Source organism: Gossypium arboreum, chromosome 11 (assembly GCF_025698485.1).
Source record: "Gossypium arboreum isolate Shixiya-1 chromosome 11, ASM2569848v2, whole genome shotgun sequence".
Taxonomy (NCBI): domain Eukaryota; kingdom Viridiplantae; phylum Streptophyta; class Magnoliopsida; order Malvales; family Malvaceae; genus Gossypium; species Gossypium arboreum.
In genome coordinates, this window is record NC_069080.1 from 96307476 (window position 1) to 96379564 (window position 72089).

Genomic DNA, 72089 nt, shown 5'->3' on the forward strand with positions numbered 1-72089 from the left:
GAAAACTCGTAATTTCTATAATAATCCTATCTAGAAATTCTACTAATGTAATCTTCACTAAAATAGTCATAACTTAAGCTCTCGAACTCGAAATTGATTGATTCAAAAAGCAATTCGAAGCTAAGAGATAGATCTTCCAAATATATGCCAACATCTAAGCCCATAATTATCTAGATACCATCCAAAAATTCGTCTCAAGTTGCCTAATCTTTTTAGCTTGAAAATTGGCAACTTGGTTGAATTGACTTTAATAAATTTCATTCTTTTGTGCAAGTATCATTTTTGCTTTTCTCAAAAAGATTCATTCTCACATATTGTCTTTGATTGAATCTTGATTTGTTTGGCCTTTGACCTTATTATTGGGCCTTGAGGTAGTGTAAGTCGATCACATCCATGGGTCTAAAACTAGGCCTTGAGACTCGCATAAAGTATCACTAGATACGAGAATTTCTCGATGTAACAACATGATTTAGGGCCTAGTCAGAACAGTGGTCTCGGGACCACAAATTCGAAGTCGGAAAAAATTATTTTTATTATTATTATGAGGTTATAGTACGATTTGAGTAGTGCATGAGAAATATGGGAAACTAATTTTAATGTTTTTGAGCCCAATTGCGAGAAAGGACTAAATCGCATAAAAGGAAAAAGTTACATTTTAGTACCCAAATGTGTCAATTAGCTAGAGAGCTAAAATTTGGGGCTTTAAAAGAGCAATTGGACCTTTTTAAAGGAGCATATCCGGCCATAGGGTCAAGAGGAGACAAAATTTTAAAATTTGGTAGGTTAGGTGACTTGTTTTGACTAAAATAGAAATAGATGAAAGAAGAATGATATCATCCCTTTCCATCTTCTTCCTCCACCAAAATTTTCAGCAAAGAATGGGGTTTTGAAAGCTTTAAAATTTTCAACAACATTAAGCCTTTTAAGGAAGTGTTTTTGAAAGTTTCTCTTAATGATTTTTACATCTTTGGACTCCTTGAAGCATAGGCTTTCTAATGAAAGGTCTATTTTGCAACATGGTTGAAAGTTTAGGGTTTTGCCATGAAAATATTTGTGATGTTTGCTGAGTTTTTATGGAAGAAAATGAGTCTTAGTTGTGTAATAGACAACTTTTGTGAAAGAACTTCTCATGAAAACCCTTGTGGGACCATTTTGCAAAGTTTGTGAAATTAGATGATAATGGTGTGAAATAGTGAGAATTTGGTGATGCTATAAGAGTAAAAAGGGGTCAGCTAGGCCTAAGATACGAAGAAATTCAATAAAAATTGAATTTTGAGCATAGGGGCAAAATGGTCATTTTGCCAAGGTCTAGGGGCAAAATAGTCATTTTACCTGATATGTGAATTTTAGATTGCCTAATTGTATTTAGTGACTAAATGAGTGCATTTTTTTATTATAGATCAAGAATTGCCAAATCCGGACCTAGACCGGGAGAAAGCCAAGCAAATCGACTAAACCGACTAGTCGAGTACATTTTGTAACCTGAGGTAAGTTGTATGTAAATAATGCAACTAAATTGTGGATGTATGTAGTCGAATTGTTATTGAATTGATATAGTATGAATTGTTAGATTGTGAATTAAGAATGCGTATTATTGATTGAGATAATAGAAAGATCTAGTTGAGACCCTAGGAAACAAACCGGATATTCATGCCATAACATTCGGATTACTTGTGTACCAGTGTAAGACATGTCTGGGAAATGCATTAGCCACATTATGAGTGCCAGTGTAAGACCATGTTTGGGACATGGCATCGACGTAGAGATGAGTGCCAGTGTAAGACATGTCTGGGACATGCATCGACCTCGATGATGATAGCCAGTGTAAGACATGTCTGGGACATGCATTGACTAAGAGTTGTGCTAGTGTAAGACATGTTTGGGACATGCATCAGCACGTATATATGAGAGCTAGTGTAAGACCATGTCTAGGACATGGCATCGACAACTTATCCCATGTTTGAGACTTTTAGAATATCCGGTAATATTCCGAAAGGTTTAAATTTAAAGGTTATGAAAGTGCTTTAATAAAGAAAAGTATAATAATGTTGTGAGTGATATAGGTACTTATTGGAAATCAATGAGTAATGAGCTCAAATTAGAAAATGTGACTTGAGTAGATGATAATGAGTAAGTTAAGTTTATACTTACCTTTGAGTTATGAGCATGATGACTAATGGTGAAATTGTTGTTGTATTTTTATTTATATGCAACTTACTAAGCTTTATGCTTACTCTTTTTCCTTTCCCTTTTCTTTCAGTGCTGCTTAATTAGCTCAAGGATCCCTTGAAGTCAGAGATATCGATCACACTATCAATCGAAGCACTTGGTATAGTATAAATCTTATTTTGAGTATGGTATGTATAAGGCTAGACTAGGATGTTTGATTTAATGAGAAATGGGTTATGTATTTTGGCTTAAGTCAAAATCCCTTCATTTTGTATCAAGCCTATAATAATGGCTATTATTCATTTTGGTAAATGCATATAATGTTCTTTCTATGGATGAATTGGTGGCTATTGTGGTGAAATTAGTATATTGAGACGATCTTGTGTAGGTAGTGTAAATGGGTGACAAAATGGCTTGGAAAAAAATAGCCTCCTTTTGTCCACACAGGCATGTGACTAGGCCGTGTGTGACACACGGCTCACTCCCATGGGTGTGTGTTATAGCCGTGCATCCCCTGAACTTAAAATTTTAAAGTCAGTGTTGTACACAGGCAGGCGACACAGGCGTGTGTCATGGCCGTGTTTTAAAGTTAATGTTAAACATGGGCAGGCCACACGGGTGTCTGTCATGGCCTTGTTTTAAAGTCAGTGTTGCACACAGGCTAAAGGCATGGGCATGTGTGACCACACGGTCTATACCCACACAGGTGTGTGGAGCCTTAATGCATGTGAACGAGAAGTTTTAATTTAAAAGAAATTTTATGGCCCGATTTTATATGCACATGCTTGAGTTAAGTCTGGTAACACCTCGAACCCTGTCCCGGCATCGGATACGGGCGAGAGGTGTTACACTCGAGGCTAAATTTATAGAGTTTAAGTAAATTCATACTGATGATAATAGTGTGGATATGTTGACCAATGCCTTACCAAGAGAGAAGTTTGAAGCTTGTTGTTCGATCGTCGGTATGGTGAACATCCCCATATAATGGGAGCCCACTTGTTTTTGTGCACTATATATTTAAGTGGGGGAAATAATGTTTTTTTTCATGGTGTTGTATGTGCGCTAGCAAAATCAAAGAAAAAAAGGGACAAAAGTGGGAGAGAATACAATTTTTTTACATAGACCAGCTGTAGTATTTTTTTCGATTAGAGATTCATTCAATGTCCATTGGAGTTGATATTTTATGGTAGCTAGTAGACTTGAAGATCTTTAATATGTATGGCTCGCTTTTCATTTGGGTTACTATAGCTTTGGGGTTTTCAACTTTCAAAGCTAACCTCTTTTTGGTGATATTCTCAACTTTTCTCTTAAAGTTTGCTTGAGATTTTTTGTTGATAGTCTTGTTTGAGTTGTATACTCTTTATGATGGCTTAGTTGTGATCTTTTAAGAAGGCTTTATGATGGCTTAGTTGTGATCTTTTAGGAAGGCTTTGATTATATTGAAAATTTTTGGTAAACTTTCAAGTCTCATGGTTTTTACCCTTTGTTTTAAAGGGGTTTTCTATGTAAAAATTGTGTATCTCGATTTATTATTTTTGCTTGAATTATTGTTGTTTATGTGCATTGATTGTTGATATATTGTGTTATTGGGCTTTCCATAATTTTCAAATTAATATTTTGTGTGTAGGAATACCACTTATGCCTTTGCGTTGTTTCGTTAAGTTTAGTTTTGCCCTAACATGATAATTGTTTCTCGACTAAATCAACATATGATATGGTAATGGAAGAGGTTGGATATAGCAGTGATGTGCACTGGAAACGAGTCTAGTAGTTTCAAGGACCACAAAAGGTCCAAGTTTTTTTTGGTTAGTTTGTCATTGACACTTGCTAACTAACGGGTGAACACATGAGGAGGCATATTGCGAGTCACCCATATTGCGTGTGTGTGTGTTTTTTATGGGAATGTTGTTGAAGACATTAACCATAAGCTATTTCAATGTTTTGCGGCTCAATCGAGATGTGGTGCGTTGGTTGAAGAAAGTAAGTCAACTGATTTTATTTTGTTAGAGCTCAATGATTGAATTCCTGTAAATATTCAAGCAACTGCATATTTTGCAAAGTGATGCGAACCTGGTTGCATCATGTTTCGACACAATTCGGTGTCATCGAGAGTGGCCTAAGCTTGAGGGGCCCAAGTGAAAAATGAAGCTTAATCTCAGCTCGTTGAGCTCAATTCAGCTCATTTCCAGCTCAATAAGCTTGTTTGCTCGTTTTCAATTCATTTTTAAATTATTTCGTTTTAGTTGCTGGAATAATTACTTGCTTAGCTAAATTAGTTAACTTGGTTCAGCTCAATTAGTCCATGCATTCTAAAGCTGCTAGCTATTTAATTAAGTTAGTTAATATAGTTTAGTCTAAATAAATGTGTTTAAATTCTGGCCATTTTAATTAAGTGTTAGTTCATACATAATTTTAATATGTTTCAGTTGAATTTAAATGTGCCTTAATTTATCACATGCTTTTAATATGTCCAGCCTATTACATGTTTTAAATATGTTTAGCTACAGCTAAAATTAATTAGTAACTTAGCTTAAATATGTGTTATAATTATGTCTTAGTTTAAGCTTGATTTTAATGTGTCTATTAACAAATGCTTGTAGGTGACTATTTAGTTGGAATCAATTATGTACAAGGGCTGTTACAAAGTAATAAATGCGACTATTCAGTTGGAATCGGTTACATACAAGGGGCTGTTACAATAATAAAAGGAGAGCAATATGCATCATTAAAATTCGGCAGCCTCTCCATCTTCTTCAGGGAGCCCTTCAAGAATAGCAATGGACAAAGGTGTGATTACAAATTCCATAATTGGTTGCCTCTTTATGAACACTCCATGGTCTGTTTGTGTGACCAAAAATATCATGAATATTGCTGGTGTCTATTCGGCTTCCAAGAGGGAATTTAAAACTTATTCCAAAAACTCTTTGGCTACTCAAGAATGAAACCTAAGCATTCAAACTCATTAAATTAGCTGAATTGGAGCAATAAATCATATTGATGGTTGGAGTTGCTTAGGCTTAGAGGAATTCAAGAGTTTGTGCTTATTGATTAAGTTTTATTTCAGCCATTAATAGCTCATTTAAGCTGATCATTGTGACTATTCGGCTAGGCCTTTATCTAGCACTATAAATACTTGTAATCAGCTCATTGTAATGGACTTTTGCCGAATATATGAATCAAATTGATATTTGTGAGATTTTCAAATCTCTTTGTTTTCTTGGGACTGATTTGACTTATCGAGCATAGCTTGTGGCGTTATTTCCTTTCTATTATTAATCGAACTTATCACTTTCTAGTGTGGCATTCATTACATTTAGTTCCTATCACATTTGATAGTGTGTCAAGGTTTTGTGCTGTTTTCCCTAAACTGAATTCACCTAAGACCTATTTTGAGTTTCGGGTCAACAATCACATTATTTCCGGTTCATTCTCAAGCCTTAATCGAATTACCTATCTTTGCTTTACCATTTCGCAACCTTGTTTTAAGTCTATTTCTTTCTTCTCATTAGTCTATTTTGATTAAACTTAATTCATTTCTAAAACGATACAGCTCTTACTCAAATTCACGATTGGACAACAAATACTACTCGAGACATCTACAATCGAGTTCGTATCACAAAAGAGCCTAAGTATGGGGATCTACTCTTTGTATTTTTTTGTTGGAACCTTTGGCTTAGAAAGATCAAGATGATCTTTGACCCAAACTATGTGGAAGTTGAACGAGTGCTTGCGAGAAGCTTTAGATGAGAGATGAGACAAGAACTGCTATGGCGCAACAAAATTGTTACATGTGAATAAAGGGTAATGAGTTAGTCGACTAATTAGGGGGGAATGACTTTTATGTGGTTGGTATAAGGTGAACATTGATGCTGCAAAAATGACCACTAAAGAGTTGGCTTCCGTTGAGAGGATCATATGGGATAGTAATAGCTAATGGGTTATGGAGTTCATACGATAGTGTGGAGCATGTATAGTTGGTGATTCGAAATTATGGGGAATTTACGATGGCTTGAGTTGTGCATAGGATATGGGTTTGAGGAAGGTTATTCTAGAGACAAACACTTTGGATGTACATTTATTAGAGAAAAGAATCAGTAATTCCATAACCAAATGCCTTAATGTGTGTAATTATGGCTATGTTTAGACGGAAATGGGATGTGTAAGTAGTCTATATTTATCATAAAGGGATTACACCACGGATGGGATGGCAAGTCTTGTTTTGGGTAGACCATATAGGGTATGTATAATAAAGAAGGCCCCTTTGACAATCATCCAACTGTTATAAGATGATGAAAATGGCATGGGTTTGAGAAAATGACTCTCACCTAGGTTAATTTGCTTTTAATTTTTAGGGTAAACTACACCATTAATCATTAAATTATAGTTATGTTTTTGTTTTGGTCACTGAACTATTCGAAAGTTTTCATTTAAGTCACAGAGCTATTCAAAATTTTTTATTTAAGTCACTAGGTTGTTAAGTTTTTCTTAAATGTTTCGCAAAAGCTCTAAACGACGATTCGACGATTGGTACAATGAATCAGTATCCATCGACGAGTAGAAGAACATACCTTAAATCTAAGTCAATCTGACAGTTAGTGTTGAAGATCAGAGAAAAAAGTTGTTTGAATTTTGGTTCGCAAATTTGTGATATCCAAAATCGTTTAATGAAAAGAAAACTAAACTGTAGAAGAGAAGGAGAAAGAAAGCTTTCAATTGGTGCATGTAGTGCGAATAGAGAAAACTATATAACATCAATTTTAATAGCTCAAATGACTTAAATGAAAACTTTTGAATAGTTTAGTGATCAAATTGTACTTTTTTTAGTTAAGTGACTAAAACAATAATTTACTCATAGCTTGTGACTAATGATGTAATTACCCTTACTTTTATTAAAAAATTAAAAAAAATTGAATTTAAATAATTAAATCATATCTATAGTTTTTCCCGGAGTTTTTTTGAAAAAGAAAAAGAATCAAATAGAATTTGTTTGATTGGATTAAGCCCAAGAACTTAGTATTCGGATAAATGTTACCCACCCGAATAAAAACGGGTCAAGTCCTAAACATGTCGTTTGAACCTCATAACCTGAAGCCAAGACGACGGGGAAAAGATAAGAAAAGAAAAATGGCGGAAGATACGTTGTATCTTCAACTGCACAAGCTTTCATCTGTAAAATCAGAGCAAATTCTGGACCAAATTTTAACAACACTATGGAAAACTCGAAGGTGCGGTCTTCGCCCGCCCGACAAGTCTCGGTTTCATTCTCTCCTTTCGCTCCCTTCCCTTCCCGACCTCGACCCTGTAATTTTCCTTCTTCTTTTTTTCCTTCGCACTTTCTCTGCAGCCAAACACGCTTCTTTCTTTGATTTGTTTTAGTGTAGTTTTTGTTTGAAGTGTTAAACCTTGAAACTTGGAAGTTAAACATTAAAAGGATTCCGCGTTTTAAATTTGTTTGTTAATTTTGCTATTATTATTTATTTTTATAACTAAATATACACTTTACTTTTAACTTCTTGCTTTTGATTTTTTTTTCATTTTCTTTTTGAAAATGTGAAGTGATAATCTAGCGGAGACTAAATTAGATTATAGGCTTATTGCAAATGATAAATGATTTTCTTTTCTTGATGTTTGCAGTGATAATTGATACTTGAATAATAATATGTCGAAAAATGTGATGAATAGGTATTGGCATGCCTTCGATTGCTTATCAGGAAATCTGTACATGAAAATTTCAATGGCGATGATCTTTTGAAGCTGTTTCCGCCTGATTTGTCACTTGATTTGCAAAGTCTTCTGGTTCTATTGTTGCAGAAATATCAGAGTCAATGGAAGGAAGAACTAGCAAAAGAACAGGTAAGTAGTAACTTATTTCATAATTGTTCAAAAAAAAAAAAATTTCTACATGCCTGTTTACTGCTATGCTAATGCGAGTTGGTGATTTGGGTGTTGTTATTTATTTTTAATATTTTTTGCAATATTTAAGCAACTTATGATTGTGGTTTAAACAGAATTCAGTGCCTTACAGTCAATGTGAATTGGGGACATATAAGCTGATTCATTAGCGACTTGTTACTTTTACACAGCTGTTATATTCAGGGGTCGTTACAAGCTGCAACAAGTGTTTCACCTTGAGGATCTTTATGATAGTTATTCAAATTGAATTCAAAACCTTTTATTCAATGTATGTAGAGGCTATATTATTGATTTATTAATGGCTTGATACTTTCACACAAATCCAAAAAATCTAGGATGTTGCAGTTTGTCCCGAAAAAGTTTAGGAAATATTTTACTTAAAAAGATGAGAGTGATTTTTATAGCTAAGCTTTCTGATGTATAATATACTCTAATTAATAGTTTTAGACTGTTTACAATATCTACTGAAAGCCGGTTTTGCAAGGTAATGTAATGGCTATTCTCTCTTCCCCTTAATTCTCATCTTATTTAATTTTTTGGTTGTAATGCCTTGTTGATATTCATCTTATCTAGCATCCACATTCATTGCCAAGGACCAGTGTTTCCTATCAGATAAAGGCAAACGCACCACCATCTTTCACACCATTGCCATATTCTGATATTCCAACTTCCTTGTGGTCTCGTCAAGATGATCCTAGTACCAGCACTAATCTTGGTGATTTTGGGGCTTCACCAATCATTGCTGACGCAGCTGGTTTTCGTCTGGCTCCCTTGCTAATGCAACAGGATGCTGGTCCTCCAGACAATCTGGTATATAGAACTTCTTATTTGTTCATTAGTTTCTTCTTCAATAAATCTAAATATAATTAGTTAATGTTCATACATTTCATGTATTTGTACTCGTCAACTAATCATCTCCCTTTTCCAGCTACCTCTTGGATTACTGTCTCTTTCCTTGCAATGATGAAATTTGTGCAGCAACTTTTCCCCCACATTACCATTAATCCTCAACTAGTCTAAATCAAACACATGCTTCTTATTAAAAGTTATCTTTGTGTTAAGGAAAGGAGTTCAGTATAATTTATTTTGCTTAAAGGTATATTCGTCTCCTTTCTCAAATAGTTGAAAGCTCTGACTTGCCTGTATAGACATGAATGTAAGATTGCTATTTCTTTTGATATGGCAGCTGGTCTGAGTTTCCTACTTGGGTTCAATTCTTGATTGAGACTTAATTAGCTTTATCGGAATGCTTATTACCCTCTTTCTTCCATTTAACTAATATCGTTTGTTCACCCTAATTCTATTGATTATTGTTGTTTTCTCCTTAAACCACATCAGATTTCTTAAGCCAAAAATATGTAAATGAATTAGCTATCACACTTTATTTCTTTCTGGCTCATTTTATATATTTCTTGACGTGTCTTATTTAATTTGGTTATAGGAAGTTTTACCCCGGCTTAAGTCAATGACATGGACCGTGGAGAATCTCAACTCAGCGCCAGCCAATAAAGCAGCTATTATCCATCTTAAGGTATGTGAATCGTGTATGGCAACAACCATCCAGACTCCATCATTGTGAACACCAGAATGGTTCCCTTTTTCTGATATTCAGAAAGATCTTATTTGAGGAACATTTTACATGTTGCCAACACAGAGACTTAATGTTCTTCCAAAATTCTATGTGCTATTAACTTTTAGTGAAAGTGTAACAAGAATTATTAGAGAACTAATGATGCTTAGACTTTAAGAGCACTGGGAAAATCGACAAAATAAGTTTCATGAAGTTGTTATGACCAGATAAAAACATGCTCTGGAGTCTGTCCTCTGTTCATGGAAGTGCTTTTCTATGCCTCTACTTCCAGCTACCCCACATCCAAGAAGGGGAAAATAGAAAAGGGAAAAAAATTCTAATGTCCTTCTTCCTACCCCTCCTTGTTCTTACTAATCAGCTTTAGGACAATATAAGGTGTCAGCTGGTGCTCTAAATGCACATAAATAGTATCCGATTAAGGTCTTCATTAGGCTGGTACGCTTTGATTTTATTGATTGGGGCCATTTTGATTCTTGTGTGAAATTTTTTTCTGACTTTAGATATAAGAATACACAATGGAGGATATAGGATTGGTTAATAAATGCTTATTTACTGATGGTTACCATTACTTGCTCCCTTTAAATTGTTTGATCCAGAGTACTTGGTCAATTGCTCATTTACTACATCAAATTGGTTGGGCTCTCGTAATGAAGACTCTGGTCTTACATTTTGGTTTGGGCTTATTTTTTTTGCTAAGCGTGATAGGCTGAGACTTTTGCATGTTGTATACCATTTTTCCGACTTTTTTGCTATGATAGTTGGAGATGGTAAATGTAGAACATTGTCAATTTTATTTTGCCAAGAAAGCAAGGAGTAAAACCTGTTTATTGTCCATAAATTCCCCTAATTGCGTGTTACTTTGTAGGAAGGGTATCCATGCTCTTAAAACAAAGGCCAGCTACAAATCCTGGTGATGTGGTTAAGGAGAATACTGAACACTAGAGAACTTAGTGTTATAGAAAGCCTCTAAGTTTCTTATTAACTCAAAGGAAAAAATAAAAAAAATAAAAAAATAAAAAAAAACTGTTGCTGTAAATCTGTTACAGCATATATAGAATAGACTTCATTGCAAGCAAAGTAACTGGACTTTCTTTCAAATAAAGTTTTATTATTAGTCCTAGACTTAAGCTCAAGAAATAATAATCTAGCTATCCAAAAAAGATACCTAATTCTTTAAACTAAATATTAAAAAAAAAACTGAAATAATAAAATAAAATAAAATATTTTAAAATTAAGCTCCTGCATCACCTGTGTCATTGAAATAATTATTTTGCTTCTTTGATGAATGAGGCATTTCTTCTAATGAGAATTTCTTTGCTACAATCAAGTTTCTCATCCATTTAAGTTGGTAAATTCTTATTTCTTACAAGTGGTTAATGACTTATTTCTTTTCTCATCCCTGCGGGCAGCTTCAAGATTATACCAAGTCTCCTTCAGGAGAGAGAGAAGTGAAATTTCAGCTGACTAAAGACACACTTGAAGCTATGTTGAGATCATTGACTTACATCAGCGAACAACTTTCAAACATGGTAAGAATGCCCTTTTGTATCTTATTATGGACCTAAACATTATGGTCATTATTATTAGTAAGAGTTTGGAGGAGTAGGAGATTGGTATTTGGGTGTTCAAGGTGAGCCTTGAGTGCTGTTGCATTCTTCTTGTCATGCTTTTGGTTTTAAAGTCCGTTAGCTATGCTCTACTCCTTTAGTTTACCACCCTGCATGTAACGATTGTATTTGGAATCTTGTTCATTTCTCTCTCTTATTGGGATATTCTTGAGGAACATTATGCCTAGTTTGTTTTTGTCTTTTTATTTAGCAGACTGGGACTTCCTCAGAGCCGGCACAGAAAAAGCAAAAGCAATAGGACTATATGGCCATAGTTCATTTCTTGTCTCTTTATTTTCTGTACTGACATTATATATAGATTCATTTTGGAGTTATCCACTAAGGTTAGCATAGCGTAGATATCGAACTGATTTCTAAGTGCATGTTCAACAGAATGGGGTAGAATTCCTCTTAGCATGCTTTTGTTTGATTGTTGACTGTCTCAATGTAATTACTTGTTAAAATTTCATGCTCTGTTGATCCGACCACATAGTGAGATCTCTTTCCATAAAACCTAGCCTCCACTGATATAAACTTGATCTCTCCCAGAAAGTTCAAGCCTGAATCTGTTCAAAATGGTCAAAGTATTCAGAGATTTAAGTGGTAGTGAACTGATTAATCTTGTTGGATGAGCTGTTATGCGTCATTCAAATTGGCTGATTTGGAGTATAAGTTATATGTCCTGATGCTGTACATATGACCAATGTCACCGGACTTGAGAGTGTTGAAGGTTGGTATGTATCCATCATAGATATAATTTATAATTTTAAAATTCTTTTCACATCATTAAAGGATCATATCCCCATACAGCCATACTCTTGTCCAAATAAGTTTCAGGAACAGTTTTCAAACCATAACATGTAATGAAATCTGGTAAAGTTTTGCCTGTGGACTTCGAGTATTTCTCATAAAATGGCCAACAGAATTGGAGCTGTAAAGCCTTCTAATATGAAGCTAACAATTTTTTACCCTTTCCTAACGGAAAAGATAGGGTTAAAGTTGCTGAGTGTTCATGAATTGGACATGGAAATTCATTTTACACATTCAAATGTTACAAAAGTTTTCTTTTATGTTTATATATTTCTAAATAATTTTTTTTTATTGTGAACAATAACTCAAATTGAATTGAGTTGGAACATACCTCAAATTACTAAAACTTTCTAGCACAATTTGAACCAAGTAGTCTGTACCATGGAAAAACTCAGGGATAGTGTCGGATGATTTTTGGATTTTTGAATTTGAATATTTTAATTACTATTTGTAGCAGATGCAAATATTAATCTATTATTCAAAATCATTTACTTTTGCATAATCCGATTATGGATATTCAAATTTACTATACTTCTGCAAACAGCAGATTTGGATATATGAATCTATTATTTGCTTTTTTCTAAAACTTTTATTTAAAAAGTATTTTTTTATAATTACTAAATGCAAGTATTTAATTGATTCAATATCCAGCAAATAATTTGGGTACTATTACTTAAATTTAATGCGGATAATAAATGGATTTGCAAATTTAATTTCTATTTTTACAAAAATTAAAGATACGTGGTCTACCGTCGTCCTTAAAAACTAAGGTAACTAACTTAAGAGAAGGCAAAATCAGTAGTTCTCTCTCTTTGGGTTCGGTATCAAGTTTGCTTACAAGAAAAGTCGGAATTTAGAAAGAAGTTGCAAATATTATGATAAAATAGTGGTATGTGATATATCAGTATACGTGTACATTTTGGAAGGAGAGATATGAGAAAGCAACAGTATGACAATATGATAGAATTGAAACCTGCATCACTTGCATAACAAATATTCATATAATTTCACATAAATAAAGGATCAAAATCAATTAACTCCCTTACTTAAATTCAACAAAACTTTGACTACCATTAATCAAAAACATTATGGTAACCAAGCTAGAAAACCCACAATCTCATCTCCAAAAAGGAGGTTAGAAGAAAACTGAAACCACAAAACTCTCTTCTAACTTTCTGAACTATGTTTTGTTGCTTTCATTCATTATCACTGGAGCTAGAGCTAGAGCTGGAATTTGAGTCATTAGTTTTTGCCTTCTTACCTTCAAGGTCTTGATCCACCAGCATTGTTTACACCTGAAGAATGCGGCAGCTTAGCTGGATCAGATTCCCGGCCTTGTTGGACAGCATTATGTAATTCCTTCAGAGATCTTGCCTCCACAACAGGTAATTTTGATTTGTTACCTGTGTCATCCTGTGGTTCCACAATCATACTTGGAACAATTACTTCCTCAACATCAGCTCCTTCATGCAGTTGCTTAAAAGCCAAATCAATATCTTCTGCTGATCTTGCTTCAAGAACTGGCAGCACCACATTAATCTCAGTCTTCATATCTTTTGATGGTTCATTCCTTGAACCTGAAGAATGTGGCAGCTCAGCTGGATTAGATTTCGGAAGTTGTTGAATAGCTTTGTCTATGTCCTCCAGAGATCTTGCCTCGACAACAGGTAATTTTGATTTGTTATCTCCATGGTCTGGCAGTTTCTCAATCATACTCGGAACAATTACTTCCTCAATGTCAACTCCTTCATGAAGTTGCTTAAAAGCCAAATCAATATCTTCGGCTGGTCTTGCTTCAAAAACTGGCAGCACCACATTAGTCTTGGTCTTCGCATCTTTTGATGATTCAATCCTTGAGCCTGAAGAATATGCTGGATTAGATTTCACAAGTTGTTGAATAGCTTTGTCTAAATCCTCCAGAGATCTTGCCTCAACAACAGGTAATTTTGATTTGTTATCTCCAAGATCTGGCAGTTTCTCAATCATACTCGGAACAATTACTTCCTCGACATTGACTCCTTCATGAAGTTGCTTAAAAGCCAAATCAATATCTTCTGCTGACCTTGTTTCAAGAACTGGAAGCACCACATTAGTCTCAGTATCCTTATCTGTTAATGATTCATTCCTTAAGCCTGAAGAATGTGGCGGCTCAGCTGGATTAGATTCTGGAAGTTGTCGAACAGCTTTATGTATATCCTCCAGAGATCTTGCCTCGACAATAGGTAATTTTGATTTGTTATCTCCATGATCTGGCAGTTTCTCGATCATACTTGGAACAATTACTTCCTCAACGTCAACTCCTTCATGAAGTTGCTTAAAAGCCAAATCAATATCTTCAGCTGATCTTGGTTCAAGAATAGGCAGCACCACATTAGTCTCAGTTTTCGTATCTTTTGATGATTCATTCCTTGAGCCTGAAGAATGTGGCGGCTCAGCTGGATTAGATTCCGGAAGTTGTCGAACAGCTTTATGTATATCCTCCAGAGACCTTGCCTCGAAAACAGGTAATTTTGATTTGTTACCTCCATGATCTGGCAGTTTCTTGATCATACTCGGAACAGTTACTTCCTCAACGTCGACTCCTTCATGAAGTTGCTTAAAAGTCAAATAAATATCTTCTGCTGATCTTGCTTCAAGAACTGGCAGCACTGCATTAGTCTTCGCCTTCATATCTTCCTGTAACAACACACATTCAGAATAGGCAATATGAGATCCCTCAGGTGAACTAATTTCCTCAATCAGAGTCGTTCCATTTAGTTTCAATATCAGCAATTTAATATAATTACGCCACGTAGTCACACAAGGACACCCAACTACTGTAAAATTTAAGATACATTGACTGCAATGCAGGGAACCATATTACCATGTTGTCCAAGCTCACTAGTGGATAATGAAAAGGGCGCATGTGAAAGCCACAGTATTTAAGCATACATGCAATCTAAACATCTTATACTGGGAAAATCAACCACCTCGCAAAGAAATCCTAATTAGCCGTAAATATATAAGTATCAAATCATGCATATTTAATTAACTATTTCAACGTCACTATTTGACACAATAATATCATTGCTTTCAAGTCAACTCTTTTCTTGTGCTAGAACATCTAGGATTAAAGGTTATTTGTGTACAGCCATCACTTCTTTTGTAGATAAAGAAAGAAACAGAAAAATAAGGGGGAGGATAGATTATCGTTTTGCTCCTACCAAACTCTGAGCTTGCAAAGAAGAAAGAAACAGGCGGGGAGAACTTGATCTTACGAGGCCAAGAAAAGCATCTGGTATTAATTAAATGAAATAAATTATTGAATACGGAATTTGCAAGACAGTTAATAGAAGTCGTTCATCTTGCATAACTTACCTTGATCTTATCATGTTGATCCATATCTGTATCATACCACAACAGCTGTTTGTCTGATTCTGGTGAAGAACCTTCTCTATAAGGCACATCTTGATAACTAGATTCTGAAGAAATTTCCTCCGCGGTTATACCACGGTTGAGACCAGCATCAATTCCTGAGTCAGAACTTTGTGATTGGGCTTGATCCATTTTAGATTCCTTTTTATGCTCCTCCCTGATGTTAGCCTTTGAAGAATGAACTTGTGAAACTTGAGCGACTGATACATGACCTGATCCCGCTGCCGTGGACAAACTTGCATCACTGGAAGGCGTATGCTCATGAGTCAAACCTGTGGAAGACAACTCCCCACTCTTATAATGGTGGTGATCAACATCAAGACTTGCAACAGAGTTTGATGAATGCATTTGGTCTTCCTTAGGCATAAAACTTCCCTCTGATGAACTAGAGATATGAACTTGCTCAAGCTGAGTGTTTTCCTTATCAATTGCAAGCCTACCTACATCCTTCCCCAATCCCTCATCTGAAGATGATGACCCAGCATCTGTCGAAAAATATTCAACCACATTATGATCAGAAGAACTTGAAGAAACCCGTGGTGAATCCACAGATTTAACATCATGCATATTGTTCTCCAGCATATCTGTTGTTCTTCGTTCATTTTCACTACGTAAATCTGAAGATGCTGCATGCATTTCTTGGAAACTAGTAGTACTTGGCTCAGCTGTTTTGCCTTGCCTTTTCAGTCCCTCATCAGTAGACTCAACCAGCATCAAGGGCGAAACCATTTTAGATATCTCAGCTAGTGTGTTAGAAGGGACAGACGAAAATGAGAGGAATTTCTCGAGCGATGGAGGACTAGAATCATAAACAGGCTCCCTACGTTGATTATCATCCACCGCCCTACTCAGAGAATGGGACTCTGATTCCTCAAATGAAGGCTGCATAGAAAAGCCAAATTCTTCAGTTTCATGATCTCTGGGTTCAAAACTTGCAAAACGTTCTTCCTTGACATCAGATATCTCTTCATCTGTCTCTGATGAAGACAATGACGAAGACGACGACGACGAACTTGAGCTACTGCTAGAATCCTCTGTAACCATCTCTGTTCTAGAATGAATTTCACTGGAATTGAATTCCATAAGAGAAATTGGTGTAGCTCCAGACAAATTTGATTCCGTTCCCAGCTGATTTTCTCCATCTCCCAAAATGATCTCAACCACATCATGATGAACATCTCTATTCTCAGCTAGGAGAATATTAACAGACTCAACTTCGCCAGATGATTGGCTTTCTTGTTCATCATGGACAGAAGAATGATCTTCATTCAAGATTGGTTCAGTTTCTTGAGAAACATTTGGCTGCTTGTCCTCATCCAGAATTGAACTGACTGATTCCGTATCAGGAACAGAACTCATCTTCGACTCACTAGCTTCACTTGACCGCCTCTGGAATGAGGCTCCTTCTGTTACTAACTGCTCTGGAACAAAATAAGGTTTCCAGTTAAGCTCCTGTCTTGGAACGACAAAAGATGATGGTCCCACATGGAAGCTTTCATGTCTCCGAAACATGGATTCTCTTTGGGGAACAGTTTCCCTTTGATTAAAACCTGAAAAATCTTCTTGGAAATTGACTCCTTCAGGATCAGGTTTTTCCTGGCTTGAGTCACAAGGAAGATCAAAAGGGTTTCTTGGCCGCGAAATGGATGGAGCAGACCCTGGAATGGGAGGTAATCCTAGGTCTTCACAGGGATCATAAGGAAGTTCAAACGGGTTTTGTCTTGTAGAAATCGCTGTGATGTGTGAGGGAATATTAGCACCATCTAAGTCTATCAGATTTTTCTCATTCATTGACCTCATGTTTTTATGTGCTCTTCTCCTTGCAATAAGAGTCTCCAATCGTTGGTTTCTTTCAAGCTCTGAAGTCCCCAAGTCAATGAGATTCCTCTGATCATCCTCTGTCCATTTAATTGCAGATTTACTTTCATCTTCATTATCTGTCTTTGATCCTTTTCCCTCTTCCTCTCTCTGGTTCTCTAACTCATAAGAATCAACACTTCCATTAATACTACCATGGGACCTCTCTGACACAGCATCTGAACAATCGACTGATAATAGAGCAGGCTGTGGCGCTTCTGAGCCTAAAAGCGGATGCAACTCATCAAGCGCCGGGATTATATCTGTCACCGAAACATCAGGATAGGAATTCTCAGTGCCATCAGAACCAGAATCCAAATATTTATCATCATCATCATCCTCGTTGGCCACATCGTGTTTCCAAGATGACATGAGAGAAGATTCCAATTCATCACCCTTTAGTACATCACTGAAAGCTCCTGCAAATTTAATATGGTCCACTTCAAGATTCCTATCACGTACCCCATCTGCCACAGGCTCCCTCTTACTAAATACATCTTCACTCCCCAGCATATCCGGCAGAATTTCCCTCTTCTGGGATAACAAATCATTTGACATTCCCTGAATGACTCCATTGTCGCAATCAATACCCGTACGCTCATCAACTAACATCTTATAAGAAATGGAACTATCGTCTTCCTCAACTTCACTAACCTCATTATCAGCCAAACTAACTTTCCCATAAGCATTCTCTACTATACCCCTCCTCTTACCTACATGTCTTTCTACAACAAAATCACCATGATCAACATCTCTCTCAACTACATAATTTCCTTCTGTGGCTCCAGTTTTCAATGGTGAAACTTTATGACTAATTTTCTCTTCTTTTTCTTTTTCCTTTTCATCTATTTCGGGTATGTTTGGTGACCCAAAACTCAAAAGAAGACCAAGCAAAACAGCAGTGCAAACCAAAACAGGAGATGCAGTCACCAAAACTGAAAACATGAAAGGAAAAGATCTATACAAATATATAATAAAACCAACCAAACCAACAAATATTGGATGATTCCAAACCAATCTATAACTTGTTTTAACTGATACCACCATAAATTTCCAAACTCTAACTCCAAATTCCAATTTTCCACGCGCCATCTCTCTCTCTCTCTCTCTCTCTATGTAAAAACCTATTTATTCTCAATTTCCAATCTGTTTAAAAATAAGTTAAAATTAGAAACAAAACAACAAAATGTATGCAAAGCAAATAAATTCATCAGAAAATTTAACTGTAAACTCACCTTAGGGGTACAATTAAATGAAAGAGAGACCAAGCAATAGAAGATCAACCCAATACCTGAAAGGCAACAATGGGGAGTTTTTGAGTGGTGAATTGCTAATTAAATTAAAATAAAAGAAGGAATTCTAAGAAAAGCTCAAAATCCTCAAATTATAAATTTGGAAGAAAGGATCAAACAGCCAATAATACCTGGGAAAATTCAGAAACCCCAAGGCTTCTGAAGGTTGAAAATTGAAGCAGAATGGGATATTTTAAAATGGGTTAAATACAAAGAGATCATTAATAAAAGAGGAAGCAAATGAAATCCTGTGTTCTTTTTGCCTACATTTTGGGATTAGCAAAAGAGCTATGAAGTAGAAATAGTTTCTGTATTGCATTAAAAGCCGAAGGAGACATGGGTGGCATAAAACAAGAGAATGATTGAAAAAGAAAGAGAAGAATGTTTCTATTAATCTATGCCAATATATATAAAAAGAATCCTGTATTTGTTTGACAGCTGTCCTAAAAGGACATAGATGCCATTTTTTTTATTTGGGTTTTTCTCGCCAAATTTTTTGGGGAGATCACAAGGCGTTTTAGCGAGAGATCCACCCTCTACATCACAACCTCGCTCAATCAATCTTTCCAATTTCCGATGATTCAACCCTAAGCTGCAGGAACCTTAATTTTTAATTTAAAATATATTACACCTGCTTATGAGTCAGATTATTCCTCTTGGTGGAAAGATTTGTTCGAAAACTGACAAAGTTTTGATAAAATATACAACTCGAAAAATGAGTTTGATTAAAATTAAAAATGTATTTTCAATATGACTTGAGCCGTATAAAAGATTTTTTCCTGAATTTAGTCTTATTCGATTTGAATATATTAAATTAAATAATAATTTTATATATTTAATATAATAATTTATTCAATTAAATAATTCAACTTAAAATATAAATTTTAAAATTATATTTAATACAATAAAATATTTATTATATTTATTTGTATTTTTAATATAATAGAACATTTATTATATTTATGATAATTTTTTAATATTAATACTTTTTAATGTGTTAAAAAACTTTTATTTTAACGTTTTAGTGTATTTAATGTATTATATTTTTTAAAATTTATTTTAAACAAAAATTAATCTAAGAAAATTAAATATGGATTGATTAGGTTGAGTTCGGATTTACCTTTTTTAAATATGGTTGGACTTGGGGAAAAAGTAAATCTATTTTTTAATTAATTTTATTATTATTTGATGTTTATTTTTTATTTTCTGAGATGGCAAATGAGTGTTTTCTCATCCATTAGTGAAGATGAAACACAACCTGGAAAATGTTTTAGTTCACATTTATAGCTAAAGGGTAAGTTTCCTGAGGTTCATTCTCTATTAACATTAGCTAAAACTAATGATCCATGTACAGTTTTGAATAAGGAAGTCTTAACATAAGCAGAAAGAATTGTAAAGCCAGATCCACATGATTTTTCTCCTCTAGGCTTGAGCTGCCATATCTGGAACCTCCGCATCTCTTGTTCCTGTAATCTTATCACTGATAGAGAGATGCTTCTTGTGAAATTGGTCTTTCCTTCTAGTTACAACCCTTTTCAAGGTTTTATTGGCACTCCAAATGCTGCACATGAACCACTATCTTCTGATGCTTTAACTTTATCCATGAATCGCTCTGTTTGGGTTTAAGCTGAACCCATTTTCGTCCCAGTTTTTCTCATCGTTTCAGCTCTGTTTCTATGCTACTATGCTTCAGTTTCTGCTCAAGAAGTTTGTAATGTCAAAAACAGAGTACATTTATCTTTTTTTTTTTTTTTTGGATTGCTAACATTATATATATATATATATGAAAATGAAATGATTACATGGAGAAGAGTGAGAAAGGGCCAAAACAATGGGGAGATCTTAAGATAGAATGGGCTGCTTGCAAAAATGGAGATTTACAGTCCCAAATCGATTTGTCAAGTCGATGAGTGAAAGCAATAAAGAAAACTGGGACAGCTATAGAAGATATACAAGCCTTTTCATTCAATTATCAAAAACAGAGGCCATGATATTTCTGTAAGAAATTAAATAATCCATCATATATGTACACACATTTAGCTTAAATAATGGGTTTTAATCAAAGTGATAAATGGCTTAAGGCGGATGATGGTAATTAGCTATTTTTTCCATGGGTTTTAAAATGATTTACTATAAACAAAAAAGTTGATTTATAGCTACGAAATCTGGGAATAAGCTATAATTTTTTTAAAAGGAACGAAACGAAATTTTAATTTTTAATAGTTTATATTTTTATAATTTTAAATAATTAAATTAAATTTTATAATTTTAGAGTGAGCAAAGTATAATTTTCTCTTTATTAATATAAAATTTAATTTTTTTAAAGGGTCAAAATAATAATTTTACATTTTAAAGAGGCCGAAGTCCTTAATAGCCCCTTTAAATTCGCCTCTGTCTACCATATTAGGAAACTAAAAAAAAAAAGTGAGAATAAAAATAATAATAAAATAATAAGAGCTAATTATAGGGAGGTTCTTAGTTTTAGTCAAAAGTCAAATGCTTATGTGCCTCCTTAGCAATCCATGAGTAGATTAACAAAATTTGTAACTACAATAACTAATTTGAATAATTATTTTAATTACAGTGACTAAATTAAGAAAAAAATATTAAAGTGACCAAAATGGGACAAATCTCATTTTAGAGTAACCATAAGTGTAATTACCCTTTAAATTTAACCTTTAATTTATCCATATAATTTACTTGTTATCATATAATTTTAAAAGGTTTTAGGTATAAAAGGTCATTTGAGGAAAAACCAAAAATCAATTAAGCTCCTTCATTATCATATTTTGTCTTTGATCAAGTTGATTATTAAAATCAATTGATGGATCAATTAGATGGCAAAACATGACAACTTTTGATTTAGTTATTAAGTTCTTCTAGCATATTTCTATATTCAATCAACTTATTAATTTTCATAAGCAAACATCATATTATGTGAAGTAATAGTGATATTTCTATATTGAAACAGTTTAATCACATTAATCCTAAGGTTATGCAAGCTAATAAAGTTTTTTTCAATATTATTACTAATTTGACTTTATCATAAAAAGATCAAACATGCACCGTTTATATATTGTGCCAATTAATTACAATCTTTTTATGATTAAATAATTAATTCAATTGCATCAACACATTTATAATGCATGAATATCATGTTCATGATTTTATCTGAATGAATAAGCAACCAAGACACATGACATCATTAACAGAATTTTAATAATCTAAGATAAGAGAATACATCAATCTAACAACAACAGAATCAAGTCATTTTAATTAAAAGTGGAAAATATTTAACAATCATGTTCATCAATTCAGAACAAAATAAAAAGTTAAAAGGGAAAGAAACTAGAAGACAAATCCGGTGTTTCTCCATAACTCAGCTTCTGTTCTTTTCCTCATTCACACAATTGTCTTCAAGATACCAAAATTTGTTGCTCAAAGAACTTCAAAAATGCTTCTATCAAACTCTTGTGTTGCTCTCTCAAATGGGAAGTGAAAGAATGAAGAATGGGAGAAGAGATGATGAGTGAGGGATAAGTGAAATGAGTGAATAGCTAGGGGATATTTATACTTATAGAGGCTGACTATTTTTAGCAAATGAGAGCCTTGAAAATCTCTTTTCACATGGCTGACCCTTTCTTTAAGGAAAGTGGATGGATGACTTTGTTATTTTTGCTTGATTAATGCTTGATTCATGAGAGAGAAACCTTGAAATGAGGATGAGAGTTGGACGGTCACATGTGAGAATTTTGTGGCTGATTTTCAATGTTTTACCAAGTCTCGAGTGGCTAATTTAGGCACCTTTATGGACACTTGGGCCTTCTTCTCCTTAGTGGAAGATTTGGGTTCCTATTTCTTTAGTAGGATGTCTATTTTTGTTGACCCAATTCTTAAGTTGGGTCAAGAGAATTTCCAGAGTCCAATAATGTAACATCCCGAAATAGGGCCTAAACGGAACAGTGGTTGCGAAACCACAAATTCGAGGTAGAAAAATTTATTTTATTATTATTTTGAGGTTCATGATATGATTGCATGATTGTGTGAAAATTTCGTGATGAAATTCTATGCATAAAGTGCTTAAGTTGAGATTAGGGACTAAATCGAATAAATTTCAAAACTTGCATTCAAGAAGTTTTTAGTATGAAATTGCTTCAGAATATTAATTAGGAGGGTTTAAATAAAATTTGACCAATTTCTAAGTTCATGGACAAAATAGGACATGGATGGAATTTTTGAAAGTTTAATAAGGAAGGGTATTTTGGTCATTTGGATATTAAATGAAATAAAAAGGGAAAAATAACACAAAATTCATCATCTTCTTCATTAGCACGAAATTTCAAGGGTTCTCCATAGCTAGGGTTTGTTTCAAGCTTTCAAGCTCCATAGTAAGTGATTCCAAGCCCCGTTTTTAATGTTCTTTACGTTTTCGGAGTCCTAGTAGCTCGATAAAGCTTATGCTAGCAATAATTTAAGTTAGGGTTCATATTTGGAAAAATACCCATAGGTGAAAAGTGTTTATTTTGATGTTTTATGATAGAATATAAGGTTTTAAATTATGTTAGACAACTTGTGCTACTCGGTTTTAAGTGAAAACGAGTAAAAGGGCTTAATCGGTAAAAATACCTAATAGTCATAAGTACATGTTAGAGTGTGAATTTGATGTTGTAATAGAAGGAAAAAATGATCAGCATGTCATAAAACATAAGAAAATAGGATGAAGTTTAAATTACGAGCCTTGGGGCAAAAGTGCAAATATGTGAAAGTTTAGGGGCAAAAATGTAATTTTTCTAAAGTTTGGGTCAAGGACTGTTTTGATAAATGTGAATATTAAATAAGTTAAATTTGCTATTATAGATCAAGAAGAGCAAAATTCGGGAGTAGATCGGGGAAAAGAAAAAGTAAAGGACTAAATTGTAAAGTTTAGTCACATTTTGTATCGAGGTAAGTTTACAGTAAATAAATGCAATATTCTTTTATTTTACATTATTATTGTTAATTTCCAGCATTTATATACTTATTTTCTTTGAATATTTAAAGTCAAATTAAAGGCGAAGTGACAGAGAAAAAGCATTAGGAAGCCCCGTTTGAACCTTAGGAATGTTAGGATATTGGGGTTGACAGACGGAGACAGATGAAATGATCCATGTAAGTCCATATCAGATATATGGCTTTGGAGACAGGAATGAGCCATGTAAGCCCATATTAGATATATATATATGGCATTGGAGAGGAATAATTCATGTAAGTCCATGTCAAGACATGGCATTGGAGATATTGATGAGCGAGGACGACCCTAGTATCCTTAGTATTCCGAGTAGTTCAACGGGTCATTGTACACGTTAAATTATAGTGAATTATCAGCAAAAGGGAAGGTAGATTATATTTATGAATAGTGAAAGGTCGTAAGAAAGAAGGTAAGTGAGTAAAGCGAAGGTAGAAAATGAGAAGTAAAGAAAGTTTATGAGGCTAGGTGATATTATGTATAATTATTCATTATGTTGAATGTTGTAATTTATTTTCTTGTAAGCTTACTAAGCCTAGTGCTTACTTTCTTTATTTTCTTTTTTTTATAGTTTTATCAAGCCACTCGAGGATCGAAGGAAACGCGTCGGAGACCCGATCACACTATCGAAGAAATCACATTGGTATAGTTAGACGTTTGCTTTTGTGTATGGCATGTATAGGAACTTGGTTTCTTTTGATATGATATGATCAATGAATGATGTGTAAATACTTACTAGTGATTAGCTAATAGAGTGGCTGATGATATACATGTTTAATAGTATGTATGATTAAGTAGTAAATATCACATGAAAACTAAGAAAAATGTGAAAGTAACTTAAAAACAAATTCAAGTATCAGAAATAATGGGATTTTGAAAAATCACAAGAAATTGTAGAGACATGGTTTGATGGTGAATAATATATGAAATTAAAGCTTGTTATGTCTATTTTCATATGGAATAAGCAAAATAGGTAAAGGTTTTGTATTTTATAGGGTATCTGAGTTTTGGTGAAATAGGGCCAGAGCAATTTCTGGATCCCCTATTCCAACTTTAGAAATTCACCATAAATTTTACAAAAATAATTAGGTGGTGTACTTTATATGGTTAGAATCCTTATTGAATCTAGGTTTAATAGAAACAAACGGTATAGTCATATGATTTTTGTACAGAGAGAAAAGTGGTTCGTAGTAAGTAGAGGCTAGTGCAGTTGAATTTTGAAACAGGGGTAACTTTAACTAATAAACTGTACTAATTGGCTAAGTCAAAAATTCTAGAAGAAAATTAGTAGATAGATATATGAGTCTAGTTTCAGGAAAAATTTACGGATCTTAATTTCAAGTTTTGAAACTCGAGAAATGAATTTTTAAGCAACCATGATACAGAAAAATAGTTTATTCCGAAAATTAAAATAAGTGGTTTAGAGTTGTTTAAAAGGTAAGATAAGCTTAGTAACACCTCAAGCTTGAATCTGGTGATGGTTTTGGGCGTGGGGGTGTAACATTTATTGGTATCAGAGCAGGTTTAGTCAGTTCTCAGAACAGTTAGTGTGAGTAAAAGTCTAGCTATACATGGCATACCTGTATTTTGATAGTGTGACGACTCCTGACGATTTTTAGATATTTTGTTTTATAGTAATGGATCCCGAGCGAGCTGGTGATGATGATGTAGAAAGTAATCCGCTTGCTCCCGCGGAAGGGGTAGCGCCATCTGAAAATAGGCCAGTAACAGTTAATTAGGGAGGAGTGACTCGAGAAGCTCTCTTCCAAGCTTTGAATGATTTATTTGCCGAGTTTGTTCGTACGAATCCGGTAGTTAGACCTCCACCCTCTCATGATTCTCAGGCTACCCATGTAGCTCAAGCTCCCCTAGTCACAGGTACAGCGATAAGAGAAAAGCCACTAGTTGATAGAATCAGTAAACAAGGGGCAGAAGAGTTCCGAGCAACAAAAGATGATGATGCAGAAAGAGCAAAATTTTGGTTAGAAAATACTATCAGAGTCTTTGACGAATTATCTTGTACACCCAAGGAATGTATAAAATGTGTAGTATCACTTCTTAGAGACTCAGCCTACTACTGGTGGAAGACACTTGTATCAGTTGTACCAAAGGAGAAGGTCACTTGGGATTTCTTTCAGGAGGAATTTCGTAAAAAGTACATCAGTCAGAGGTTTATTGATCAGAAGAGAAAGGAATTCCTGGAATTGAAACAAGGTAATATGACAGTGACCGATTATGAGAGCGAATTTGTCAGGCTTAGTAAATATGCTCGAGAATGTGTGTCCACAGAGGCTATTATGTGTAAAAGGTTTAAGGATGGGTTAAACGATAATATCCGACTTTCAGTGGGTGTCCTAGAAATAAAAGAGTTCGTTATTTTAGTTGAGAGAGCCTGTAAGGCAGAGGAGCTGTTAAAAACAAAAGGAAAAGTTGAGACAGAGACACAAGATACAAAGAAGAGACAGATGAGCAGGTCATTCCAGGCTACATCCAAAAGACCAAAGGAGTTTTCTACCTGATCTAGTTTCTCAGCCGGGTATTCTAGTCGAATAGAGCGCAGATTTAAGGATTCAAGGCTCGTAACACCTCATTGCGAGTGTAGCTAATGTTGGACAGGGTAGATCAGGGTGTTCACAGTGTGGTAGACTTCATTATGGTCCTTGTCGGGCAGGCGAAAATGTTTGTTATAAATGCGGTGCTCAAGATCATTTTGTACGAGAATGTCCAGAGGTGGCTAATCGAGAGATAACACAGAGTGCTAGATCCAGAAATGCTTCTACTAGAGGCAGATCACCAAGGCAACCGGGAGTAGGAGCAAGTAATAGAGGTACCTCAAGAGATTCAGCTGTGAGACCAGATGTTAGAGCCCCTGCAAGGACTTATGCTATTTGTGCACGCGAAGAGGCATCCTTCCCCGATGTGATTACGGGTATATTTTCTCTATATGATATTAATGTCATTGCTTTGATTGATCCGATTTCAAATCTTTCATATGTTTGCAAGAAATTGATGTCTAGTACAAGTATGCCTATAGAATCTACAGAATTTGTGGTTAAAGTATCGAATCCATTAGGCAAGCATGTATTAGTAGATAAAGCAATTAAGGAACAAAAGTATTGCACTTGTGAAAGTACTATGGAATAGACATGGGGTAGACGAGGCTACATGGGAACCCGAAGAGGCTATATGAAAACAGTACCCAAATCTCTTCACAGGTAAAATTTTTGGGGACGAAAATCCCTAAAGGGGGGAGAAATGTAACATCTCGAAATAGTGCCTAAATAGAACAGTGGTTGCGAAACCACAAATCTGGGGTAGAAAAATTTATTTTATTATTATTTTGAGGTTCATGATATGATTGCATGATTTTGTGAAAATTTCATAATGAAATTCTATGCATAAAGTGCTTAAGTTGAGATTAGGGACTAAATCGAATAAATTGCAAAACTTGCATTCTAGAAGTTTTTAGTATGAAATTGCTCTGGAATATTAATTAGGAGGGTTTAAATAAAAATTTTACCAATTTCTAAGTTCATGGACAAAATAGGACATGGATGGAATTTTTGAAAGTTTAATAAGGAAGGGCATTTTGGTCATTTGGATATTAAATGAAATAAAAAGGGAAAAATAACACAAAATTCATCATCTTCTTCATTAGCACGAAATTTCAAGGGTTCTCCATAGCTAGGGTTTGTTTCAAGCTTTCAAGCTCCATAGTAAGTGATTCCAAGCCCCGTTTTTAATGTTCTTTACGTTTTCGGAGTCCTAGTAGCTCGATAAAGCTTATGCTAGCAATAATTTAAGTTAGGGTTCATATTTGGAAAAATACCCATAGGTGAAAAGTGTTTATTTTGATGTTTTATGATAGAATATAAGGTTTTAAATTATGTTAGACAACTTGTGCTACTCGGTTTTAAGTGAAAACGAGTAAAAGGGCTTAATCGGTAAAAATACCTAATAGTCATAAGTACATGTTAGAGTGTGAATTTGATGTTGTAATAGAAGGAAAAAATGATCAGCATGTCATAAAACATAAGAAAATAGGATGAAGTTTAAATTACGAGCCTTGGGGCAAAAGTGCAAATATGTGAAAGTTTAGGGCAAAATGTAATTTTTCCAAAGTTTGGGTCAAGGACTGTTTTGATAAATGTGAATATTAAATAAGTTAAATTTGCTATTATAGATCAAGAAGAGCAAAATTCAGGAGTAGATCGGGAAAAGAAAAGTAAAGGACTAAATTGTAAAGTTTAGTCACATTTTGTATCGAGGTAAGTTTACAAAGAATAAATGCAATATTCTTTTATTTTACATTATTATTGTTAATTTTCAGCATTTATATACTTATTTTCTTTGAATATTTAAAGTCAAATTAAAGGCTAAGTGACAAAGAAAAAGCATTAGGAAGCCCTGCTTTGAACCTTAGGAATGTTAGGATATTGGGGTTGACAGATGAGACAGATGAAATGAGCCATGTAAGTCCATATCAGATATATGGCTTTGGAGACAGGAATGAGCCATGTAAGCCCATATTAGATATATATATGGCATTGGAGACAGAATAATTCATGTAAGTCCATGTCAAGACATGGCATTAGGAGATATTGATGAGTGAACGACCTAGTATCCTTAGTATTCCAAGTGGTTCAACGGGTCATTGTACACGTTAAATTACAGTGAATTATCAGAAAAAGGGAAGGTAGAGTATATTTATGAATAGTGAAAGGTCAGGTAAGAAAGAAGGTAAATGAGTAAAGAAGAAGGTAGAAAATGAGAAGTAAAGAAAGTTTATGAGGCTAGGTGACATTATGTATAATTATTCATTATGTTGAATGTTGTAATTTATTTTCTTGTAAGCTTACTAAGCCTAGTGCTTACTTTCTTTATTTTTTTTTTATAGTTTTTATCAAGCCACTCAGGGATCGAAGGAAACGTCGGAGACCCGATCACACTATCGAAGAAATCACATTGGTGTAGTTAGACGTTTCGTTTTGTGTATGGCATGTATAAGAACTTGGTTTCTTTTGATATGATATGATCAATGAATGATGTGTAAATACTTGCTAGTGATTAGCTAATAGAGTGGCTGATGATATACATGTTTAATAGTATGTATGATTAAGTAGTAACTATCACATGAAAACTAAGAAAAATGTGAAAGTAACTTAAAAACAGATTCAAGTATCATAAATAATGGGATTTTGAAAACTCACAAGAAATTGTAGAGACATGGGTTGATGATGAATAATATATGAAATTAAATCTCGTTGTGTCTATTTTCATATGGAATAAGCAAAACAGGTAAAGGTTTTGTATTTTATAGGGTATCTGAGTTTTGGTGAAATAGGGCCAGAGCAATTTCTGGATCCCCTATTCCAACTTTAGAAATTCACCATAAATTTTACAAAAATAATTAGGTGATGTACTTTATACGGTTAGAATTCTTATTGAATCTAGTTTTAACTGAAACAAACAATATAGTCATATGATTTTTGTACAGAGAGAAAAGTGGTTTGTAGTAAGTAGAGGCCAGTGCAGTTGAATTCTGAAACAGGGGTAACTGTAACTAATAAAATGTACTAATTGGCTAAGTAAAAAATTCTAGAAGAAAATTAGTAGATAGATATATGAGTATAGTTTCAGGAAAAATTTATGGATCTTAATTTCGAGTTTTGAAACTCGTGAAATGAATTTTTAAGTAACCATGACGCAGAAAAACAATTTATTCCGAAAATTAAAATAAGTGGTTTAGAGTTGTTTAAAAGGTAAGGTAAGTTTAGTATCACCTCAAGCTTGACTCCGGTGACGGTTTCGGGCGTGGGGGTGTTACAATAAGCCTTTAATTGCGCATCCAAAGATGACCATATATCATCCATCTTCTGGATGACTTATGCTGTGGAAATGCTACAACATTGAACATCAAAAGGTGAGCTTTAAGACTACCTTTTCCTCCAGTTCATCAGTTGTCTCAAAAACTGCAAAAATAATGTGTTTTAGTCTAAAAATGATCAAATTAGCAAATTCATCTTAGTATTAGATAATAAGATAAAATTATAACAAAACTCCAAAATTTGTTATTAAACACTTGAATTTTGCATGAATTACTAGTTTAAAAGTGCTGAAGATAACTCTATATTTTAAAGTTATCACTTGTATCGGTACCAAAACACTTGTATCAACACAAGTCCTCTACAATCTACAATTAATACATGAATTCCATGTTGTAATAGCTCCATTTTGATTCTAACATCTCCAAACTTATTGGAGATTGTAAATATGGTTCAATGACTCCTAAATGAAGACAAAAAACAAGCTTTCAAATATCAAAGTAAAAGAAAAATTAATCCTTTATCTTTATTTTTATTTTTTTACTTTTACACACTTGTGAGTTCCAATATTATTTATTCTTTCAATTGTTGTTTGTATATGATAGAAAAACTTATTGTATATATACCTTTTAGAGTTAATCACTCAATCAATCTTGTATTATCTCTGTTTGTGAGGGTTTACTTAAATTTTTTAGGTAGAAAACCTTAAGGGGAAGTGATTCTATCTTGTCTAGTCAAAAGATAGTGCTGTAAAGATTAAACGTTATTCTTAGATGGTTACATATTAGTGAATTGAGGAAATCCTTAGTTGAGAAGAGTTAAAGTAGTGGATGTTGGCAATTGGGGTTGAACCATTATAAATTATTGCCAATTTTTATTTTTTATGTTTATTGCAAAATTTTTAATCACTAATTCATCCATCTTTTGGTAGAAATTGAGCTTAATAATTGGTATAAGAGCTAGATCTCTAAAGACAATCTAATTATTAAGAGACAAGATCCTTGAAGAGCTTAACTAAAACAGCCACAAAAAATCATCACTAAGAAGTCTTTACCTTGGAAGTGTGGTTGATGACATTTGAGCAAAACGCCACAATGTTGGGAGAAGGACAATCTACCATGAGGCCTTCTAATGCTCAATCATTCCTTATCACACCATCGATTCTATCATGTTATGACATTGCATAGCCACTACTTGCAATCTTAGTCTCTCATGTCGCGACACCTAGCAATGTCATGATGCGGCGTAAGTTTTTGTTTGGACAACCCTCAAGCTTTGGTGCATTTATCCTTTTCTTCACCCCTATACATGATCAAGTGTCACAGGCTGCGCAAAGGAACCTACAACTGATGTGGATACTTTAGACCCTTCATGTTCCCTTAGGGTCATTCAGCTCGTCAAGACTGACCCATCGCTTGGAAGAGACTCAAGGCCAATCTACTCGAATGCTAGTTGAATTGAAACACTCCGGTAAATTACATTTTACCAGGATAATTATTGTAAATCCTAAAGGATAAACATGCATAGAATTTAAATCCTTTAGGACTCTATTATTTTAGATAAGAACTAATCTTAACCATTGATATAGTTCAATTTGTACCGTTGGATCTAAGGGAGCTCAACTATAAATAGAGGACCCCCTTCATTTTTAATCATTCTATTCTTGAGTTAAAGAATATATTGAGAGCATTTACTCAAACATCTTGTGTGTATCACTTTCCTATGGCTTTTTAGTTCTGTCATTGTTTTTTTATTTCGAGTTGCTTCCACTATATTTTTTGGTACCTTAAAGAATTTTCAAGAGAATTCTCATCTTTTGAAAGCTAGGCTGACTTAGGAAAATTTGAAGTAAGGAAATCGCCTATGACCGTGCAATTCACTAGGCTAAAGTTCTAACCCCATGACACAAGTACATCCTTAAAGCATCATTTATCATTAAAACTTCAAAATAATATAAAAATACTCAAAATTAACACAAAATACAAACTTGCCTACAAACTACTAAAAGCATGATTTACTCCTAAAACAACTCGATTTCACTCAAGGTTAAGCTAAAATTAGCATAGAAAGACCATGAATGCATATATCTAATTACCACCATTAGTGACTCATCTACTTACTAGGGCAAGTGGGAGACTTTTGGGATCTAGTGCCTTAAGTGTAGTGATATCGTCAAATGTATTTGTTATTTTTCGAACAAATTGGTTTAACAGAATTCCATCATTCTTATAAATATCTTTTGTATTATGCCTTTAAAGATTTTTTGCATACATTGCAAAATGCAAGCAAATATTAGCTCAGTGATTGTCTAACGTTTAACTAATACTAGGTTGCATAATGTGGTAGAATCATGATGCGAAAAGACATCTTATATTAGTAGATAATCTAGAAGGTCCAATTAGGGAGATATCTTGTCTTGAGTATCGATGTGGATGACTCCCTAAAGATAGAAACATAGATGTGATTGTTTGGACTAACAACACATCAAATAAGATCCAACTAGAATAAATTTTAGATATGTTTATGGATTTATTCACTTGTTCCATTCATAGTGTGACTTACTTCAATCCTGAGTAGGTGACGGATTATATGTGTGTGACTCATATAATTTGATGTATTAAAAGCCTGCTTTTAATTGGTAATAGAGTCGAAAGCTAGTACGTTGAGTATGTGACTTCTGCATGACACAACTTTACTTACAAAAGTGAAATTCATGGCCCAATAAAGGGTAAATGGTATCCTTCCATCGACATTACATTATAGATGGAAAAGTAACGTGGCCACAGGTCATTTGTCTAGGATGTTAATTACTATTTGTTAGTAATTGACTTTTTCATGAAAGAAGATGTAATGGTTACTATGAGATGAAATATTATCACATTGTGTGAACAAATTTAACCCAAAAAGATTTAGGATATCATATGAAGGTAATACATATATGACAAGGTCATTAGACGAGCATTTGATTAAGTATCTTTTGTAATTGTGTATAATAATGTGAGCTTAATCACGGTATTTTAATGGAATGACACCTTAACAAAATAATGTTGTAATTAATAAACAAAGAATCGAAACTTAATTAAAATTTATTTGATCCCTATTTATATATGTTTAATCCATCTATCCACTAGCTTGGTACAGCTCTAAACAATTTGCAATTGAATCAATATTGTTGGGGATAAACTCATTTAAGCAGCGAACAAGTAAAATAATGAAGAAATTGAAAAGATTGAACACAAATATTTTACATGGAAAAACCCTTCTAAAGATGATAAAAAACCACAGGTAAAGATAATTTCACTAAAACAACAAAAACGAAGAGCACAACAGATGGAGATAAAATTAAAACCTAAAATCCAAAATAAGAAACCTCAAAACGTAAACACAAAATTCTCTGAAAGCTTGTAAAAGCTAATACCTAAATATTTAATGAGTTATTTTTTTAGGGAGGAAAAAGGCCCTATTTATAGGCTAAATTTGCACATCAAATACTATTAAAATAACTTACACTAATTAGAGTTTTAAGTGGGAAACTAATATTAAAATAACCTTTACTAATCAGAGTTTAAGTGAGAAATTAGAAATATAGTTTAACTGGGAGAAGAAAAGCTAAAAAATACGAGGCATAACTCCACGAATCTCTATATTGACTCATATTTCCACAACGCGTTCTTTGCTAAAGCCTGCCACATGCTTATCTCGAACTATGCAGGATATTAACTAAGTTGAAGTTGTGCTTAGAAGCTAGAAGACTTTTAGTCTTCAACTTATGCACTGCCAAATCAAAATTGACTCGAGTCTAATTTCCACAAACATAGTGCCCTATCTTTTCAAAAATGGCATCCAAAAGAGAACCCCTTATTATATGAAATAGTCATACCTTTTCCCTCCTATGACCAAGTTGTCTTTGCTTCAAACGAGTCGAATTCGACTCCGTAACAAACAAGGGTCGTCCTGTTTCACTGATCACCATTGATCCCTCCAAAACATAAAGACTGCCAATATTTTTACCTTTCGTCAAAACGAGAGCCCCACAGGATACCTTAATGCCACTTCACTCGATGTTAATTCTACAACCCTTCGAGTCTAAAATTCCAAAAGATATGATATTTTTATTTAAGTCAGGCACATGCTTGACATTTGACAATTTCCTAATTGTCTCATCATGCATCTTGATCTGAACAGTACCGATATGATTACCTTACTAGGTAAACCATTCCCCATATGCACAACTTCACCTTCAACTAAACTGTATGTGGAGAACCAGTCCCTATTGGGACACATGTAGAAAGAACACCTCGAATCCAGAATTCACTCGGACATAAGCTCGGAGCTTTCAGTTGTTGACACCAATAAGAAATCATCATCCTTTTCATTGGAAAAATTAGCACTAGCTAAATATTCCTCGTTGCTCTCAACAGCCATTTTATTTTGCAATTTGCAACAATCTACTTTGACGCGACCTAACTTCTTACAATAGCGACATCTCTTGTCTCGCTTTTTTGATGCTACCAACACTGAGGCTTGTCTGCCTGACTTGTTATCTAAACCAAACTCTTTGTCGAGTTTGTCCTTACTTAATAGATGAACCTCCACATCCTCAAATGAGAGGTTATCTCTACCATAAATCAAGGTGTAACAGCCCGGTTTTGGGGCTAGTCGAAACAGTGATTTTAGGACCACGAATTTGACATAGAAAAATCCATTTTTATTATATTTTTATGGTTTTCTATTTTACAAAACTATTCTGTGAAAATCTCATTCGAAAATTTTGACGTTTGGGCACTCAATTTAGTCAAAAGGACTAAATTGTAAAAAGTACAAAGTTGAGTTCTACTTGTTAAAGGTGTCCAATTGCTATGAGATTTTAAATTAGAGGGCCTTAGTTGGTAATTAAACCATTGAATAAGTTAGTGGACGAAAATGGACATGAATAGGTAAAATTTCAAAGTTATACATTAAGGGCATTTTGGTTATTTGATTAATAAAAGAATAAAAAGGGAAATTTAAGTCAAAATTTGGTGTCCATCTTCTTCTTCATGTGCCAAAATTTCCATGCTCACCATAGCTAGGGTTTTTTCAACTTTCAAGCTTGATTGTAAGTACATCCTAGCCCCGTTTTTAATGTTTTTTTACATTTTTGAAGTCCTCGTTACCCGATTTACCTATTTCTACCCTTATTTTGAAGTAGGGTTCATGTTTAAAAACTTACCCATATGTGACATGCATGTATTTTTATGTTTGATGGGAGATATTGTATGTTTAAGGTGTGCTAAACAACTTTTACTAAGTGATTTTTTAGTGAAAAAGCATAAAAAATGACTTATTTGTAAAAGTTGTAAAAATGGGTAGTAGAAATGTGATTTGATGAAAAATGTGCGCTATTAGGTTCGGATAGGCTTAGGTAACAAAGAAAATGGATACATTTCATTTTACAAGCCTAAGGACTAATTTGTAAAAATGTGAAAAGCTAGGGACAAAATTGTAATTTTTCCATAATGTGATTTTTGGACAGCAGTGGGTAATATGATAATTAAATAAGTTAAATTTGCTATTATAGATCGAGAAAAATGAAGTTCGAACCTTGATTGGGAGAAGAACAAGGTTATTGACGATTAGGTCCATTTCTTAATATTATGTATTTAATTCTTAATATTTCATAAATTGTACAAATGTTTCTATGGAAATATTCAACGAAGTTTCGACGATGAGAAAATCCTGGTTGAACCTTAAGAATAGTTTAAGATCAAGTGACATGTCACTAGGAAACCATGTGTTATGTGATCTATGTGAATCTGGGTACTGGTCATGTACATCCTACCAGTGCCTGGGTAGTCTGAGATGTGTTACGGATACCTAACAGCTTGTGTGAGCAGCCCGTGTAGCTACATCTTGACTAGCAACTTGTGTGAGCAGGCCTGTGATTAGCTCGTGTGCGAGCCCTATGTATTATGAGATATGAGGTAGCATTGGCTACATATGTGGCACTTATGTGCAAGACTTTCTGTGTATTCGATAGTATTCCACGTGTTCAACGGGTAATCCGAAGAGTATGTCAAAGATGACAAAGTATGTGACTATGTTACGAGTTGGTACAAGTATGTATGTAAAACTCATGAGTATGAATCTTGGTATGTGATGAACCATTGATAAGAATGCTAATGAGTGAGTTATGCCTAATATACATGATGATATTTTTGTCAACTTATGTTGCATAATTATATGATTAATGTTGCCGGTTATCTACATGTAAACTTACTAAGCTTTAAAGCTTACTCCCCTTTTCTTTCCATTCCTTATAGTGTCGCCAAGCTAGGTCAGGAATCGAGGGACGTCGGAGCTCGATTCACACTATCAAACAATTATTTTGGGTATACCAGGTTTCAATATTTTGAGTGTGACATGTAAAAGGACTTGATCATTTTGTTATGTGTCATATTGGTTTAGCCAAATGTGTTGGCATTGTAATGGTTAATGATTCAATCTGTATATGGCCATTGGAAGTTGGCTAATATTAATCTTATTGGTCTTTGATATGTTTATGTGATGATGCTTATCACAAATATGAAATTGGCATGAATGGAAAAGAAAGTATGTGATGTTTATGCATGATAGATGTTAGTATGTGCAAATAATGTATTGATATCTTATTTGTGGCTGATTTGGTTGTATGTATATGCTTGGATTGGTGTTGCTTGTTGTTGTGTAGGTTGGTGCAAGTAAGGCTGGCAAAATGGCTTGGTAAATAGCCTTATTTTTGTCCACATAGGTAGACACACGACCGTGTGTCTCAGCCTTGTGAAGGACACGGCTTATGGACATGGGAGTGTGTCCAGGGCGTGTGAAGTCTGCACCTATTTTATGAAAAATTTTGAAAATTAAATTCACCACACGGCCTAGCACACGGGCGTTTGACTTGGCTGTGTGACTTCTTTTGGTGTGTGACGTCATAAACAGAGAGTTACACGTGTTAGGGACACAGGCGTGTGTGACCACACGGCCAAACCACATGGGCGTGTCCCAAGCTACACGGGCGCGTGACCCTGTTTTGATGAAAATATTTCTAAATGTTGTAGAAGTTTCTTAAGTTATCGGTTTAGTCCTGAACCACTCCCAAAGCATGTTTAGGGCCTCGTAGGCTCGTTTAAGGGACGATAGGAATGCATGTGAAAAGTTTTAAATTTGGATGAAAAGTTACATCTCAGTTTTGTATGTTTACTTATGTTTAAGTCCGGTAATGCCTCATATCCTGTTCCAGCATTAGATACAGGTAAAGGGTGTTACACAAGGTCTCCCTGAAAGACTTGTATGAAGGGGATAAAGAGCATAATAATAGCATAGCCTGATCTTTATCGTTAATCTGAACCTTAATATTTTTAAATCATTCAAAATTTAATAATTCAAAAGAGTAATAAATTGACTGATGTGACCTTAAGGTATTCATTTTCGTCCATACAGAACTTGTACAGACACTGTTTCAACACCAACTAGTTAGCTAGAGACTTTGTCATGTAGAGGGCTTCTAACCTTTTCCATAAGGTGAATGACATTTTCTCTATCAAAACCTCATGCAACACATTATATGTTAGACATAATTGAATCATGGATAGAGCTTTTTTATCTAACCTATCACATTTTGATTTATCCATGTCTATAGGCTTCTTCTCTATAAGGACTGTCTCAAGATCACTCTGAATTAGAATTGCCATCATCCGAACTTCCCTTAGATTGAAATTTGTGATGCCACCAAACTTATTACTATCAAACCTTGTTGCTTCTGTCTCTAAACGGGTTGATTGAGAAAATCGAACTAGCTCTTGATATCGGTTTGTTGGGGGATAAACCCAAGTTAAGCAACAAACAAGTAAAATAACAAGGAAATTGAAAATATCAAACACAAATATTTTCTATGGAAAAACCCTTTCGAATAGAATAAAAAATCACAGGAAAAGATAATTTCACTAAAACGATAAAAATGAAGAGTACAAAAAATTAAGATAAAAATAAACCCCGAAACCCAAAATAAGAACCCTCAAAACATAAACACAAAATTCTCTAAAAGCTTGTAAAAGCTAATACCTAAATGTGTAATAAGTTATTTTTCTAGGGTGAAAAAAGGGCTTATTTAAAGGCTAAATTTGTAGGTAAAATAATATTAAAGTAACCTATATTAATTAGAGTCTAAGTAGGAAACTAAAAAAACAGTTTAACTAAGAGAAGAAAAGGCAAAAAATAAGAGGCATAACTCCACAAATCCCACTAAATGAGCCGATCCGCGAAAGCTAAACCGTAGCTATGATATCAATTTTTGGTGTGTGCCTCTTATTTATGATATGACATCTCGATGATGGATGATGTCCCGACGAGAAAAAGAAAACGACGTCGCAACATGTTCCCAAATTCAATCGGGTTTTTTTCTCCTAGTTAAACTTTGTTATTTATTTCCTAATTAAAATATGATTATTCTAGGAATATTATAGTCATATCAGGACTCTAGTTTTAGTCCATTTAAAGAGGCCATTGTATCTCTGATTCTAAAGGCCAAAATTAGACACAAATCAGTAAGGGCTTTTTTCTTTGAGGGCGACAATGTAACACCCCTAACTCGTATCTGTCACTGGAACAGGGTTACAGAGTATTACCAAAGTTTACAGAATATTTACAGATAATTCATGTCATGTACTATTTATTTCCTAAGATTATGCATATCGTTCCTTAAATGGACCCTCAAGGCCCAATATGAGTATTAGAATCGAGTCAGAACTAAATCAGGATATCAAAGAATTTTTTGCAAAATTTATAAAATTTTCCTAGGTGCAAGGCTCGCACGCCCGTGTGGTCTAGGGACACGCCCGTGTGACCCTAAGACACGCCCATATTGCAGGCCGTGTTCGACCCTGTGTAACTCTCTGGCTTATGCCACACGGCTAGCCACACGTCCGTGTGAGTAGTCCGTGTGATCAATTTAATTTTCAAAAATTAGGTGCAGGGTTTACACGACCAAGACACACACTAGTGCTCTAGGTCATGTAGCACACACGACTGAGACACATGCCTATGTCTCTGCCTGTGTGCTTAATTTTGAGCATTCTGTTTCTCAATTTTAAGATGTAGGGGACACACGGCCTAACCACAAGCCTAGGTACTAGGCCGTGTGTCACACACGGTCTAGACACACGTCCGTGTGTCTACCTATGTGGACAAAATAAAGCCATTTCTAGCTTCATTTCTCACTCTAAATTTTACCAATATCCTGTACCAAAACTTACATCCAAATACCAAACAATTCAAGCATTGATTTAAAGCAAAATTCTAACATCTAATATGATATATCATTGCATATATAGTTATGTTTATAATCTTACCTTAGTTAAACCTAAACATTAAACATCACTTGATCAGCCATACTTAACATATATGTATTTACCATGACATAATGCTTTATAAGTACCAAAACAAACCATTACTAGCCATTCTAATGGCTAATTACAAATAACATATTCAAGCCATCTATGGTCAAGTTAACCTATACATGCAATTATACCAAAATAAGTTTACTATTTATGCCAAAATAAACTTGTGGATAGTGTGATGATGCTTCAACCGTTCACCAACCTTCGCGAGCTTCTGAGCACTATAAAATAGAGAAAAGTAAACCTAGTAAGCATATTATGCTTAGTAAGTTCTTATAACTGGAATTAAACATACCAATCTCATTTATTAAAATTAAGTATATAATAACATGTTTCCATCAACTTGGCAAAATTTCCAAAACACATGCATTCAATCAAACATGTTAGTCATAAAATTCTCATATACATCAAGTAAACATGGAATCATGTTATATTCTTTCAAGACATTATTCATTTCATCTCATAATTCTCATATCATGTCAAGTATTTTGTTTGTTGAATCATTAAAATTCCGATAGATACTCAAATAGTACACTCAAAGTGTATAATTCAATAACCTGTCAATTCATATTCAAGATTGCCCATTAAGGCACTTAATCAGAAAACACACTTTCAAACCACATATCATATAACAGGATTACTTTTCCAAGCTAAATCCTGTTTCCAACATATGCTCGATGAGATTAGTCAGGATTACCCGTCCGGGCTAAATCCTATCTATAAAATATGCTCAAGAGGGCTTATATCAAAATTACCAGTTTAGGCTAAATATTTTCTTTAATGAGGTCAATAGGATTACTCATCCGAGCTAAATCCCATCAGCAACAAATGCAGGACCTCATTCAATAGGGGAAATCACATTTGTCCATCGAAATCCAATATTCAAACGGAACTTAACCCTTTTCAAACAATATGAAGCATGTATTCAATTCTTATATCATAACATCCAATTAATTCATATAAATATAAATCAATTTCTATACAAATACAACATTAAATTCAACATATTTACATGCTCAATTAAGTTACACGAACTTACCTCGAAAAATGTTTGTATACGTAAAATCTACAAATCTGAAACTTTCTCCTTTCCTTAATCTAACTTTAAATTTGAGTTATCCGGATCTATATAAATGAATTTAATCATCAATTTGTCACATTTGATATTCAATTGGACTCAATTTACATCCTAGGAAAAATTTCCATTTTGCCCCTAAGCTTTCCATAAATTCCAATTTCGTCCATAGGCTCAGAAAATGAAATTCATGCTGTAACAGCTCATTTTTCAGTAAAATCAGAATAGTAGTTTGGGGACCACAAATTTGATCCAAAAATAAGGTTTATTTTTATTTCATTATATGATTCGTATTATAATAGGCATGTCGTGTGAAAATTTTGAAACAAAAATTTTATCGATTAAGTGTTTAATTACGAGAAGGACTAAATCGTATGAAATGCAAAAGTTGAATTCTAGTAGCTATAAGGATCAAATATCTATGGAAATCAAAACTAGAGGTCCTTATATGGTAATTAGACCATTAAGAAAAGTATGTATATTTTTCTTAATGACTCATCCATGGAAATATAGAAAAAGGGCAAGGACTAAATTGGAAATAGCAAAATACTTAATTAATTAAAAGATGAAATGAAAACATATCATCTTATTTTCATCATTTTTAACCTAAAAACACATGGAAACCCTAGGTGAGAGAAAAGGAACTTTCAAGGCCTAATTGGGTAAGTTTCCTTGTTCAGTTTTTAGTAATTTTGATATTTTTGAATTCAGGATAGCTTAATCTCTCTATTTGAGGGATTAATTTAAAAAGTTATCAAGGTATAAAAATGGTTCATGGATGTATATGCTAGAAATTAGAAATTTATGGCAGAAAATGAATATTATTGATATATAAATAACTTTTACAAAGTGTTTTTTGATGAAAAACATGATTGAAGGATTAAAATGTAAACTTGTAAAATTTGATGAAAAATTTTGAAATTTTATGAATACATGTGCTGTAAAATTTGTAATGGGGGCTTTGGTTAGTCTTGGAATAGGGAGTAATTTGCACAAGTTTCATTTTTCGAGCCTAGGGACAAAATCAGAATTTATGGAAAAGTTAGGGGCAAAATGGTAATTTTGCCTAGGACGTAAATTGAGTTCATTTAAATATGAAATGAGTGAAATTGATGGTTAAATTAATTTATATGGATCCAGACAACACTAATTCGAGGCTAGATCAAGGAAAAGAAAACGTTTTGGATTAGTAGACTTTTTACGCAAACAAGTGTCGAGGTAAGTTCGTGTCACTTAATCGAGCATGTAATTATGTTAATATGTTGTGTTTGTATGTAATGTGAGTTATATTGATGTGCTTTACTTGTATGCTATGATGAAGAATTTGATACATGCTTGAAATGGTGATAAAGTGTTAAGTCCCGATTGAATGTTGAATTCTGATGATTATTTGCGTTTTCCCGAAACTAATAAAGTCTTGCATTTGTTGCAGACGGGATTTAGCTCAGATGAGTAATCCCATTGACTTGGTTATAAAAAGGATTTAGCCTGGATGGGTAATCCCGATATAATACCTCTCGAACATACGTTATGATTAGGGTTTAGCCTGGATTGGTAATCCTAATCGAGCTCCTCTGAGCTTACATTATATAAAGGATTTAGCCTGGACTGGTAATCTTGTTATACGATATGTGGCTCGAGAGAATTTTTCTTGGTTAAGTGCCCTAATGGGCACCCTTGAATAAGAATTGATGGATTATTGAATCGTACACCCCGAGTGTGCTGCTTGAGCATCCATTGGAAATTCAATTATTCAACGGACATATAACTCTAGACATGGCATGAGAATTATGAGATGAAATGATACTGTCTTGAAAGTGCATTGCATGATGAGCTCATCTATTCTTACTTGATGTATAGGGAAACTTTGTGACTAACATGTTTGATTGGATGCATGTGTTTAGGCAATTTAGCCGAATGGAAGGAAAACTTGTTATTGTATGCTTAGATTTAATAAACGGGATTGGTAAGTTTAGTTTATGTTATATGAACTTACTGAGCATGTAATGCTTACTCCATTTTATTTTTCCCCTATTTTATAGTGCTCAGAAGCTCACAAGGGTTGGAGATCGTTGGAGCATCGTCACACTATCAACTAGTCATTTTGGTATAATTAGTAAAAATCATTTTGGTATAATGGCATGTATAGGACAACTTGGCCAATAGTGGCTTGAAATGTTATTTTGTAACCTAGCCATTGGAATGGCTGGTAATGTTTCATTTTGGTATGACTAAGTAGATTATTATGATATATATATACATATGTGTGATGATAAGAATATGTGATCAATGTTGTGAATGCCTAAGTTAAACTAACATAAGGTTGTGATCATGTATACTTGTAGTGATATGCCTTGTGAATGATGAAATTTGCTTAAGTTGAATGCTTGTATTGGTTGGTATTGGATGTGTGTTTCAAGTGTAGGTCTTGGGTGAAACTTTGGGTGAAAAATGAACTAGAAATGGCTTCATTTTGTCCACACGGGCAGAAACACAGACGTATATCTAGACCTTGTGACACACGGCCTGGTAACATGGGCATGTGGTTAGGCCGTGTGTCCCCTGTACCTTAATTTTGAGAAACAGAATACTCAGAATTGGGCACACGGGCAGAGACACGGGCGTGTGTCTCAGCCGTGTGTGCCATACGGCCTAGAACATAAGCGTGTGTCTTGGCCATGTGAAACTGTACCTAATTTTGAATTGAATTAATTTACCACATGGCCTAGTACACAGGCATGTGGCATGGCCGTGTGTGCAAGTCAGAGAGTTACACGGGGTCCAACATGGCCTCCAACACCGGCGTGTCCCTTGGACCACATGTGCGTGTGAGCCCTGCACATTGGAAAAATTTTGTGATTTCGCAAAAAATTCTTAGAGTTCTCGATGAAGTCTCGACTCAATTCTAATGCTCGTATTGGGTCTCGAGGTCCAATCAAGGGATGTTTGGAATGTTCTCGGCTAATGAATAGTAATTTACATAAGTTAATTTGTAAATGTTTCTAAATGTTTCGGTAATGCTCCAAAACTTTATTCTGGCGACAGATACAGGTTAGGGGTGTTACACATGCTTACTCCCTATTCCAAGCCTATCCAAAATTTTAATATACAATTTACAGCACATGTATTCCATAAATTTTAGAATTTTTCTTCAATTTTCACAACTTTACAAATTAGTCCCTAAATCATGTTTTCATGAAAAATCACTTTGTAAAAGATGTTTATCTATCAACAACCTTTATTTTCCACCATAAATTTTAAATTTTCAGCATATTCATCCATGACATAATTTCTATACTTTGATAACTTTTCAAATTAATTCCCCAAATAGATAGAGTAAACTATCCTGGTTTCAAAAATATAAACATTACTAAAAACGTAAAAAGAAAACTTACCCAATTAAGCTTGATCAGTTTCTTCTCTCTCTCCTAGAGTTTCCATGCAAATTTTAGGGAAGATGATATAAAATAAGATGATATTTCTATTTAATTTAATTATCATATTTAATTTTATCACTTTCCAATTTAGTCCTTAGCCTTTTCTAATTTTTCCATGGATGAATCATAAAAAATATCTACTAACTTTTGATTAATGGTCTAATTACCATATAAGGATCTCAAGTTTTGAATTCCATAGCTATTTGATCTTTCTAGCTACTAGAATTCAATTTTTACATTTTATGCAATTTGGTCATTTCTATAATTAAGTACCTAATCGATAAAAAATTCATATCAGAATTTTCATATGACATTCCTAACATAATGTAAACCATCCAAAAATATAAAAATATATTTTCTTTTCAACTTGGATTTGTGGTCCCAAAACCACTGTTCTGATTTCACTGAAAATGGGTTGTTATAGACAAGATGTAGTCACATATGAGTTTTTGTGATGTTTCGTGGTAATTATGGAGAGTGTTTTATACCTTTTTTTGTGAGTACCTTATGAAATTTAGGGTTTTGTTTACCGGTTTGCTCTTTGGGATTTTGAGATTTGTTTTCGGGGTTTGGATTGTACATTTAGTACTTTTAGTTTTATTTTTTCCGTATTATACTATCATTTATTTAGTTATTTAGTGAAAAGCTGAAGCCTCCTTTACCCATGGTTTTTCCATCTTTAAGGGTTTTCCATGTAACATATTTGTGTTCGTTGTTCTCCACTTTTACTATCTCATTGTTTAAAGGGGTCTATCCTCAACAAATATGATGAATGAAAATAAGTAAAGAATTAGAGAAATAGATCGAATGTATCATTATCCGTAGTAATTTATTTTCTCGCTATATGCATGAGATGACTTAAAGATTAAATTAATTTCTTCGAAATATTATTTAATTGATTAGAATTCAATAATGGGTGAATATGTAGTTTGCCCCCTAAACTTGTCAAAAGTACCTAGTTGGTACGTGAACTTTTTTTGGACCTTGTTGGTACTTAAACTTGTATTCTGTCACCCAGGTTGGTACCTCTGCACTAACACTGTTAATTTTTGGTAACATGACATTGATGGCCAATCTAGTAGTGACACGTGGTAGCCTCTCAGTATGACACATGGTGGACATAAATTAATAAAATTAAAAAATCTTTAAAAAATATATAAATTAATAAAAAATAAAATTTTCGCATTAAGAATGAACTTGGAAAAATGCCCATTTTTGGACAACCGTTTGTCTAGATTTATTTCAAATATATATTTTAGTAAGTTTATATATTTTTAATTTTCTTTTGGGGTGAGTACTTAATACATTTGGCGGTCAGTTTTTTTATTCCACAAGCAATCTTAAAAAATTGTCATGTGTCTCTTTTTTAAAAAAATATATATTTCTAATATTTTACTATATTCCTATAGGACACTTGTCAACCTTGACCCTACTTGTGAAGTCTAAAAACTCCACTAATAGTGTATCAAATAATTTCCCTTTTCTTTTTAGGTTATTATTTTATACAATGTCAACAATTTCTTTTAACTCCCCGTGTGTATGTTTTAATTCATTATTATTATTTTTTTAATATTAGCTAAGGAGATATGACAATATTCCAACCCTTCTTGTGGAGATTTTTGTTCCCAAAATAAATTTCTTTTATAAAATATCAATTTATAAGTTATTAATATTTTAAAATATATAGAATAAAAATTATAAATTTATAAAATATATACAATTAAAAATATATAAAAATCCTATAATATTTTGAAAATATATAAAATTTACAATAATATATATAAATAAAAACATTTTAAACATTATAAATTTATAAAAAGTATACATAAAAGAACTTACAAGCACATCTACAATGAATTTGGACAATCTTTTATATTTTAAAATTATATATATTTTAATTTCTAAATAATAATAACATGATACTTTATAAAAAAATTAAAACATATAAAATTACTAAAAAAATTGGGAATAAATTTGAGCAAATAAAAACTTTCGAATAATTTTGTGGCTATTTGTAACTTTGTAAAGCTAAATGACCAAAACGTAAACTTACTACTAGTTTAGTGACCTTGAATGTATTTTACCTTTTATTTATTTAGTTTTAACGGAAGAAAATGCCATGTTAACAATTTACACCTAATTCAATTGGAAAATAGTGTCACGTAGAAAACGGGTTAATGAAATGCAAAATTAAATTAAAATTAAAATTTAATATATATAAATCCACTAAATTAAAATTGATTTATAATATTTTAACTTGTATCAATATTCATATATATAATTTTGATATTTAAAATATAATAATCCATTTCCAATTCAAATTTGAGTCTAACCTAACCCACATGATTTGGCCACCAATTTATTTTCCTTGGTGTCTAACCATCCAATGAATGTACCAAAAGTTTATCACGATTTTATTTTTGTTGTCAAACATTTTCTTTTTTCTAATTTTAGCCCCAAATATATGATTGAGACTTACTATTTTGTTTTAAATAAGAAGATTTCAGGGTCGTTAACTTAGCCACTACCCTTTTCTTTAATGTCAAAATACATTGTTATTCTTTATACTTTAATAAATTTTGAAATTTAATTTATGTAATTTAAGAGTTAGAATTTTTTTTTTACTTTTGAATTTTAAACTTCTTAATCCAATCATTAACAATATTGTTATCTTTTATTAAAATTTATCAATTTGACATTTTTTTATTAATCATAAGCCATGTCCTATGAAGTGCCAAACTAACATGGCAAGTTGACAAGTATTTTGATAGAAAATATTAACGATGTTCATTATTGAACTAGAAATTTTTAATTGAAAAGAATAGGATATTTTAATTTTCAAAATTTTAGATATAGGGATTAAATAAAATATTGCACCAAAATATAGGGACCGATGAATGATTTTAACTTTTTTAAAAAACTTTTCACAATGACATATATTTTAACATTCCTTAATAAATTAGTGTTAAACGATACGTAACACTAACTAAATATAGTTAAAAAAGGAAAAAATCACGTTTTTGCGTTTCTTACCCTCTTCCTAAGTTAAAGTTCATTATGACAAACAAATATTATCCGATGTTTATACATTAAAGTTACATAATTAAATGATCCCAAGAAAGAAATCATCCTCTATTTCAGAAACTTGGTTGTTTTCTCATGAAAAGATAATATTAAAAAAAGGACCAATAATATTTTTGTTGTTGTAATGCATGTTTAAATAGGGGGTAGATAATTGAAAGTGAAGCAGAATATTGTATTGGCCTTTCGGTATCCTTTGCTGGGAACTAAGGACCAAAGCCACAAGAGTGATATTTTTGAGGTAAAAGGAGGAAGGTTTTTCAGTGAAACTAAAAATGGCAGAAGGAGGAGGAGAAGGGGCATCATTGGAGTACACACCAACATGGGTTTTAGCAGTTATTTGTACAGTAATTATTGCCATTTCTTTAGCTATTGAACGTTTACTTCATTAATGAGGGCATGTTTTACAACATAAACAACAAAAACCACTCTATGAAGCTCTTCTGAAAGTTAAAGAAGGTAAAGTGAAAGTTAAAATGGGTAGCTTGTATTTTTTTAATCCATAGAGGATGTTTGAGAGTAAAGAATAGACAATCACTTGAACATGTTAAGGAAAAGCTTGTATAAAATGCTACTTTTCTTTGAAATTTATGTAGAAAGATTTTTTTTTCTTTTATACTTTCCAAAAATTGTAACCTTGAAATGTGGGGTTTTTTTACAGAGTTGATGCTGTTGGGGTTTATATCATTGTTGTTGACAGTATTTCAGAGTGCAATTTCTAAAATCTGCATGTCAAAGAAACTAGTTAAAGACATGCTTCCTTGTAAAATCGAAGAAGAAGAAGAAGAAGATGATGATGATGGTAATGCCACAACATCTCATTTTCAAACCTATTTTACTTTTACAATGTCTGGTGGCACCCGGCACTTACTAGCTAAGGCATCATCCAATTCTTCGGTTATAGGATATTGCGGTGCCAAGGTAATATAATCGTACATGATTACCAAATAAAATGTTATTTTTCATGGTGAGAGTAAGTAATATTATAGTTTAAGGATCCTATATGTCTGATCTTTCTTATTTTTTTTTCCATATGCTTGTGTTCATTAGGACAAGGTACCATTGTTGTCAGTCGAAGCTCTTCATCATATGCATATTTTTATCTTTGTCTTGGCCATTGCCCATGTCACATTTTGTGTTCTCACAGTTTCTTTTGGAGGGCTAAAGGTAACATATCTCATTTTGCTTATTTTCAATTTTTGTGCTTTGTGATAATTCATTTTCCCTTCAAGTATTTGTATATTCTCAGCATCTCATAAAAGATGTTGTTTATTGATGTAGATACGAAAATGGAAACAACGGGAAGATGAAATTAGAAAAGAGGATGAAGGAGGTATGGATTAATACTAATCTCAATGCTCATTGTCTTTCCATGCTATCCTTTCATGTTGCTTCGACCTTTGATTTTCTCTTGAAGTATCCATGTCCAACACATTTCTAGAGTTGTATACGTATCTGTGTATGATACTCGCATTGATGTTTGAGTAATATAGCTTATGATACACTGAACAATATATATGTCGACTCTAAAGTGGTGTAGGGTGATTGCAGTGTTAAAGAAAAAAGTCACTCATGTCCATCAACATGATTTTATCAAAGATCGCTTCCTAGGTTTCGGTAAAGATTCAGTTCCTCTAGCATGGTAGGTAAGTTGCTATTTTATTTATGATACTGTCTTATTTGCCATTCACATTTATAATTATTGAACTTAATGAAAAGGGATCAATGGGAATGATTAGATTCACTTATGAGAAAGGTAGACCTTGAACTTCGTTATGTTACTCGAACTAGGACTAGGACTAGGGCATTAATGTTAGAGGTAGGTGTGTTCAAGTTTTTTTACAACTTTGGAGATTCCTTTGAAGAACATATTCAATATCCAATGTATGAAAATTTGAACATACTCATATATGATATTCACATCTAAATCTGAGTGATCTCGAAGTGATGTTGTGCCTTATTAATTGGCTTTTTAGGTTTGGTATTCACATAGTTTTTTCCCTATTTCTTGTTTACTTTATTTTTTAATAAAATTGAAACATAAGTTTTGTATGGTTTTGCTAACAAGGATACTATTCATCTTCCCAGAATTCGTTTATCAAGCAATTCTATGCATCTGTTACCAAATCCGATTATGAGACACTGAGGCTAGGTTTCATCATGGTAAGCTATTTGAGGAGCAACTTTGATACGGCTATGTTGGTCGTAGTGAAGCATCAATACTCATCATTTCTATTTTCAGATGCATTGCAGAGGGAATCCCAAATTTAATTTTCACAAATACATGATAAGAGCCTTGGAAGATGATTTTAAGGAAGTTGTTGGTATAAGGCTAGTGATATTTCTAATGATTTATGTTTCCTACAGTCGTATTCTCCAGTTTAAGTGATACTTATTCATTGTTTCTTTTTCATGTTTACAGTTGGTATCTTTGGGGATTCGTCATCGTCTTCTTGTTCCTAAATGTTCATGGTATGAAATACGTTTGGTTGTGGATTTGTATGACACTTGTATATTTAATTTTATTCCAAGTCTTCCCATATATTTGGAGGATCCTTGGAGAACTATATTTCTGTAGTCATATCTAATATGAGTGTTATACATGACTACTTCAAAGAAAACATGATGCATATGCTATGCCAATGCAAATTATTTATAACTTATATTACTTCGATTCTTCATTTTTCTAAAGTACCATGTCTGGCATATAAGGATCGTTACATTTTCCTTACGTGGCATGTAACAGATGTTTGTTGTTGAGATTACTACTAAACATTAATGTTCCATGGATAATGATGGAATTTTCTCAATTTTCTTGTACAGGCTGGCATACATATTTCTGGATAGGTTTCATACCTTTCATTGTGAGTGGTTTCAATAGACATACATATACACATGCACCAAAGTAAATACACATCTAGCTATAGAAAATATAAGTGGACATCGGTATGAGGATATGATTTGTTCTTCCCACTTATCTAATTTTTTTAGCTTCTACTTGCTGTGGGCTCCAAGGTAGAGCATGTGATTACCAAGCTGGCTCATGAGGTTGCTGACAAACATGTAGCTGTTGAAGGGGAATTAGTGGTAAAACCATCATATGAACACTTTTGGTTTGACAATCCTCGAATCATTCTCTACTAGATCCATTTTATCCTTTTCCAAAATGCATTCGAGATTGCTTTTTTCTTTTGGATTTGGGTAAGCTTAAATTTTAGGGCCACTACACATTGTAAGGGATGAACCATAAGGAAAGTTGCTCTTTATTGTAGGTTCAATTTGGGTTCAATTCTTGCCTAATGGGTCAAGCATCTTACATTTTTCCAAGGCTTCTTATAGGGTAAAAATCAATTACCATTCCTTTTTAATTTGTCTATGGTTTCTTCATAGTTACCAATAGCATTTGATCTTTTGTTGGTTCATACAGGGTTTTCATTCAAGTATTGTGTAGTTATAGTACCCTGCCACTTTATGCAATTGTTGCACAGGTTTGTTGAGTTTCACATAACATATGTTTCTCTGACTCTTGGTTTTATTAATTTTTTAATTGAAATGAAGATGGGAAGCATGTTCAACAAGGCAATATTCGAAGACCATGTGCAAGCAAGTCTTCTTGGTTGGGCAAAAAAGGTGAAGAAAAAGAAAGCCTTAAAACAAGCGACAGAGCTTGCGGCAGAATCAACCCCCTCAGAGGTGTCGATTCAGGTGGAGAGCGACGATTCTAGTCCAAAGGAGGATGATCGAAAGCAGAAATGAGCATAGGGGATAGGATAATAAAGTTCTGCTTCGTTACTACATTTTATTAGGTGGGTATATTCATATCAGTATCTAATGTCTTTTAAGTGTCTAGCAAAATGCTTAACAAATAGTAGTTAATTAACATCCATTTCAACTATTCTGTCACTGTTTGTTGTTATTGTTTTGTGTATCTTATAGACATCCAATTTCGCCTTTGAATTAAATATACTTTATTTAAAAATTGGATTTTGATCTCTCGATTTAAATGGTACGTAAAATCATAAGAGGCAATTAAATATACTTTATTTAAAATTGGATTTTGATCTCTCAATTTAAACGGTACGTAAAATCATAAGAGGCAACCATGTTTTCAATCTTCAAATCCTTACCTCTACCTATCATGGGGCTAAAATTTTAGTCTTGTAATCCGTGCAACCTTAGGCAATTTCTTTGCTCCAAATGCACTTAAGTCAGCCTAGCTCTCAAAATACGAGAGTTCTCTAAAAAATTCTCCAATGTATCGAAACAATATAGCAGAAGCAACTTGAAACGAAAAGAGCAACTAAAGAACTAAAAAGCCACAAGAAGAATACACACCAAGTGTTTAAGTAAATGCTTTCAATAGATTCTTAACTCAAGAATAACTAAATACAATAGGATGATACAAATGAAAGGAGAGGCCTCTATTTATAGTTGAACTCTCAAAAATCAACGGTATAAATTTAGTTACACTGACGTTTAAGATTAGAGCCTATCTATAATTGAGAGTCCTAAAGGATTTAAACTCTATATAATCTCATCCCTTTAAGATTTAACCTATTTACCCTGGTAACTCTAGTTTTACAAGAGTGTATCACCGGGTCACCAATGCTTCAAGTAGATGAGCTTCTCCATGGATTCCACGAGTCAGGCCAGTTCATGTGGGTCAAATGAGAACCATTTAATAAGTTGACCTCTATGGGGTGTTATGTGCACCATGGTCATGGGCATTGATCTACGGCCTGTGACATTTTCCCCCACCCATTCTTGTAATGCATTTGTTGTGCCCTCGGAATGACACTGGTCTTACTCGCCTTGAAACTTTCTCGATACCTGGACTGATTCTTCACTAGCCTCTTTGTTAGGTAGTCTTGCCCCTCAAAACACTTGCTCAACTTCTATCGTCTCTTAACTTGAATCTTTTCTCTCCTTTTTGGTACATCTTGTTTTCAAAAGTCCACCGCTCTTACTTTCCCATATTGTGACGTGCCTCGATTGGGATCCCCTTAATCCACACAAATAGGATTTGGCACACCCACTTTGAACATCAGGTTAACTTTAAGTCTCGCTACTAACTCTGGTTTGTAAGCTCCTTGGCTTACTCGCTTCAGAACTTTGAAAGGGCCCCTACATCCTTGCCAAGCCAACAAGTCAAAATTGAAAACACTGCCAAAGTGTTTGAGATGTACCTCATTTGTTGCATTTACTGGTTTGGGCTGCCCAATTTACATCGCCACTTTCCCCCTAAACTTCGATGCACAACCAACCTCTCTCTTAGGTGGTAGTCCCACTGATAAGTCAACAGGCTTTATATCAGTTTGTTGCCCCTCCAAGATGGTCTCTTTAGCACCCTGATCACCACGTCAATGTTTTTCTCACAATGAACACCCTTAGCTAGTTGGATTGCCGATAACACCTTCATTCCACCCCTCATGTCTCGACTCACCAGCATAACGCATTTTTGTTGTCGAGTATCCAAGATGTACATACAGTCGGAAAAAGGAACCAAAAGAGCATTAATCTTGTTTAGGAAATTTAGTCAAGAACAAAATCATAATCATCTAAGTGATTTACCTCAAAGTCTTCCTTGCTTTTCCATTGACTAATTTGTAGCTCAACTCCTTATGCTACTCCTACATTTGACCTCTTTGGAATTAATAGTATGGATCTTATTAGTTCATTCATTAACGGAGAGACCAAGTTTACCCATGACTTTTTCTGATATGAATAGGTTTGATTCCCCCGTATCAATAAGAACACTCTTCCTTTGACTTGTGATATTGATGTCCATATATATCAACCCTTTCTACTCACGATCCCTTTTCGCTTTAGCAAAATTGAGTATCATTGACCCAAGCTTCAATACCTTACTCTTAACAAGATTTGCTTCTTTTTTATGGGTTGTGAATATCTTGGATCGCTCTGGCCAATCTCGTATCCTATCTGGACCACAACATAAGAAGCACCCCACTAGCTGCATCTCATTCTCTCTAACTCTCTTGGCTTTCATTGATACTCTATTTGGCTCATTATGCTCTTCGAAGGCAAATAGCATGGATAGTTTCGAACAATCCCCCACACTATCAAACCTGCACAAAAGAAACACCTTACTGGCCTTTTTGGTTTATTGTTAGGCTTCAACTTCTCAATCAGTGGTTTCTCATTGCGACCATGTAACACCCTTCACATGTATCCAACTCCGGGACAAGTTTCGAGGCGTTACCGGACTTAAACGTTCACAAACATACAAAACTGGGTCACCAAATTTTGCCCAAAATTAGAACTTCTCAAACACATGCATATCGTCCCTTATACAGGCCTTCGAGGCCTAAAACATACATCAGGGTAGTTCGAGACAAAACCAAAAACGTTCGATAAACTTTGGGCAACTTAATAAATTTTCTTACTTTAGAGAGTCACATGCCCGTGTGGCTTGGGACACGCCCGTGTCCTTAGCCAGTGTAACTCTCTGTTTATGATGTTAGTAAAATAATTTATACCACATGGCCAGGCCACACGCCCGTGTGCTAGGCTATGTCCTCCACACGGCTGAGACACATAGCCATGTCTCTACCTGTGTAGCTAACACTTAGGCTATTTTCCAAGCCTTATGTTGACCTTATTTTTCCCCCATATTTTTACACATCATAGGTACAAATTATAACATCAATTTAATTTTTAATCAACCTTTGGTGAAATTCAATTAAATAATTTGCATGTTGTCATACATGTGTTTATTACCTAACACTTAATCTCTACACATTCAACAATTGTCCATGTTCAATCATTATCATCTTACTACCATGCCACACATTCACTCCATGGCCATGACCATCTCGAATGGTCCTGGGGCATTCATCATGTACATGTGCCATATACTTCTCATACATAGTGAACAAGCATAATCACATAACCATATCACAAGACATTAACACATACCATGGGCAAATAGGCTTACAAGCTAAAATCATTATAAGCCACATCTCATGGATATATACAATGAATTAATATAAGCCAACATCTGGGCTAAAACATAAAAACACATATCAATAATTAAGTCCCTATACATGCCACTCACTTGAAGAAATTAAGTTTCAACAATACTCCAAAGATGGTAGCTTGATAGTGTGAGGTTGCCTCCGACGACCTCCAACCTCGAGCCGACCTGAGGACACTAGAAGAAATGGAAAGAGGAGTAAGCTTTACGCTTAGTAAGTCCATATGAAAATAATAAGCATTATAACAACATGTGTCCTTAGGTAAAACAACTATAATTACACTTTTATTCATATTCTGGTCAAGCTTTCTACACAAGTCATAGTCGATACATTATTTATATCTCAATCTAAAGGACTCTAAATTAAGATCCATTATATTTTCTTGAAACTAAACTAATATATCTTCTTACCATAAAATTTCCAGAATTTTTGGTCTAGCCAATAAGTACATTTTATTCTTTAAACTCTCCCCTATTTCGCTATCTGATAGCTTTGACCTCTATCTACTAAAAATAAAATATCTTGTAGTACGAGACTCAGATAATGTTCCCGTCTCTTTATCTTGAAAATAGACTCATTTAAGATTTCATTCATATTAATTTTAACTCATTATTATTTTTTTACAATATCTAGTGATTTTCCAAAGTTAAGACAGGGGGTCTGGAATCACTCCAACTCTATCTCACAAGAATTCGAATATCTTATAATACATAATTCTTTTACTTACATCATTTCCTCTGTGTGAAACTAGCCTCATTAATCTTTAATTTCATATATTATTCAGCCTCTAATTCTACTTCCACCATTTATGGTGATTTTTCGAAGTCGGGCTACTGCTGCTGTTCAACACTATTTTCGTGCAAAATCACAATAGCTATCATAATTTCATTGTCACATTGATCATGGACTCATTATTTCATAAATCCCATATTCAATTACACAATGTAAGTTAACATGATATTGCAACACAATTCATAATCATAAGCATAAGGATGGTTCGTCTTTCAAATCTTTTCACTTGTTCATCATGTATACACATACATATGCATGCATTCGCTTACTCATCATTTATGACATGTCAATAAGGCATCAGTTATGAGTATAATGTACATACCTATACATATCCATAGCATATCGATTAACTTTACCTTTATCACTACGCCCATCTCGGGACTTTCATCGTATTATTTATCATAATACCCATTGAATTTCTCAGAAATCTTGATGGATAATCCATTTACTATCAAGTCATACAAGTGATCATCTCAAGTACGCACTCCCGTGAATGTCACATCTTACAGCGAGATTACCAGTCCAGGCTAAATCCCCCGTAATATAAACTCGTAGAGTATTGTCGGGATTACCAGTCCAGGCTAATCCCCTACGATGACATATACTCAAATGAGATCGGATCTGAATTACCAGTCCAGGCTAAATTCAGATCTTAATCAGATTACCCGTCTGGGTTAAATCCTTAATGCACACATATTTTTTGGGAGGCTCGATCACTCAAGGAACACCTGTCTGGGCTAGATCCTTTTCTATATTTGAGATCAACGGATTACCCATTTGGACTAAATCCTTTTCTACAACACATACAGGATCTCAAGTCATGTAAGTCATGCAGGATCTTAATTTAACACATTTCCATGTTTATTTAGACATTAGCCCATGAAATAAACATGGTATTGCATACAATTATATTTAGGCATTTGTTACAATATATAATCTTTATATCAACTAAATAAATATCCATCACACAATGCTAACACATCAATTTAAGTTCAAGTATGAACAATAATATCATTGCATTATCATTGACATATGAACTTACCTCGGTTTCGAGTACGACTATTTATTTCGAGTTTGTGCTTAACCTTATTCAACCTTGTTCTAAGCCCGAATCTTGTTTTCCTTGATCTATAATAACACATTTAGCCTACTAATTAGTCACATTATTCATATGGGTCCAAAAATCATATTTTTATAAATTTGCATTTTAACCCTTAAACTTTTACATAGTTGCACTTTTGCCCCAATGCTCGTAAAATGATTTTTATTCAATTTCCTTGCATTTAAAGCCTACCCAAATCATCTTCATAACTATGGAAGCCCCTAATTTCCACTAAATCACCCTTTATGACCAATTTTACAATTTTTACAAAACGGTCCTTTTGGACGTTTTCATCAAAAATCGCTTAGTAAAAGTCGTTTATTACACATCGAGCCTTCATATTCTACCATTAAACATCAAAATACATGAATATCATTCATGGGTAAATTTTTAAACACAAAACCTAGCTCAAAATGGTAGAAATATCTAGAACATGTTACCGGGACTTCAAAATTGCATAGAACGTTAAAAACAGAGCTCGGAATCACTTACTATTGAGCTTGGAAGCTTGGCCAAACCCTAACTATGTCTGCTCTTGGTACATTCGGCTGAAGCAAGAAGAAAGGGACATATTTGGGTTTTAAAATTAGTCTTTTAATTCATTTTACCTTTAAATGACCAAAATGCCCTTTTTACCATTCTTTCAAATTTTACCCAACCAAGGCCATTTTTGTCCAACAAGTTATACAATGGTCTATTACCATTTAAGGACCTCCCATTTAAAATTTCATAACAATTAGGCACCTCTAACATGTAGAACTCAACTTTTTCACTTTTTACAATTTAGTCTTTTTGACCAAATTGAGTGTCCAAACGTCGAAATTTTCGAACGAAATTTTTATGAAATCATTCTGTGAAATCGTAGACCATAAAAATATAATAAAAAAATTTTCTTACATCAGATTTGTGGTCCCAAACCATTGTTTTGACTAGGCCCTAATTCGGGATGTTACATTTCTCCCCCTTTAAGGATTTTCGTCCGCGAAAATCTTAACAGAAAAGTGATTTTGGTTTTTTCACCTAGATTCCTCAATCCTATAATCGATGTCAAAGAACTTTCACTCAAGCTGAGCTCTTACTACCTATCTCTGTAAATTCCACATACAAAAATCATGAGTTGTATTCACTTTACAACACTTTTATTGATACTTAATCTCTATCAAAAAACTCATGTACTCAAAAGTCCGATCCATACCATCATGTTACATATACATTCACACCTGAATCCTTTCAGATTTGAATAGTGAAACTAGCCAGTTCATCTCGGCCTCATACTTTTTATAATTCCATATAGTCCGATTATTTGCTAAATCAACTCTTAGTTACCTTTCATTTCAAAGCCTCCTTTGGCTTTCCCAAGAAATCATGCTATGAAACCCAGATCTCATTCTGATTAGTGGATATTAAAATTTCAAGATATCCGTCAATCATAAAGACATAGAATTCTATGAATCTAGTGAGCAGACATTCAGGCATACCCGCATAATTTTACAAATCTCTTGACATTTAACAACACTACATATTACTTTCCTCTTTCAAGGACAAGAATAATCTAGACAATAAAATCCATATGAACTTTATCTATCTCCATTCTAATGTCCAAACGGAAAAAATAATTTTGATGATTCTTGCTATGCATCCTCAAACTTTTAACATTCCAAGAATTTGCACTCAAAGATAAAAAATGATCGTTTCATCATCTTTTATAATCAGATCGTTTTATTGTATCCAAGTATTCTAATAAACATACACTTCTTAATCAGACTATTCGTCTCTTTTACCAGTGAAGAAATAAAATCTTATTCTCAAGCATGAACATCTCATTAAATTCTAAACATATATTCCATATAGATTGAGCAGTCAAGTCGACCTTATTCATCCGTAATTAATATTTCAACAAATTCTCTCTTCTAGTCAACAGAACAATTCAACATGCATAAATCCAAATTCGCTCATCATGCCAATCGAAGACTATAACAAATGCATTAGCATAAGTAGTATTGATATCTCAATTGAATATATTAGCTCTGATTCACTCACTTGAGAAACGAAATCCACCATACAAATTGGGACTTGAAGTTTCACCACATTATCAGGATCAATTCAGAGGTATAGTCATACTTGTTCTTTATGTATATCAATCACAAGCTAGAGGTCATGCTCTAAATGCAAGCCATGATCAACAAGTTAGAAGATAAAAATATCCAGAAAACCCAAGATAGAGAAATCTGAGACGGAGAAGCCTAGAACAAAGAAATCCAAGATAAAGAAATCCATGATAAGGAAATCCAATTTACAACACTGCATCAGAAGACTTAGAACCAGACTCATAAAAATATGAAAAACTCTAATGGTTTTTCAAAGAAAAGAAATCCAGAATAACTTCATTCCAAACCACTGACAACAAATATGACTGGAACTATATGCTTCTCATATATACATATATAATCAGTCAGAGCAATGATCAATAGAGACAAAATCATGGCACCATACATGATGGTCATGAAACTAACTAAAAATTTGACTTCGGGTAAATGCACCTATCGAACAGTAGTATAGTTATGGTGAGACCGGAAATATCGTATCCACAAGGACTAAAAGTACTAGTAATTGCTATCTTTTTATTATCTAGCCTAAGAATTAAAGGATGGTTTTAAACTAAACTAATTTTCTAATTTAACTAAGATTACGACATAGATGAAAGTTGGAAAATACTTTAGAAAAACCAATGGAGAAGACAATACCCAAGAAAGAATCCACCTAGACTTTACTTATTACCTTTGACTTAGACAATTTATTCACTTGACTTATTCTGTAGGAATTCTTGATTTATGTTAATATCCCTTTCGAGACTAAAAACAACTGACTCTAGGTTGATTAATTGAAATCACTTTCTAATTAAAGCCCCTATTGTCGCATTAACTCGATATATGGATTCCCTTATTAGATTTGATTCTAATCCGGCAGATTTATGTCGTCCTATCTCTAGGATTGCATGCAACTCCGCTTAATTATGAATGATCTACTCTTAAACAGGGACTTTTCCTCCACTGGATAAGCACATCAAAAACCTGAATTAACATCCTGGAATATTAAAGCATGAATTAATACTCACAATTAAGAATAAAAGCAAGTATTTATCATATAAATCAAAGAGTAATAAGATTCGTCTTAGGTTTCATCTCCCTTAGGTATTTAGGGAGTTTTAGTTCATAATAATAATGGAAAACATCTCAAAGTCTGAAAAATAACAAAACATAAAGAAAACCAAAGAACTTCAAGGAAATTGGATGGAAATCTTCAGTCTTGATGTAGATCCCACCTTCGAGGTGATTCTGATGGCTGTTCTCGAGTATTTTCTGCTTCCAACTCCGCGTGTCCCCTCTAATCCTCTTTTAGGGTGTTTATATAGTCTTTAGAATGCTTCCAAGCCCTCAAAAGTTGCCTTCTTTGAGTAGAACTAAACTTGGGCTCGACAGGGACACGGCCGTGTGCCACGCCCATGTGCAGGTGCTCAAACCGTGTGCAATTCTGACTTAGATTAATGTCGACACGGCCATGGCACACGGGTGTATGGACTGCCTGTGTGCCTTACACGGGCGTGTGGTTTACCTATGTGGAAGTGCCTAGGCCGTATGTAACACTATTTTAAGCCCAATTTATCTGTTTTTGGATCGTTTCTCGCTCATTTTGGTATCCTAAGCTCTCCTGAGTATAAAAACATGAAATTAAAAGATTAGGAGCATCAAATCGCTAAAACAAAGGAAAAATCATTCATAAGTATGCCAAGCATGGGGTAATAATATGTATAATTTATGGCTTATCAGTACACAATTTCTCATCGGTTCCCAATAGGCGGAATACAACAAAATACTAGAGAAAAACAGAACCATGCAGATCATAAGCCAATCAGACTGACAACTTATTCATCTAATGTTAAGATTAGGGAACATTTTCATAATATAAGAATTTATCAGAGATTAGATAGTCCCAATAACATTTCCGAGGTCAAATAATCTCATATAATATCTCAATAGAGACAGTCACAAACTATTCACTGTAATTACCCTACTTGGACATTTCATATTTCGTACATTATTCCTTTAACTATTTCTGCCATCCCAAATTCCAAAATATTCCTCTCACTAAGAGAACCAGTTCACGAGGGAATTTCAATCAATACATCTCTCAACATCATACCAGGATAGATCGTTTTACCAAAATTAACCTTTTTCACTAACTGTGATGTTGCAAAAATTAAACAATCTTTCGATGAATCTGATATCTTTCTAGCTCATGTCTGTACTTATCAACCCATTCTCAATCTCTAACCATGCTTATAACCATTATATCATTGAACTCTTTGGTTTCTCACCCGGAAACTCATTTAACACAAATCTCAAGAATTTCCATTATAAAACACCACTTTGGTAAGGGGGAGGGGATCAAGGGCCTCTGACTCGACTCTCATTTACATATACATGTAACACAACTTTCATCATCATAATCATGTCATTCATTTCAGGTAAACTAAATATCATATTGATTTTACGCTCACTTTCCAGTTATTTCATTTTAACAAGTATACTTATACATGCATTCCATGATTTCTGGATAACTTTACTTATCTATTCATTTAATCATACAAGTCATGCACTTGATATCATACATGGGCCAACAACATAGATAAAATTATCACAATCTATACTTTTACCTCATACACCATTATTTAGACATATTGTTACAATCATATAAATCAGTCTAAGCAATTTAACACATTTACTTAAGTTATACGAGCTTATCAACCATAATCTTTCATATAAGCGTACGTGAATATTCATTCCATCTACATCTTTAGTAAGTTATCTAAACACATGCATTTACTCAAGCAAATCGGCCATTTACATCATAGAATTATCTATTAATCATAGATAAGCTCATTCCATCATATACACATTCCATGAATCCTCATTCATACCTTTCCAAGGTTCAGTTCGTCATGACTATACTTTACTCGAATATTTTAGCATCACATTCAACATGATCGGTGTAACTCTGTTGGAGAGTACTTTTGTCTAAACAAAATGGCTTTCATGCGCGTCGGGAGACATTACACTATCATAGATCGGTGACATGTATAGCTGAACTATTATACGTATGCTAGGTTAGTTCGAGAATCGACTAAACCATAGCTCTGATACCACTAAATGTAACACCCCTCACCCTCATCCAACTCCAGGATAGGGTTTGAGGCGTTATCTGACTTAAACATTCACAAATATACAAAACTGAGTCACCAAATTTCACCCAAAATTAAAAATTTTCAAACACATGCATATCGTCCCTTATATAGGCCCTCGAGGCCTAAAACATACATCGGGGCGGTTCAGGACAAAACTAAAAGCATTCAATAAACTTTGGGAAACTTAATAAATTTTCTTGCTTTGGAGAGTCACACGCCCGTGTAACTTTTTGTTTATGACATCAGCAAAATAATTTATACTACATGGCCAGGCCACATGCCTGTGTACTAGGCCGTGTCCTCCACACGGTTGAGACACGTGGCTGTGTCTCTGCCCGTGTAGCTAACAATTAGGCTATTTTCCAAGCCTTATATTGACCTTAATTTTCCCCCATCCTTTTACACATCATAGGCACAAATTGTAACATCAATTTAATATTTAATCAACCTTTGGTAAAATTCAATTAAATAATTTGCATGTTGTCATACATGTGTTTATTACCTAACACTTAATCTCTACACATTCAACAATTGTCCATGTTCAATCATTATCATCTTACTACCATGCCACACATTCGCTCCATGGCCACGACCATCTCGAATGGTCCTAGGGCATTCATCATGTACATGTGCCATATACTTCTCATACATAGTGAACAAGCATAATCACATAACCACATCACAATACATTAACACATACCATGGACAAATAGGCTTACAAGCCAAAATCATTATAAGCCACATCTCATGGCTATGTACAATGAATTAATATAAGCCAACATCTTGTCCAAAACATAAAAATACATATCAGTAATTAAGTCTCTATACTTATCACTCACTTGAAGAAATTAGGTTTCAACAATACTCCAAAGATGGTAGCTTGATAGTTTGAGGTTGCCTCCGATGATCTCCAACCCCGAGCTGACTTGAGGACACTAGAAGAAATGGAAGGGGGAGTAAGCTTTATGCTTAGGAAGTCCATATGAAAATAATAAGTATTATAACAACTTGTTTCCTTAGGTAAAATAGCTATAATTACACTTTTATTCATATTCTGGTCAAGCTGTCTACTCGAGTCATAGTCAATAAATTATTTATATCTAGAGCTACAGGACTCTAAATTAAGATCTGTTAATTGTCCTGAAACTAGACTCATATATCTTCTTACAATAAAATTTTCAGAATTTTTGGTCTAGCCAATAAGTACAGTTTATTCTTTAAACTCTCCCATATTTCGCTGTTTGACAGCTTTGACCTCTATCTACTAAAAATCAAATATGTCATAGTACAAGACTCGGATAATTTTCTAGTCTCTTTAAATATACTCATTAAGTATTTCATTCATATAAATTTTAACTCATAATTATTTTTTGTACAATTTCTAGTGATTTTCCAATGTTAAGATATGGGAGTCTGGAATCACTCGAACTCCATCTAACAAGAATTAAAATATATTATAATAAATAATTATTTTACTTACATAGTTTCCTTTATGTGAAACTAGACTCATTAAGATTTAATTTCATATATTATTTAGCCTCTAATTCGACTTCCACCATTTATGGTGATTTTTCAAAGTCAGGCTACTGCTACTGTTCAACACTGTTTCGGTGCAAAATCACAATAGATATAATAATTTCATTGTCACATTGATCATGGACTCATTATTTCATAAATCCTATATTCAATTACACAATGTAAGTTAACATGATATTACAACTCAATTCATAATCATAAGCATAAGGATGGTTCGTCTTTCAAATCTTTTCACTTGTCCATCATTTATACACATACATATGCATGAATTCGCTTACTCATCATTTATCACATTTCAATAAGATATCACTTATGAGTATAATGTATATACCTGTATATATCCATAGCATATTGATTAACTTTACCTTTATCACCACGCCCATCTCGGGACTTTCATCATGTTATTCATCATAATACCCTTTGAAAGAAATGTCCTTTGATGATTAAAGATCATTATTTTCCGGCTGCTTTGATGTTATATTAGGCATGGATGGTTGACATTTCATGATGCTATAGTAAATTATAGACAAAAAGTTATTGAATTGAAATGTGAACATGTTGAAAGTCTCCGGGTTGAATCAGATAAGTCAGATAGGTTGCCAATTGTGATTTCTTCGATGTCTGCTAAAAAATGTATTAGAAAAGGATGTGAAGCTTATTTGGCTTATGTGTTGAATACAAAAGAGTTTGAGTTGAAGATTGAAAAAGTGCCTGTTGTATGTGAGTATCTGGATGTGTTCCCGGAAGAGTTGTTTGGATTACCTTGTATTAGAGAAGTTATGTTTGGTATTGAGTTAGTCCCTGGTGCAACACCTATTTCAATTGCTCCATATAGAATGGCCCCGAATAAACTGAAAGAACAGAAGTCACAGTTGCAAAATTGACTGACAAGGGTTTTGTGAGACCAAGCTTTTCACCGTGGGGTGTTCCAGTATTATCGTGAAAAAGAAAGATGGATCTATGAGGTTATGTATAGATTACCGACAGCTTAATAAGGTGACGATTAAGAATAAGATCCTTTTCCAAGTATTAATAACTTGTTTGATTAATTGAAAGGAGCGACATGGTTTTCTAAAATAGACTTAAGGTTCGGTTACTACTAATTGAGAGTGAAAGACACGAATGTACCGAAAACTACTTTTCGGATAAGGTATGGTCACTATGAATTTCTTGTCATGCCTTTTGTGTTAACGAATGCTCCTGCCGAATTTATGGACTTAATGAACCATATTTTCCAACTATAATTGGATAAATTTGATGTTGTTTTTATTGATGACATATTGATTTATTCGTGTGATGAATCCGAGCGTGTTGAACACTTGAGAACTACTTTGAAAACCTTGAGAGGAAAATAGTTGTATGCTAAGTTTAGTAAAATCGCGTTTTGGCTTCAAGAAGTTGGATTCTTGGGCCATATTGTTTCAGGTGATGGTATTAGAGTTGACACAAGTAAGATCTCGGCTATTGTTGAATGGAAATCGCCGAAGAATGTAACTAAGGTTAGAAGCTTTCTAGGCTTGGTCCGTTATTACAGAGGGTTTGTTAAAGGATTCTCCATGATTGCTACTCCGATGACGAGGTTGTTACAGAAAGATGTCAAGTTTGAATGGACAGAAAAGTGCTAATAGAGTTTTGAGAAATTAAAGGCATTATTGACTGAGGCTCCGATTTTGGTACAACTAGAGTCAGGCAAAGAAATTTTTATTTATAGTGACGCTTCCTTAAATGGTTTGGGATGTGTGCTTTGTAGGAGGGTAAAGTTGTAGCTAATGCTTCGAGACAGTTGAAGCCTTATGAAAAGAACTACCCGACACATGACTTAGAGTTGGCCGCCATAATGTTTGCTTTGAAGATTTGGCGACATTATTTATTTGGTGAAAAATGCCATGTCTTTACCGATCACAAAAGTCTTAAGTACTTGATGACTCAAAAGGATTTGAACTTGTGACAATGAAGATTGTTTGAACTGTTAAAAGATTATGAGCTTGTGATCGATTACCATCCGGGTTAGGCGAATGTAGTTGCTGATGATTTGAGTAGAAAGTCATTGTTTACCTTAAGGGCTATGAGTACACGACTGACTTGGTCTGATGATGGTTCGATTCTAGCCGAGTTGAGAGCTAGACCGACTTTTCTCCAACAGATTTGTGATGCTCAGAAAGTTGATAAAGAGTTACAATGTAATAGCCTGATTTTAGGCTTAGTTGGAACAAGGGTTTAGGAACCACTCACCCGAGGTCGAAGAAAATATTTTTGATATTATTTTATGTGTTATGGCATGATTTTATGAGTGCATGAAAATTTTGGTGAATTTATTTTAGCGATTGCATGCTTAATTGCGAAAAAGGAGTAAATCGTATAAAGTGCAAAAGTCCTATTTTGATAGCTAGGGTGTTAATTTTCCATGAATCTTAATGTGGAGGTGTTTAAAAGACAATTAAGCCAATTTTAGAAGGGTGGCCGACCATAGGGGACAAGTTGGTCAAAAAGTCAAAAGTCTAGGTGGGTTGGTGACTTAATTGAATAAAATAAAACAAAATGAATTCATCTTTTCATTCTCTTCTCCTACCACTGAAATTTTCAACCATTAGAGGGGCTTTTGAGATTCAAAATTTCACAAACTTTAAACCCTTTCAAGTAAGTGATCTTGATGACTTTTCTTAAATATTTTTGTACTTTTGAGACCCTTGTAGCATGAGCTTTCTAATGGGGGTACTATTTTGCAAAATGCTTGAAAGTCTAGGGTTTTTCCATGAGAGCATTTATGTTGTTTGCTGAATTTTTATGGAAGAAAATGAGTCTTGGATAGGTAATAAGCAACTTTTGTGAGGAAGTTTTCATAGAAACCCTAACTGAGGACTATTTTGCATAAGTTGTAAAATAGGTGATAAATGTATGAAATAATGAGAAATGTGGACTACTTCTAGTATAAAAAGTATTCAGCTAGGCTTGATTAGTGAGGAAATGTGATTAAAATCAAATTTCGAGCCTAGAGGTAAAATGGTCATTTTGTGAAAGCCTAGGGGCAAAATGGTCATTTTGGCCAATTATAAATTTTTGAGTATCTAGATTTATATACTGATGAAATGAATGAATTTTATCAATATAGATCAGGAGAAGCGTGATTCGGGTCTTGATTGGGGTAAGAATAAAGTTTACGAGGATTAAGCTTGTTTCCATCATTTTATACTGAGGTAAGTACACATGTAAATAAAGTGTCATTGTAGCTTACTTTTAAATGTTTTATTTTTACCATGTATCATAAATTGTACTCAATGTCATCAAAACCATAAATAATGCGAGGTAAGAGTAACCTACGTTATGATCAAGTGCAACAGCATCAGGTTAGATACGAGATCTTGTTGAACCTCAGAAATAGTATAGGATGTAAAAAGGTAAGTCATGAAAAATTGAGTGGTCTGAACTCATGAGTTGAGTCTGAGTTCATGAGATAAGCGAATATGTAATGTGGGTTCGGGTACTGACTTCGTGCGTATACTCATGAGTGGTTCAATGAGATGACATTACATAATAGAGCTATAGGGTTCGGGTACTAACTTGGTAAAAAGGCCTGTGAGTAGCTCAAATATACAAGTATTACAAAGTTTGAGGTAGCTTTGGCTACTTTTATGGTACTTAAGAGTAAACTATCCGAGTTTTCATTAGTATTTTCGAGTGTTCAATGGGTAACTCGGTGAATGGGTTAGTGATACTTCTAGTGAGGTAGGTCAATAGAGAGAATGAATTTGAGTTATTTTACAGGTAATTGTAGGTATGTATACTAAACTCCCGAATGAAGACCTTAGTATGTGATGAGATGTAGTAAGTATGCATAGAATAAGTGAAGAGTAAGATAGATAGATTAAAATATACATCATTTAAGTATGATAAACCACGGTTTGATGAATGTATTACTAATTACACTTATTTACATATATGCACTTACTAAGCTCCCATGCTTACCCTATTTCCTTTCCATTTTCTTACAGTGCTGCCAAAGTAGTTCGAGGATCTTCACCTAAGTCGGAGAAGCTAGCCACACTATTCTTGAAGCACTTGGTATAACTAGTTTTATCATTTTGATTATGGCATGTATAGGAACTTTTGATTTTATTTTTGTGTCACTTTGTTTTGGGGTCAAAGGTGTTGGCTTGTTTTAGCATTTGACTCATTTTGTTTAAAGCCATGAAATTGGCTAATACTATAAGCCAATATATAAATGCAAGATAGTCTTTTACGAATGTGAAATTGTTGGCATGGTTGAATTTATGAAATGTATATAGGTTTTAGCTATGGTTTTTGGTTGATAAATCATATTAAGTTAGATTTTGATATGTTGATTGGTATTAAATTGTGTTTCAGGGTGGCATTGGGATTTGTAAATAGCCTTATATTGTCTACACGGGTAGACACACGGACGTGTGTCACACATGGCTAGCCCCATGGGCATGTTGTCCGGCCGTGTGCCTCCTTCATGTGAAAGTTTCAAGTTAATATGCATGGTAGTAAACACATGGGTAGAGACACGGTCGTGTGTCTCAGCCATGTGGAGGAGATGGCCTATATCCACGGGCGTGTGCCTTAGCCGTGTGCCCCTTATTGGATATTGACGTCAAAAATAGACTGTCAAGGTTTTTGGGCACGGGCTAGGACACGGGCGTGTCATGGCCGTGTGAGGGACACGGGCCATAGACATCGGTGTGTGTCAGGCCGTGTGAAAACCTCTTTAGGTTCAAATTTAGAATTTAATTCACACGGGCATGGGACACGGCTGTGTCCCTTGATGCTTAGGCCGTGTGTGTCACATGGGCCATTAACAGGCCATTTCTTAATGACCACACGAGCGTGTTGCCCATCCACATGGGCTTGTGCTCTGTTTCAAGGGTTATTTTTTTAAAGTTGGTTAAGGACCCGAGCCTGTCTCGAATGGTTTCAACGGACGTTTGAGGCCTCGTAGGCAAATGTTAAGGATTTTATATAAAGTTTTAAAATTTATCAAGTCTTGATGATTCGAAAAAGTTAGAATGAATGTATTTAAGTGTGGTAATGCCTCATATCCTATCCCGATCTAGGACTCCCATGTAGGGTGTTACATACAAGTTAAGAGAATTCAGTGTAAGTCCAGCAGTGAACCGGATTTTCTGAGTGACTCCGATAGTTGTTTGAGATTTTGTGGTAGGATCTGTGTTCCTAAGGACACTAAGTTGATTCAGAATATTTTACATGAGGCACACAATGGTTGTTTGTTAGTTCACCTAGGCAGTACGAAAATGTATAATGACTTGAAGAAAATGTATTGGTGGAATGGTATCAAAAGAGATATATCAGAGTTTGCATCGAAATGCTTAGTTTGTCAGCAAGTAAGGGTTGAACACCAAGTACCTTTAGGTTTAATTCAACTCGTCATGGTTCCCAAGTAGAAATGGGACTGGATTATCATGGATTTTGTTACAAGTTTGCCTTTAACTCTGAGAAAGAGAGATGCCATTTGGGTTATTGTTGATTGACTGAATAAATTGGCTTATTTCATTCCAGTGTATACCGATTACTAACTCGATAAGTTAGCTGAATTGTACATTGGTGAAATTGTAAGACTTTATGGAGTACCTATATCGATTGTATCGAAAAAAGATCCAAGATTCACTTCACGATTTTGGAAAAAGTTATAAGAAACTTTAGGTAAAAAGATGAACTTTAGCACTGCTTTTCATCCACAGACTGATGGTCAGTCTGAGCGAGCAATTCAGATCTTGGAAGACATGCTCCGATGTTGTGTATTGGAATTCCAAGGTAGCTGGGAAAAGTTCTCATCGTTGGTGGAGTTTTCATACAAAAACGGTTATCAGTAGAGTTTGAAAATGACGCCTTATGAGGTATTATATGGGCATAAGTGCTGAACGTCGTTGTATTGGACTGAGCTTAGAGAAAATTAGATTCACGGAGTTGATCTAGTCAAAGAAAACGAAGAGAAGGTGAAGATAATTCGTGATTGTCTGAAAGCCACTTCAGATAGATAGAAATCCTACGTAGATTTGAAAAGGAAAGAAATTGAGTATCAAGTCGGTGATATGGTATTTTTGAAAGTATTCCCATGGAAAAAGGTTTTGAGATTTGGCAAGAAGGGCAAGTTGAGTCCTCATTTTATAGGGTCGTATGATATCACCAAGAGAATAGGGCCAGTTGCCTATCGGTTGGCTTTACCATTGGGATTAGAAAAGATTCATGACGTATTTAATGTGTCTATGTTGCGCCGATATAGATCAAATCCTTTACATGTTATTTCACAGACAAAAGTTAAGATTCAACCGGATATGACTTATAGTGAGAAACTAGTTAAGATTTTGGCACGAGAAGTTAAACAATTGAGAAATAAAAGCATTGCCTTGGTGAAAGTGTTATGGAAAAGACATGGGGTTCAAGAGGCTACATGGGAGCCCGAGGATGCCATGAGGAATCAATACTCAAACCTTTTTACCGATAAGATTTTCAAGGACGAAAATCCCTAAAGGGGGGGGAGTTGTAACATCCCAAATTAGGGTCTAGTCAGAACAGTGGTTTTTAGACCACAAATCCAAAATAAAAATAATTATTTTATGATTATTTGACGATCCATGATATGATTGCATGATTGTGTGAAATTTTCATGAAGAAATTCTATGCCTAAAGTGTCCAATTTGACCTTAGGGACTAAATAGAATAAGTTGTAAAACTTGTGTTCTAGAAGCTTCAAGTATGAAATTGCATTAGATTATTCATTAGAGGTCTTTAAATAGCAATTTGACCAAGTTCTAAAATTTCAGTCAAAAATAGGCATGAATAGGAAAATTTTGAAAGAAAGAACTTTAGGGCATTTTGGTCATTTGGTAAATAAAAGAATAAAAAGGGAAAAATCAAGCAAAAATTATGTCCATCTTCTCTAAGGGTGCCGAAATTTGGGGATTCTCCATAGTTAGGGTTTTCAACATTTTCAAGCTTGATTGTAAGTGCTCCCAAGTCCTGTTTTTAATGTTCTTTACATTTTTGAAGTTGTCATCAAACAATCTAGACATTTCTACCACTATTTTGAGCTAGGGTTCATGTATGAAATTTGACCTATGTGTGACATGGTTGTGTTTTGATGTTTAATGGAGGAATATTAATGTTAAATGTGTGATAAACATCTTTTGTTAAGTGATTTTTAGTGGAAACACCTAAAAAGGACTTGTTTGAAAAAGGTGTAAAAGTAAGTAGTAGAAATGTGGAATAAAGAAAAATGTGGGCTGATATGAGTTAGAATATGAATCAGCTAGGCTTGGGTAACCAAGAAATTGCATGCATTTCATTTTACGAGCCTAGGGACTAAAGTGTAAATAAGTGAAAGTTAGGGGTAAAAAGGTAATTTTACCAAAGTATGTGTTATGGGTCGATTTTAACAATGTCAGTATTGAAGAATTTGAATTTGGCATTATAGATCAAGAAAAACGTGATTCGAGTCTTGACTGGGGGAAAAACAAGGTTTACGAGGATTAGGCTCGTTTCTGTCATTTTGTACCGAGGTAAGTTCATTTGCAAATAATGCAACATGTACCATACTTTAAATTCTTTAATATTGCATGTATGGTAAGTTAATATGAGATGTTATGTCATATTTCTATTGCTTTGATATCAAATGAATTTTAATGCTTTACCACTATTATGAGTATGCTTTGATTATTCTATGAGTATGTGATTGGCACTATGGATATTGAAATTGACATTATGAGCAACGAAAATGTGTTATCGAAGAATCCCGTTTGACCCTTAGGAATAGTTAGGATACAAGTGACATGTCACTAGGAGCTATGTGATATAAACTCATAGAGTTGTGGTCTGAGTTCATGATATATGTGGCATCTGAACTCATTGAGTTATAGTCTGAGTTCATGATGTATATGACACATGATTTGGCAACCGGGTACTGGTCTCACATATTTTACCGGTGGCTGGGTAGTCCGGCATGTGTTGCGGATATCTGACAGCCTATGTTAGCAGACCCATGAGTAGCTCGAAAGCAAGCAACATGTGATATGTGATATGAGGTAGCATTGGCTACATATGATGAAACAGTCCGATTTTGACCCTAGTTGGAATAGTGGTTTCGGGACCACATATCCGAGTCAGAAAATATTTTAATTTTATTTTTCGTGCCTATTATAAGTGAATTGACATATGTGAAAGTCTCGTGTGAAAATTTAATTGTTTGTGAGCCTAATTTGTAAAAAGGACCTAATTGCGTAAAAGGTAAAAGTTGTGTGCTAGATGTTAAAGTACCTATTTGAGTTGGCTTTCTAAAATAAAGGTCCTTATGTGATTATTTGACCATTAGAAGTTTGAATGGACATAAAAAGGCATGTGTTAGGTGAACTTATATTGGTTTAATGAAAGGGAAAAATGGTCATTTAGGTTTTTATGTTAATATTAATAAAACAAAGCTTAAAATAAGCTCATTTTCATGCTCATTCACCGAAATTGAAAAGAAAATAAAAAAGAAAAGCTAAGCTAGGGTTCGGCTACTATTTTTGGTGATTAAGGTATGGTTTTGACTCGATTTTTGATAATTTCTACGTTTTTGTGATTGCTGTTTAGTATACTACAAAGCCCATGCTTCAATTTCTGATTTTGGTGATAATTTTGAAATATGCCATGGATGAATTCATGATTTTTATGTTGTTAAATGGTGAATTATGGAAGGTATGTTTTGGGTTGACATATGTTGTCTTTGAATTTTTTATAAAATTGAGTAAATTGGGTTAATTTGTAAAAATGTTATTTTGAGGGGCTAAAATGTGAAATAAATGAAATGTGTGAACTAGTATGAGTACTAGGAGAATTTGGCTAAGCTTGTGTATATGCAAATTATGTGTATTTTGTGATTTTGTGAAATAGGGACTAAAGTGTCGAAATGTGAAAATGTGAGGGCTAGTTTGCAAATTTACCTAAATATGTGTTTATGGATTGAATTGAATTATTTGGTGAAGAAAAGGGTTAATTTTGAATACTTATAATCAAGAAAAGAGGAGTTCAGATTTAGATTGAGGAAAACTGAAGATTATAGAATAAACGTTCGGGTCGACACCTTCAAGTACAAGGTAAGTTCGTACTTAAAATATGATGTTAAGTAAGCTTTGATGCCTTTATTATACATGGGTTGTATATAATTGAATTGGATAATATGATGATGAATCAGAAGTTTTGGCACTAAGTGTGCGATTTAAACTATCTTTGGCACTAAATGTGCGATTTAAACTAGCTTCGGCTACTTGAGGCACTAAGTGTGCGATTTTGACTTATTCTCAGTTATTTGAGATGGCACTAAGTGTGCGAAAATATTTAGCTTCAGCTAATCTTATTTCACTAAGTGTGCAGATATCTAAAATACGAATAATTTATGGAAAGTCTTATAACATTCAATAAGAGGTAAGTACGAAAGTGAATAAGTACGGGAAGATTTAGGTATGTATAATACCTAAGTGGTAGATGATGTTATATATGTGAATTTCATTGAGTTGATAGGGTCTTATGGATTGACATTGTTCAAATACTCATATGTTGTCATTTTATGTTTCATATACTGTTGATGAGTTGAGTACGAGCTGACTAAGCTTTTGAAAGCTTACTTTGTATGTGTGTTTGAATTGTTTTGTAGATATCGAAGCTACCAAGCTCAGGGATCGTCAAGGATTGTCGCCACACTATCAGACCTCATTTTGGTATTTTTGAAAATGCATATATATTTAAAGTATGGCATGTATAGGCTAGGAGTTGTGAAAGTATGTTTTGTGATGTATATATGTTTAGCCATGTGAATTGGCTAATTTATGTTTGAACTCATATTTGATAATGGTTTATGATATGTGATGTTAATTTGAAATTGTAGTATGCTTAGTTGGATAAAGAAAATGGTGAGTGTTGTGA

The 72089-nt window shown here is 34.0% G+C and overlaps 2 protein-coding genes, 1 long non-coding RNA gene and 1 pseudogene across 6 annotated transcripts; 3 read left to right on the forward strand and 1 right to left on the reverse strand.

Annotated features, from left to right (window-relative positions):
• Window positions 1–7178: 7178 nt before the first annotated feature.
• On the forward strand, window positions 7179–12187 carry LOC108470813 (uncharacterized). 4 transcript variants are annotated; one of them, XM_053021473.1, is made up of 6 exons: window positions 7179–7470; window positions 7852–8022; window positions 8656–8892; window positions 9524–9613; window positions 11083–11202; window positions 11830–12187. In XM_053021473.1, the coding sequence occupies exons 1-6, from the start codon at window positions 7195–7197 to the stop codon at window positions 11842–11844; spliced, it is 909 nt and encodes a 302-aa protein (XP_052877433.1). In that variant the 5' UTR covers window positions 7179–7194; the 3' UTR covers window positions 11845–12187. The 4 variants fall into 4 exon arrangements, with proteins under 4 accessions (XP_052877433.1, XP_052877434.1, XP_017627780.2 ...); XM_053021474.1 differs by lacking the exon at window positions 11830–12187 and adding an exon at window positions 11492–11793 and having other exon boundaries at window positions 7981–8022; XM_017772291.2 differs by lacking the exon at window positions 11830–12187 and adding an exon at window positions 11492–11793 and having other exon boundaries at window positions 7182–7470.
• An 885-nt stretch (window positions 12188–13072) lies between these two features.
• On the reverse strand, window positions 13073–19349 carry LOC108474189 (uncharacterized). Its single transcript, XM_017776116.2, has 4 exons — window positions 18785–19349; window positions 18597–18652; window positions 15448–18507; window positions 13073–14766 (listed from the first exon to the last, which is right to left on the reverse strand). The coding sequence occupies exons 3-4, from the start codon at window positions 18451–18453 to the stop codon at window positions 13354–13356; spliced, it is 4419 nt and encodes a 1472-aa protein (XP_017631605.1). The 5' UTR covers window positions 18454–18507; window positions 18597–18652; window positions 18785–19349; the 3' UTR covers window positions 13073–13353.
• LOC128284009 (uncharacterized) lies at window positions 14642–15020 on the forward strand. The gene is made up of 2 exons (XR_008274289.1): window positions 14642–14810; window positions 14941–15020. It is a non-coding gene; the product is annotated as an uncharacterized LOC128284009 (long non-coding RNA).
• Window positions 19350–46764: 27415 nt separating the features above from the next.
• On the forward strand, window positions 46765–50468 carry LOC108471416 (MLO-like protein 1; annotated as a pseudogene).
• The last annotated feature ends 21621 nt before the right edge of the window (window positions 50469–72089 follow it).

Excerpts from the sequence above, each read along its gene's own strand:
- LOC108470813 (XM_017772291.2), top strand. The coding sequence starts at position 7,195 with ATGTTACCCACCCGAATAAAAACGGGTCAAGTCCTAAACATGTCGTTT. Across the intron at positions 7,471-7,851 it reads CCCTTCCCGACCTCGACCCT|GTATTGGCATGCCTTCGATT; the intron begins GTAATTTTCCTT and ends TGTGATGAATAG. Across the intron at positions 8,893-9,523 it reads CTGGTCCTCCAGACAATCTG|GAAGTTTTACCCCGGCTTAA; the intron begins GTATATAGAACT and ends ATTTGGTTATAG.
- LOC108474189 (XM_017776116.2), bottom strand. The coding sequence starts at position 18,453 with ATGGCGCGTGGAAAATTGGAATTTGGAGTTAGAGTTTGGAAATTTATG. Across the intron at positions 14,767-15,447 it reads ATCAACATGATAAGATCAAG|GAAGATATGAAGGCGAAGAC; the intron begins GTAAGTTATGCA and ends GTGTTGTTACAG.